The sequence below is a fragment of the Ambystoma mexicanum genome, chromosome 10, assembly GCF_040938575.1.
Source record: "Ambystoma mexicanum isolate Mex_15411 chromosome 10, UKY_AmexF1_1, whole genome shotgun sequence".
In the NCBI taxonomy this organism is placed as follows: domain Eukaryota; kingdom Metazoa; phylum Chordata; class Amphibia; order Caudata; family Ambystomatidae; genus Ambystoma; species Ambystoma mexicanum.
Window position 1 is genome coordinate 353,309,648 of NC_090932.1, and position 72,089 is coordinate 353,381,736.

Consider the following 72,089-nt stretch of genomic DNA (forward strand, 5'->3'; position numbering starts at 1 on the left):
TGCGTCTCCGGCTGGCGGTCGGATCCCCGCCGCTGTGCTCCACAGCACCTTCTCCGCCCTCTTCATCAGTTGACGCTGCAGACAGGGAGAAACAAAACACAGGCATCAGGGCACTGTACAATGGACACATACACGCACGACAGTTGCACATGAGTGGCATTGGCAAACCTCAGACATGTCATCACAATCCCCAACACACATGTCATTGCAACTGGCACACATGAGCCATACCACAGCCATATCGCAACTGCCACCACCATCCCTACACATACAACAGCATCAGCAGCCAAAGAGGAGCCATACATCACATGCAACACAGGAAGTGCACCACACATGTACACACACCACCACACTTGCATGCATGTCTACACCTCTGCCAAGTGTCGCACTGTTCAGACGGGCATCCATGTCACATCTGCCAATCAGGCTTCCACATACCGCTGTCACATGCATCCATGTAGCATCACTGTTGCACCTTTGACAAATACACACACATGCACATGTACACAGTGCTCATACATGCAGCCGAAAACAACATACATGCCTGACATCACGGACATGTCTACTTACATACACATTCATCCAAACATGTGTGCACGCACAACTGCATTTGCCATGCAAGCCCACACACACAAGCACCATCCATGTCTCACACATTACAGCCCTCGCATGTGTCAGCCCCACGGCCCTGTACACCCCCACCCATACTCCACCCCATACAAACAGATGTGCAACCGGCACAATGGGGAATGATCACCACACGCCCTGCTCACAACCAGGATGCATGTACACTCACCGCTCGACTCCAGACGGCTCTGCTTCTCTAGGACCTGGACGTGGAGCGCTGGGGATATGCGTTCCAGGACCCCCATCTGTTCTTCCGACAAGTGGCCCCGGCGCCCCTTGGCATCCGCTGCCTTCAAGAGGCGCCGGGCCTTGTTCAGGGTCCTGGACCTGAAGTCCTCCCAGCGCTTCCTGACATGTTGTAAGTCCCGGACTGCCACCCCCTCCGCGTTGATGGCAGTCACGATGTCAGTCCAGATCCGAGTCCGTCCTTCCTTGTCGGCGCGGGAACTTCCAAAGAGGGCATCATACTGCCCCAGGACTTGCTCCACCAGGACACCAACTTCGGTGGCACTGAAGCTGGTGCCCCTCTGCCTCTCTGGCCGGGGGTTGTCAGTGGTCGCAGATGGTGTTAGCCCCGACATGACAACCCCAGAGGCAGGAGTGGGTGGGCAACTGGGTCCTGGGGCTGGGCTGTGGAGCGATGGAATTCCAGTCGGGAGTCTTCTGTTCCAGCAGGGGTGGTCACAGCAACAGCACCCCTGGCTGATGTGCAGGCAGCAAATGGCAGTGCACGTGGGCAGCAGGCAGTCAGGCAGCAGCAGATAGCAGGTGGGAGCGTGCTCGGGGCTCTGGGGGGCAGTAATTCGGCCTTCTGGGCAGGAGCGTGGTCTCCCGTGTGCTCACGCGTGGCCAGCTTGGTACGGAGTGAATTGGCACGTGAAAATCCTGCACGTCAGCGTGAAAACCGAGGAAAGGCCCTTAGCGCGTAAGCGCGTCAGCACGCATACGCGATTCCATTGGACCAAAGGCCCTCAGCGCGTAGGCGCGTCTGTGACGTGACCCGCACGGGTGTTTCCCACACAGCACGTGATGACAGAGCACACGTGGAAAGACTGCACGTCAGAGTCTCATCGCGTGTAATTGGACAAAAGTGCGTGTACACGCGATTGGCCTATGTACGTGTATATGAGGTGTGCGCGGACACTTACACACGCAAGTACGTCAGCGCACCTGTATCCCGGTGTACGGCCATTTCCACCAATCACACGCAATGAGACTCTGACGTGCAGTCTTTCCACGTGTGCTGTCATCACGTGCTGTGTGGGAAACACCCGTGCGGGTCACGTCACAGACGCGCCTACGCGCTGAGGGCCTCTGGTCCAATGGAATCGCGTATGCGTGCTGACGCGCTTACGCGCTAAGGGCCTTTCCTCGGTTTTCACGCTGACGTGCAGGATTTTCACGTGCCAATTCACTCCGTACCAAGCTGGCCACGCATGAGCACACGGGAGACCACGCTCCTGCCCAGAAGGCCGAATTACTGCCCCCCAGAGCCCCGAGCACGCTCCCACCTGCTATCTGCTGCTGCCTGACTGCCTGCTGCCCACGTGCACTGCCATTTGCTGCCTGCACATCAGCCAGGGGTGCTGTTGCTGTGACCACCCCTGCTGGAACAGAAGACTCCCGACTGGAATTCCATCGCTCCACAGCCCAGCCCCAGGACCCAGTTGCCCACCCACTCCTGCCTCTGGGGTTGTCATGTCGGGGCTAACACCATCTGCGACCACTGACAACCCCCGGCCAGAGAGGCAGAGGGGCACCAGCTTCAGTGCCACCGAAGTTGGTGTCCTGGTGGAGCAAGTCCTGGGGCAGTATGATGCCCTCTTTGGAAGTTCCCGCGCCGACAAGGAAGGACGGACTCGGATCTGGACTGACATCGTGACTGCCATCAACGCGGAGGGGGTGGCAGTCCGGGACTTACAACATGTCAGGAAGCGCTGGGAGGACTTCAGGTCCAGGACCCTGAACAAGGCCCGGCGCCTCTTGAAGGCAGCGGATGCCAAGGGGCGCCGGGGCCACTTGTCGGAAGAACAGATGGGGGTCCTGGAACGCATATCCCCAGCGCTCCACGTCCAGGTCCTAGAGAAGCAGAGCCGTCTGGAGTCGAGCGGTGAGTGTACATGCATCCTGGTTGTGAGCAGGGCGTGTGGTGATCATTCCCCATTGTGCCGGTTGCACATCTGTTTGTATGGGGTGGAGTATGGGTGGGGGTGTACAGGGCCGTGGGGCTGACACATGCGAGGGCTGTAATGTGTGAGACATGGATGGTGCTTGTGTGTGTGGGCTTGCATGGCAAATGCAGTTGTGCGTGCACACATGTTTGGATGAATGTGTATGTAAGTAGACATGTCCGTGATGTCAGGCATGTATGTTGTTTTCGGCTGCATGTATGAGCACTGTGTACATGTGCATGTGTGTGTATTTGTCAAAGGTGCAACAGTGATGCTACATGGATGCATGTGACAGCGGTATGTGGAAGCCTGATTGGCAGATGTGACATGGATGCCCGTCTGAACAGTGCGACACTTGGCAGAGGTGTAGACATGCATGCAAGTGTGGTGGTGTGTGTACATGTGTGGTGCACTTCCTGTGTTGCATGTGATGTATGGCTCCCCTTTGGCTGCTGATGCTGTTGTATGTGTAGGGATGGTGGTGGCAGTTGCGATATGGCTGTGGTATGGCTCATGTGTGCCAGTTGCAATGACATGTGTGTTGGGGATTGTGATGACATGTCTGAGGTTTGCCAATGCCACTCATGTGCAACTGTCATGCGTGTATGTGTCCATTGTACAGTGCCCTGATGCCTGTGTTTTGTTTCTCCCTGTCTGCAGCGTCAACTGATGAAGAGGGCGGAGAAGGTGCTGTGGAGCACAGCGGCGGGGATCCGACCGCCAGCCGGAGACGCAAGGCCCGGCTCCCCTCCCGTGTTGTCATCTCGTCTGGGAGTGAGGAGTCCGGTGCCGCGTCCCAGGCCGCAGCTGCCGGGGGGAGGTCCAAGAGGCGGAGGTTGCAGTTGGACTCCTCGGCAGCAGAAGGGGCAGCTGGGACCCCACAGGGCCCAACAGGGGAAGATGGCACGGAGTCATCCAGGTTGGTGGGGGGTCTGGTGGAGGAGGAGGCCGTGCAAGCACCAGAGACGGGTTCTGGAGGTGGGGATCCCACTGGTGCTAGTGGTGCAGTCCAGGACCAGGGACAGGAGGCAGCACAGGCGGCCGCGGAGGTGCCTGTGTGCAATCCTGTCCCCGATCCTGTCCCTGCATCATCTTGCACCAGCAGGGATGCCTACGTCCAGACCCGTTTTCAGGCAGGGGATGAGCTGACGTCAACTGGCCTTCCTCTGCCTGCGGACGTGGCTATCCAGGTCTGGGTTGAGCCTGTCCTGGCTGGTGTGGCGTTGCGTCAACGGGCCATGCGAGGTGACCTGCAGTCTTTTCATGGAGAGACTGCACGTCATCTCGAATGGCTCGTTGACCACGTCAGCCTGCTGGGACAGGTCACCCAGACCGGATTCCTCCGTCTGATGGGGCTTGTTCCGACCCCCTCCTCAACTGGACCCCCTACGCGCCAGTCGTCCTCTGTGCCATCTTCCCACCCATCAGTCACCTGGGTGCCCTGTGGAGCTGCCTCTGACAGTGCGGCCAGGCTGGTGGAGGAGGCATCCCTGCCACAGTCGGGAGTCGGACGTCCAGCAGGGGTGGCCACATCAACAGGTGCACCCCAGCCGGCGGAGGATGTGCAGGCAGCAGGAGGCAGTGCACGGGCAGAGGCAGAGCAGCAGCAGCAGCAAGATGGTGGGAGCCATGAAGGCTCGGGGCCTTCGACATCGGAGGGGCAGGCATCGGCCGGAGGGCAGGAGGACCCAGGACAGAGAGTGTCTTCCGTGTGGCAGCGGTTGGGCCACGCCATAGGTGCGGAGCGGCGGCGGGCGGAAGAGGCGCGGCTCACAATGGTCAGGGCGGAGAACTCCATGCGGAGGGCCCTGAGGCGGGCCGAGTGCCTCGAGGCTATCCGCAGGGGGTTGGAGGAGGACACGGCGTCGTCCCTGCGGACCCTCGGGGCCATGGAACTGGACCGCCTCCGGGACATCGAACAGGAGTTCGATGATGCCCTGGCCCGGAACACCACAGAGTGAGCCGCTGGACTTGCCCGCCGCCTTTGTATATAGTTCTTTAGTTTTAGGTTTCCTTTGTTTTTTCTTATGATTTGGAGTCGACGGACACTGCTCCACTTTTTGTATATAGTTGATATTTAGGTAGGTTTTTTAGGAGGTTTCCTTAGTTCTGTTGTGATGATGGACCCTTGTTATTTTTGTACATAGTTCTTTGTTGCAAGGAGAGTTTTGACATTTGACTTTGGACAAAATTTTTTGGATTAGATTTTCTAGTTTTGTGTTTTTATGCGGACATGCAGCTTCTTTTTTCACATTTACATTGTAGTTAGTTTTCTTTCTTTAGCATTCGTATTTTTTTCTAATACATTTTTTTTTACATTGTTCACTGTGTGGTTTCATCTCATTGGTTTCATGCATGTCATGTTGTGTGTTTTCCCATTCAATTGGAAAATATGTGTGTGACGGACATGGGTTCATTTGCTTCATGAACATTGGGGGTGTAACATGTGATTTCCATTTCCATGTGGGTGAATGGGTTACTTGGTAGGGCTTTTTGGCTGTGGAGGCTGACCATTACGCACATTGTGAGGACCTGGTGGGGGCTGCACATGGTGGCAGGGGGGTGGGGGTGGTGGGAGACATGAGTGGGGGCCTGGTGGAGGGTGCCCCTGGTGGCTGGGGGGTGGGGGTGGTGGGTGACATGAGTGGGGGCCTGGTGGAGGGTGACCCTGGTGGCTGGGGGGTGGGGGTGGTGGGTGACATGAGTGGGGGCCTGGTGGAGGCTGCCCCTGCACTGCTGGGGGGTGGGGGTGGTGGGAGACATGAGTGGGGGCCTGGTGGAGGGTGACCCTGGTGGCTGGGGGGTGGGGGTGGTGGGAGACATGAGTGGGGGCCTGGTGGAGGGTGCCCCTGGTGGCGGGGGGGTGGGGGTGGTGGTAGACATGAGTGGGGGCCTGGTGGAGGGTGCCCCTGCACTGCTGGGGGGTGGGGGTGGTGGGAGACATGGGTGGGGGCCTGGTGGAGGGTGACCCTGGTGGCTGGGGGGTGGGGGTGGTGGGTGACATGAGTGGGGGCCTGGTGGAGGGTGACCCTGGTGGCTGGGGGGTGGGGGTGGTGGGTGACATGAGTGGGGGCCTGGTGGAGGCTGCCCCTGCACTGCTGGGGGGTGGGGGTGGTGGGAGACATGAGTGGGGGCCTGGTGGAGGGTGACCCTGGTGGCTGGGGGGTGGGGGTGGTGGGAGACATGAGTGGGGGCCTGGTGGAGGGTGCCCCTGGTGGCGGGGGGGTGGGGGTGGTGGTAGACATGAGTGGGGGCCTGGTGGAGGGTGCCCCTGCACTGCTGGGGGGTGGGGGTGGTGGGAGACATGAGTGGGGGCCTGGTGGAGGGTGACCCTGGTGGCTGGGGGGTGGGTGTGGTGGGTGACATGAGTGGGGGCCTGGTGGAGGGTGACCCTGGTGGCTGGGGGGTGGGGGTGGTGGGAGACATGAGTGGGAGCCTGGTGGAGGCTGCCCCTGCACTGCTGGGGGGTGGGGGTGGTGGGAGACATGAGTGGGGGCCTGGTGGAGGGTGACCCTGGTGGCTGGGGGGTGGGGGTGGTGGGTGACATGAGTGGGGGCCTGGTGGAGGGTGACCCTGGTGGCTGGGGGGTGGGGGTGGTGGGAGACATGAGTGGGGGCCTGGTGAAGGCTGCCCCTGCACTGCTGGGGGGTGGGGGTGGTGGGAGACATGAGTGGGGGCCTGGTGGAGGCTGCCCCTGCACTGCTGGGGGGTGGGGGTGGTGGGAGACATGAGTGGGGGCCTGGTGGAGGGTGACCCTGGTGGCTGGGGGGTGGGGGTGGTGGGAGACATGAGTGGGGGCCTGGTGGAGGGTGACCCTGGTGGCTGGGGGGTGGGGGTGGTGGGTGACATGAGTGGGGGCCTGGTGGAGGGTGACCCTGGTGGCTGGGGGGTGGGGGTGGTGGGTGACATGAGTGGGGGCCTGGTGGAGGCTGCCCCTGCACTGCTGGGGGGTGGGGGTGGTGGGAGACATGAGTGGGGGCCTGGTGGAGGGTGACCCTGGTGGCTGGGGGGTGGGGGTGGTGGGAGACATGAGTGGGGGCCTGGTGGAGGGTGCCCCTGGTGGCGGGGGGGTGGGGGTGGTGGTAGACATGAGTGGGGGCCTGGTGGAGGGTGCCCCTGCACTGCTGGGGGGTGGGGGTGGTGGGAGACATGAGTGGGGGCCTGGTGGAGGGTGACCCTGGTGGCTGGGGGGTGGGGGTGGTGGGTGACATGAGTGGGGGCCTGGTGGAGGGTGACCCTGGTGGCTGGGGGGTGGGGGTGGTGGGAGACATGAGTGGGGGCCTGGTGGAGGCTGCCCCTGCACTGCTGGGGGGTGGGGGTGGTGGGAGACATGAGTGGGGGCCTGGTGGAGGGTGACCCTGGTGGCTGGGGGGTGGGGGTGGTGGGTGACATGAGTGGGGGCCTGGTGGAGGGTGACCCTGGTGGCTGGGGGGTGGGGGTGGTGGGAGACATGAGTGGGGGCCTGGTGGAGGCTGCCCCTGCACTGCTGGGGGGTGGGGGTGGTGGGAGACATGAGTGGGGGCCTGGTGGAGGCTGCCCCTGCACTGCTGGGGGGTGGGGGTGGTGGGAGACATGAGTGGGGGCCTGGTGGAGGGTGACCCTGGTGGCTGGGGGGTGGGGGTGGTGGGAGACATGAGTGGGGGCCTGGTGGAGGGTGACCCTGGTGGCTGGGGGGTGGGGGTGGTGGGTGACATGAGTGGGGGCCTGGTGGAGGGTGACCCTGGTGGCTGGGGGGTGGGGGTGGTGGGTGACATGAGTGGGGGCCTGGTGGAGGCTGCCCCTGCACTGCTGGGGGGTGGGGGTGGTGGGAGACATGAGTGGGGGCCTGGTGGAGGCTGCCCCTGCACTGCTGGGGGGTGGGGGTGGTGGGAGACATGAGTGGGGGCCTGGTGGAGGGTGACCCTGGTGGCTGGGGGGTGGGGGTGGTGGGAGACATGAGTGGGGGCCTGGTGGAGGGTGACCCTGGTGGCAGGGGGGTGGGGGTGGTGGGTGACATGAGTGGGGGCCTGGTGGAGGGTGACCCTGGTGGCTGGGGGGTGGGGGTGGTGGGTGACATGAGTGGGGGCCTGGTGGAGGCTGCCCCTGCACTGCTGGGGGGTGGGGGTGGTGGGAGACATGAGTGGGGGCCTGGTGGAGGCTGCCCCTGCACTGCTGGGGGGTGGGGGTGGTGGGAGACATGAGTGGGGGCCTGGTGGAGGGTGACCCTGGTGGCTGGGGGGTGGGGGTGGTGGGTGACATGAGTGGGGGCCTGGTGGAGGCTGCCCCTGCACTGCTGGGGGGTGGGGGTGGTGGGAGACATGAGTGGGGGCCTGGTGGAGGGTGACCCTGGTGGCTGGGGGGTGGGGTGGTGGGTGACATGAGTGGGGGCCTGGTGGAGGGTGACCCTGGTGGCTGGGGGGTGGGGGTGGTGGGTGACATGAGTGGGGGCCTGGTGGAGGGTGACCCTGCACTGCTGGGGGGTGGGGGTGGTGGGAGACATGAGTGGGGGCCTGGTGGAGGGTGACCCTGGTGGCTGGGGGGTGGGGGTGGTGGGTGACATGAGTTGGGGCCTGGTGGAGGGTGACCCTGGTGGCTGGGGGGTGGGGGTGGTGGGTGACATGAGTGGGGGCCTGGTGGAGGCTGCCCCTGCACTGCTGGGGGGTGGGGGTGGTGGGAGACATGAGTGGGGGCCTGGTGGAGGGTGACCCTGGTGGCTGGGGGGTGGGGGTGGTGGGTGACATGAGTGGGGGCCTGGTGGAGGGTGACCCTGGTGGCTGGGGGGTGGGGGTGGTGGGAGACATGAGTGGGGGCCTGGTGGAGGCTGCCCCTGCACTGCTGGGGGGTGGGGGTGGTGGGAGACATGAGTGGGGGCCTGGTGGAGGGTGACCCTGGTGGCTGGGGGGTGGGGGTGGTGGGTGACATGAGTGGGGGCCTGGTGGAGGCTGCCCCTGCACTGCTGGGGGGTGGGGGTGGTGGGAGACATGAGTGGGGGCCTGGTGGAGGGTGACCCTGCACTGCTGGGGTGTGGGGGTGGTGGGAGACATGAGTGGGGGCCTGGTGGAGGGTGACCCTGGTGGCTGGGGGGTGGGGGTGGTGGGAGACATGAGTGGGGGCCTGGTGGAGGGTGCCCCTGGTGGCGGGGGGGTGGGGGTGGTGGTAGACATGAGTGGGGGCCTGGTGGAGGGTGCCCCTGCACTGCTGGGGGGTGGGGGTGGTGGGAGACATGAGTGGGGGCCTGGTGGAGGCTGCCCCTGGTGGCTGGGGGGTGGGGGTGGTGGGTGACATGAGTGGGGGCCTGGTGGAGGGTGACCCTGGTGGCTGGGGGGTGGGGGTGGTGGGTGACATGAGTGGGGGCCTGGTGGAGGCTGCCCCTGCACTGCTGGGGGGTGGGGGTGGTGGGAGACATGAGTGGGGGCCTGGTGGAGGGTGACCCTGGTGGCTGGGGGGTGGGGGTGGTGGGTGACATGAGTGGGGGCCTGGTGGAGGGTGACCCTGGTGGCTGGGGGGTGGGGGTGCAGGGGGACATGAGCAGGTGTGCAGGGTAGTCCCCTGTTTTGTGGGCTGCCTGCAGGGGCTGTGGAGGGTGTACAGGGAACACCTGTGAGGACCCACCCAGTCTAATTGCGTGTGATAATTCCCGCACACCCCTGTAATACACGTACCTGGCCAAATCGCATGTGAGAATTCCCCCGCACCCCTGTAATACACGTACCCAGCAGAATCGCGTGTAGAACTTCCCGTGTACCCCTGTAATACACGTACCCAGCCAAATCGCGTGTGATCATTCCCACATACCCCTGTAATACACGTACCCTGGCCAATCGCGTGTAGAACTTCCCACGCACCCCTGTAATACACGTACCAAGCCAAATCGCGTGTGATAATTCCCACGCACCCCTGTAATACACGTACCTGGCCAAATCGCATGTGAGAATTCCCGCGCACCCCTGTAATACACGTACCCAGCCGAATCGCGTGTAGAACTTCCCGTGTACCCCTGTAATACACGTACCCAGCCAAATCGCGTGTGATAATTCCCACATACCCCTGTAATACACGTACCCTGGCCAATCGTGTGTACAACTTCCCACGCACCCCTGTAATACACGTACCAAGCCAAATCGCGTGTGATAATTCCCACGCACCCCTGTAATACACGTACCTGGCCAAATCGCATGTGAGAATTCCCGCGCACCCCTGTAATACACGTACCCAGCCGAATCGCGTGTAGAACTTCCCGTGTACCCCTGTAATACACCTACCCAGCCAAATCGCGTGTGATAATTCCCGCGCACCCCTGGAATACACGTACCCAGCCAAATCGCGTGTGATAATTCCCGCGCACCCCTGGAATACACGTACCCAGCCAAATCGCGTGTGATAATTCCCGCGCACCCCTGTAATATACGTACCCAGCCAAATCGCGTGTGATAATTCCTTCGTACCCCTGTGATACACGTGCCCTGGCTAATCGCGTGTAAAACTTCACGCGTACCCCTGATATGCACGTTACCCGCTTTGCGTTCCTTGTTTGGCAGCCCTGTGGACTGGTCCAGGGTTAGCGCTGCCCTTTGCGATGATTTAGCGATTTTGATGGCTTTTCCTTGCGCGAGGGCGTTCTTGGGGGCGTTACTGGCGCTGCTGCAGGGTCGCTGCGATACTCTGCGCCACGGCTGGTTTGGGAGCCTGAAATCCATGAATACGCTGTGCGCGGAAATCGGTTTTAGCGCACGTGCCTGGCGCAGTCAATCGCACGCGGACACTCTGCGCCAGCCGCTTGCGACACTTTTCTGCGAAATTCTATGAATTACCCTGATAGTATGCTAAGTCTTGGTCCTGCTAAATCTAGAAAAAGCGTTCTCAAATCATATGACCACATAGAAAAATAGCCAAAATGGATCCCAACAGCCAAGACATTTTAATAAACAATTTACTAGACTCATCTACCCGAAAAGGAGTACCACTTTGGAAAACATATGCCTATACCACATAGCCCAAAACCTTGAATACAAAAATATTATAAAACCCGATGAAAACAAAGGTAGATATGGAGTGACAGATTGTGAAGGCAGTTTAGCGAAAGTTACCAAACGAAGCTTAATTAATCATATCAAATTGTCATTAAAAACTCCTCAACAGAAAGAACTATATTACATGTTCCTGGTACAACTTTTTAAACCATGGAGAAAAGAAGAAGAGATACTAGATAACTACGACTGCTATGAAAACGCTTTCAAAGCAAATGAAAGCACTATCACAGATGTGAACTTTATGCAGTACAAAACAATGTTGCAAAATGAACAACAACACGAAGAAGAACTCCAGGCCCAACTAGATAAGGACACTTCCGACAGTAGTCAACCTTCTGTAACAGGAAGCCAAGGACCACTGGGACAGCCACTAATAGCAAATGAGGCAGAATTAGCTATGACAGAAGTAGAAAACACCATGTGTCACTATGAAGAAGATACAGAAGACTTAACTGTACTACAATCAAAACTTAACAAAGACCAGCGCACCATTTCTGAAGAAGTAACAAAAGAAATTGCACATGCTGTACAACACGAAAATAAAGAATGTACCAGCCAAAATTACAAACGTATACTGCTATACGTCAGTGGTGAATCTGGCTCAGGCAAAACATTCTTAATCAAAATCATAAGCAAGTTCCTTCAACAATTGACAAACAACAAACTGTCAGCTGTTGTAACTGCCCCCACAGGTTTAGCTGCCTACAACATAGGCGGTGTCACTTTACACTGATTACTAATCCTTCCAGTCGAACACCAAAAAAAATTAGACTATTACGAACTTTCTACAGAAGCTGCAATGGAACTATGCAGAGTATTAAAAAAATGAAAATGCTACAAATAGATGAAGTGAGCATGGTCTCCAACCTAATGTTGGCTTTGATTCACCTCAGATTGCAAGAAGTACTTAAAACAAACTACAAAGAACTCTTTGGAGGAAAACACATTATTGTTTTCGGAGATCTTCTTCAATTGACATCAGTGAAAGGTGAACCTATTTTTAAAACCTTAGGACACAAACTCTGCCGTAAAACTGTTGGCAGCATAAGATATGTCAACCTTTGGCAACATTTCCAATACAAAGAATTAACAGGAAACATGCATCAATCTGCAGACCTCACCTACGCCAACATTTTAAAAAGTATTAGAGTTGGTGTACTTTCTCAAGAAGCACAAACAATATTAAAAACCCAGCACATCCATGCACTTTATGGCGATAACTCATGTGCTACTGATGTTATGGAACAATTAGCCCACAAAAATGTCAATTGTATGGCCTTAATGCCAACTCTTGCAAGCTGTTCGAGATTCAATGAAACAATGTTAAAAAAAGAAATGCAACCAATAATTGAAATTTGCTCCACAGACAAACTGGATGTACATGGTATGACACTACCAATGTGTCAACAAGCCACAACAAGACTAAATACCTTTGAAAATTCTATCACCAACACAGCTGGGTTGGAGAAAATATTAAAATTATCCTTAAACTGTAGAGTAATGCTTAAACGTAACCTTGATGTGGAGAAAGGACTAGTTAATGGAGCACTGGGTACAGTTGTTGGCTTTCAAACATACCCACGTGAAAACAACTTTCAGTTTGTCAACATTCTCTTCGACAAACTTTCAGAAGTAAAAAGGATAGGGCACTAAACAGCTCGATTCCTTCTGTTCAAAGACATGTATGTACACAGAGAACAATTTTCTATAACTCTTGCATATTCAGTCACCATTCATAAATCCCAAGGTCTTACCCTAGACAAAGCATTGATAGATATTGGTAATACAGTCTTTAAAGAAGGCATGACCTACGTAGCACTATCACGCTTCCATACACTTGACGGTCTATATCTAATCAACTTTGATGCAAGTAAAGTCAACGCTGATATTCCTTGCATTCTAGAATATAATAGACTATGTTCACTATACACCCCCCACCTTAAAGCACATACTGTTCCACAAAAAGGAAAACATTGTAAAAGAAAACTAATTCAAACTGAAATGCAACAGAATCTGACTGCAAATACTCGAAAGAGAGTAAAAGAAGCTCATACTTCAACAATTACCATAACCAAAGAAGAACCTATTAGTCAAAGTAACTCAGGTACTTCAAAGAAGCAACACACACTCCTAAAAAAATGACTTGGACACAGAACTATCTGGTCCATTCACATTTTCAAATGTAACTGGTGTAAGTTGTTACGCAAATGTAGCAATGAATATTCTATTTCAATTGCCACCAATTGTTGACAACATTTACTTACACAGTACAGACCAATTGTGTTTGAAAATGTTAGTCCTTCATAGAAACGCAACAAACAATCCTGAGACACGTATAGTGTTCACAGAATAAGACAAGAATTGGACTACTGTGCTGGAATGGTGAAATTCACTATAAACTCACAAGAAGATCCACAAGAATTTCTAATGTACTTATTACAAGTACTGGAAAACAAAAACATACCTATAAATGAAATCGTCCAGATTTCATACATGTGGAAACATACATGCACTCTCTGCAACAATGTGACACCAGAACAAATCCCTAATGAGCGCTTTGTGTATGTATCCATACCTAATTGTGAATCCATTCCATTTCAGCAACTTGTACAAAATGCAAACCATGGCAGATTATGTACTACCTGCAATTCAGATAATCGCTCCACCTTACTAATACAAACATATTAACTACGTAATACTAATGCTTCTACGTTATAATGCACATGGTAATAAAAACAACTGCAAGCTGACTGGATTCACACATGGTCAAGTATCACTTGGTAAGAAAACCTTCACAACAATAGGTATGATCTCACACACGGGAGCCACAACTAATGCAGGTCACTACACTGCATATATTAAAAAGAAATGTGGATGGTTCGAATGTAATGATAGTACCATTACTCTACAACAGAAATTAGCCCGCAAATCTTACAAATGCTTATTTAATCTTCTTAAAACCAAAATGTTTTAACAAATCTGTACTTCAACATTAACAAAAATTCAAATAAAAAACTATTAACAGTTAGAATACGCCAACAGGTATCTTACGGGCCCAAGATTCTATAACAACCAAACAGATAAATGAATATCACTAAATTGTAACAAAAAATAGACAGTTAGAATACACCAACAGGTGTCTAACTGCTTCAGAAATTGGCAACAATCCAACAGATAGAACATTAACCAGAAACAACAGGTGAACACTGAAAGGAAACAAACAAATGGTCTGTAGCATAACAAAAAAAGTTTTTTTTTTAATCCGACAAGGATTTTTTTCCCCCAGACCCAATGATTTGAAAAACAAACACAGAAACTGAGCAAAATGCACAGTACACTGGTTTGTAAACCAAATATGAGGGTCCACAAAAAAGCTGAAATGTATTTTATGCAATGCAATAAGTCTTTATAGAATACATACACTAGCACGCTCTTTTCTTTATCCCAGAAATTGAAAAATAATAGTTCCTCCAGGTACCAAACTCATGTAAAAAATATATTGAATCTCAACAAATGAAACAGTAAGTATAATTTCAAACATTTGATAGATATTCGAATCTATAGGTGTGATCTATGGCTGTGATATGGTGCAGTGGTTGTAGTCAGGGCCTAGAGTCTTGGGTACATAGCCTACAGTCTATGGCCTGCTGCGACTCTAGGCCCTGGCAATAACCACCGCAGCATATCACACCCATGGTGGCTTATAACTCATTATCACACCCATAGATTGAAAAACTTTAACTGCGGCATATACTCAATTTTAAAGTCTGCTGACAGCACAGCCGGGAATACTATCCTTAGAACACCCCTCATTTTCAGTAATTACGAACATCCCGGACAGCGCGGGCATGGTTAATACATCAGTACACCTGCCACCTAAACAAATACAGTATTTCACCCATCTCTTCCTCCCTAAACCTCCCTAAGCACTCTTGCACACCAAAACACACCCCAAAACTGCATTTTGCCTCTGTTCGCCGCCGTGCTGTCGGCGGATCCAAGATGGCGGGCGCATTGGAACAATCTGACACACATCATGCCTCACTCCAGCCAATCCAAGGACGCGTTGCGGTCCGTGGACATGACGCGAGCCCATTAGCCAATCGGTGTCGTGCCAGTGGAGCGAACAGGGAAGTGTCTCCGCGGAGCAGACATAGATATCACTAATTTTTTGAGACCTACTTTTTGATCGTTTTAAAGAAAACTACTGGACGGATTTTCACCAAATTTACAAAAGTACGCGTTCGGGACCAAACCGCTGCTCCTGCCAAAAATTTGGTGAAAATCCGTCCAGAGGTTTCCTCTGTAGCCGTGCGCACATTTTTTCCCCCATTCAGTCTATGGGAAGAAAATAAGTTTTGGGACCCCCACTATAACTTTGCCCCTCCCTGGACCAAACCTCAACAAAGTTTGTAAATAAATTCAGAGTGAGTCATATACTTTTTTTTGCAAAGTTTTGTGTGGATTCGTCCAGGGGGAGCGAAGTTATAAGCTGCTCAAAAAGTGCTCTTCCTATGGAAACAGCAACCATTTAACCATAACTACACAGCCACTACAGTGGCCGTGTAATATATGCATTATATATATATATATATATATATATATATATATATATATATATATATATATATATATATATATATATATGTGCACGCCTACAGCCCAAACCGCTGGACGGATTTACACCAAATATGCGGCAGGAGTGGGGGCTTGGTCCCGAAAGCATGCTTTTGCAAATTTGGTGTAAATCCGTCCAGTAGTTTTTTTTTAAAATGTTCAAAATCTATCACCAAGTCAGGGGCACTGCCATGGGCAGTACCTTTGCGCCATCATATGCTAACCTTACTATGGGGTGGTGGGAGGCTACTTTCTTGTCTGAGCTACTTTCAGCTAGTTTTTCTACACAAGTTATTTGTTGGTGGCGGTATATCGATGATATTTTTATCATCTGGAAGGGAAACGAGAACGAGTGGGCATGCTTTGTGAACAGCATTAACACTAATGTCGTGAACTTGAGATTCACTGAATGCCACAGTTTTACTCATATTGTGTATCTGGATGTCAATGTAAGATTGGACAATTTAGGCATCCATACCTCTTTACACAAGAAACCCACCAATACTGGCCTGCCACTCCATGCTACGAGTTGTCATCCTCCCTCTTGTAAAAACAGCATCCCTTATGGCGAATTCATTTGCTTTCGGCGCAATTGCACAGACATTAAGGAATTTGATCATTGTTGCAAGGTGGCTGCAGCTGATTTCCTACTTCAAGGATACCAAAAAAAGATTATTGAGATGGCCTTTTTGAAAGCACGGTCACTCTCTAGAGAAATGTTACTACACAATTCCTCTAGTAGGATAAAAAATCAGGATCAGGACGAACCACGCCTTATTATTACATTTAATAAGGCCTCATGTGACGTCCGTAAGATTGTTGCAAAACACTGGCATATTCTTAGGTTGGATAAAGACCTTGGTCCACTACTTCCTAAATGCCCCACATTAACTTATAAGCAGGCACCCTCATTGAAGAACAGACTGGTTTCCAGTTATCTGCCCCAGAAAAATTCCACCGAGAACAGTTGGCTACCTGCCCGACCCAAGGGTTTTAATAAGTGCCAAAAATGTAAAGTCTGCCCTCATGCAACCATTTATAAATCTTTTGAACATCCGGTCACGGGCATGGAATTTAAGCTGAAACATTTTATTAACTGTGAGACCCCGTTTGTGGTTTATGTTTTAGCCTGTCCTTGCCGGAAATGGTACGTGGGATCCACGACATGTATTCTTAAGCTCCGTATCTTACAACATCTTAGAGCTATTAAGAATTTTGATCCCACGTACCCTATGGCTAAACATTTTAGGCAGGAACACGACAGTGATGTCCGTTTACTCACATTTTTTGCTGTTGCTCATGTACCGGTTGACCCAAGGGGAGGTGACCGCACTTTAAAACTAAGACAGCTCGAAACCAGGTTTATTCTGGATTTTGACTCTAAGTATCCCAACGGGCATAATGTGGACGAGGAGCTATATACCTTTGTGGGAACTTAATTGTATTAATTATATCAGTTTCTTTATGTACCTACATACGCCTCTTTTTTCTTTTCTGTGCCATGTTATTTGATCCTGGTCTTCTATTAATGATATACTGCTTCCTGTTCCCCTTTTTTCACTCATTTTACTTATTTGTAAAAATGTTTACTGATCTGGCCTGGAAGTGCATATTTTTTTAATGTTCGTTCACTTATTTGGTGAACTTTGGCTGTTATGTCCCTATCTTTCTTTTGTCTTTAGGGGGTTCGAAGTTCGTGAGTCCATGATTGTATTTGTACCCGGATACTCTAGTGGTTGATATTGCTCCTCCATTGCCCAACTGTTTGTATTTTTTTCATAATAAGCTCCAATACCATGCTATGCACTTGTACTGTATTATTACCATATCTTTTTCAACTAGGCTATGCTGCTTAGAGTGACAAGTTTATGACCTCTTGCATTTGCATTTTACACAGCAGCCTGCAACTGGTTTTTATCTTAAAGACTGCATTCATTGATTGCTCAGCTATGAATAGTGCACTTGCACCTTATGTTCATCCAACCATTCTAAACAGGCTGTACTGCTAGTGTGACAGGTTTACGATCTACTGCACTTGCACTTTACATTGTAGTTCGCTACATGTTTTATTGATAAGGCTGTATGTACAGATTATGCTGCTTAGAGTGATAAGTTTATGACCTCTTGCATTTGCACTTTATACAGCAGCCTGCAACTGGTGTTTATCTTAAAGACTGCATTCATTGATTGCTTAACTGTGAATAGTGCACTTGCACTTTATGTTCACCCAATTATTCTAAACAGGCTGTACTGCTAGTGTGACAGGTTTACGATCTACTGTACTTGCACTTTACATTGTAGTTCGCTACATGTTTTATTGATAAGGCTGTATGTACAGATTATGCTGCTTAGAGTGATAAGTTTATGACCTCTTGCATTTGCACTTTATACAGCAGCCTGCAACTGGTGTTTATCTTAAAGACTGCATTCATTGATTGCTTAACTGTGAATAGTGCACTTGCACTTTATGTTCACCCAATTATTCTAAACAGGCTGTACTGCTAGTGTGACAGGTTTACGACCTACTGCACTTGCACTTTACATTGTAGTTCACCACATGTTTTATTAATAAGGCTGTATATACAGATTATTTTCAAATCCTTAATGTCATGCTTATGTTAACTCTGTTGATTAGGCTACCTGGCGAGAATCATGTGTTTAGGATTTAATGCACTTGCACTTTACATCTTTGTTTGCTACTTGTCTTTATTTTTAAGGTTGCATATAGGTCTGTTCGAGCTGTGTTCCTATCATGTATTATATATTATATACTGCCATTATTAGCGCAGATATGCACTTGCATTTCTTAAATGTATATCTTTGATATTTTTCATGTGGGTTTTTAATGCACTTCGCATTTTATTGCTCTGTCTAAGCCTGCACTCTCTATGGTTTATGCAGCATTTGACTACACTCTAAAATGGCCGCCATGGTGGCTTGCATGGTTGTGAGCCCAGTCTTGGTGGCAACATGGAAGAAGGACCAATCTGCAATATCTACCTTCATTGTTTACTCGTCCTCCTAACGTGATCAAGCGCTCAGGGAAGCGCGAAACGCGTCGTTAAGGACACTGCCTAGGCGTCCTGTATTGTCTGCTGTGTGTGCTTGCCTCATATTTATATTTTTGCACTTTCCATTAAACTCGATCTTTTTTCATCCAGTTGGATTCGAGTTTTTTTTATTTTTGTTGGGATTTACTGACTTCATGCATGGAGTGCAGGTTTCTCTATCCTCCATGTGGTAACAATATATATATATATATATATATATATATATATATATATATATATATATATATATATATATATATAAATATATATATATATATATTACATGGACGCGGTAGCATCCATGTAGTTGTGGTTAAATTGCTGTTTCCATAGAAAGAGCATTTTTTTGGGTGGCTTATAACTTCGCTCCCTCTGGACGAATCCTCACCGAACTTTGCAAAAAAAGTATATGGCCCACTTTGAATTTCTTTGCAAAGTTTGGAGAGGTTTGGTCCAGGGGGTGCAAAGTTATAGGGGGGGTCCCAAAACTTTTGTTTTTTCCCATAGACATAATGGGAAAAAAATGTGTGCACGCCTACAGCCCAAACCGCTGGACGGATTTACACCAAATATGCGGCAGGAGTGGGGGCTTGGTCCCGAAAGCATGCTTTTGCAAATTTGGTGTAAATCCGTCCAGTAGTTTTTTTAAAATGTTCAAAATGTAAGGCAAAAAAATTAGTGATATCTCGGTTCGCTTCGCGGACGGACTTCCCTGTTTGCTCCGCGGACAGTGCCCTGATTGGCTGAGCGGTTTGCGCGATGTCCGCGGACACCCGACGTGTTAGCTGATTGGACGGCGTGGTGCGTGAAGCACGTCAGATTTTCTGTGGTGCCTGCCATCTTGCATTCGCGGACGACCGCGGACAGCGCAGTGAAACGTGGATGAAAAATTGTATTTAGTGCCGTGTGTTGGTGTGTAAGAGTGTTTGGGGAGGGTGGGGGAGTATGAGATAGGTTCAATGTTTTGTTTTTTTATGTGCTAGACGTTTTTTTTGCGTTCGATTTGTCCACGGAGAACACGGCTGTTCTGACATTTTGTAAATAACTAAACGGTGGGGTGTTTAGAGGATGGAGTATGTGTCATTTTTGTTCGCAAGGAAGGTAAAAATGAGCTATGAACACTCGCAGTGTACTTAATTGTTCGTAAATACACAAACTGGGGGTGTCCTCAGGACGCTGTCCGTATTGTAATCTGTCTAGTTGAATGTGTTCTAAGAACACTCGCAGTGTTCCGAAATGGTTGCAAATACACAAAATGGGGGTGTTCTGAGAACGTTGTTTGTATTGTTCGTTGTCAGGGTGAAAGTGTTTTAAGAGCACTCCTTTTGTCCGCTAATAGTACAATTTCCTAGGGGGGTCAACCGACTTTTTGTCCACTAAAGAAACGATAAATCCGGCTGGTGTGCGCCGACATTATGTGATAATCCGATGACTGGCGCTATTGACCTGGCTGACTTGCTTTTGCAACACTAAATCATATCTCCCGCCCCTAAGCCTGATATTATCAAAGCATTCATATTCCCCGCCTCTCTCCATGATGTTACAGGGTGCGTAATCAAATGCGCCCAGTCGTCTCCAGTACTACGCGACTTTACACAGAACCCAGAAGACAACACACATTATGTCACAACACAGAGCGCCACAATTCGGAATATGAAACTGTGATTTAATAGCAAACAGCAAGATTGTAAATGTTGTAAAGTACATTTATTTGACATCAAATGTTTAGAGAATATTCAGCAATTTGCATTTGTCTTTGTTGTCGATCCGCAAAAGTTCATGTTGAGACACGCGATGTTCCTTTGCGGTACAGAGAGTGTTAGATCAGCTTACAACTCAGTGCGCCACAATTCGGAATATGAAACTGTGGTTTAAAAGTAAACAGCAGGATTGTACATTTGGTAAAGTACTTTTATTTCACATGAAATGTTTAGAGAATATTCAGCGATTTGCTATTGTCTCTGCTGTCGATCAGCAAAAGTTTATTTGGAGCCACGCGTTGTTCCTTTGCGGTAGATAGGCTGTTGGTTTATGATAAAAGCAGTAAATGGTCGCTCTGATAATCGGAAGGTTGCTCCAACAACGAGCCATTAGACCATCCTATTGGTTGGTATGTTGTTTGTAGCCGCAAGTACTGCGTAAGGGCATATTGGTCCTTGGCGATTGTCCCATAAAATGGTGAGGGTCATGAAGTTGCATATTTGGACCTGCACCTGGCAGTTGAAGACCCCATCCACTGAAGTCTGTAAATCGTGACATAGGCAAAATGGAGCCACATACCTGTTTTAAAAAACATAAATTAGTATCACCAGCCGATCTTCATTAAAAATCATCATTTTATTTATTAGGGCGTGAAAATATTTGCTATCGAAGATAGTGCAACAGAGTATGTTAATAATAAAATAATAATATTTTCCCATTCATATAGCGCTAAGAACCGTGAGGTATCTAAGCGGTGCTTATTATTAACCACGGTGTGTGCTGCTCATTTATCGACCACAGAAGGATGAAAGGCTGAGTTTGGCCTTGCCGGGATTCAAACTTGCGTTAGCAAGCTGTGCACGGATGTCAAAGCGAGCGCTGTACTCGCTGTGCCAATTGACAGGCTACAGTGAAGTGGCACAGCAAGTAGAGCACTTGACCGCCTATAGACCGGTTAAATTATTTCTAATAACCCACCCTGTGTCGTCTGCCTTTTTCAGAGCCCTCTAAACGACAGGGGATCAATTCGGCGGTGATAGTGCGCAGTAGAAAACATTATGCCACTTTCAACTAACAAGTTCAACTTGAGCGGTCTTTAATGCTACGCTATTGTAATTATATTTGGTATAAAATAATCTAAAGGGTTACTTACAGTACAATTGCATTTTCCATTGTCTACGGGTGGTGCAGTCCCAAAATACGACTCCGCGTGTGCCAACCATCTTTCGCATAGTGATATAATATATAAAAGTGGTTTCGTTTCAGAAATGTCATCTTTATCTTCTCCTACGTTTTAGCAACACTCCTTCAAAAGAAGTCTTTCATCACAATCTCTGTCTGTCAAGGTCAAAACACAATACAACCTTATAGTCCGCTTCGTGAGCCTCTCCGGGGCCCGAGAAAAAAATGGAAGCAGCTGACCTTCACTGTGAACGAGCATAAATTCTTACTTTGCAACATTCTGTGTAAAGCCATCTGTAGAAGTTGTGGAAGCAGCTGACCTTCACTGTGAACGAGCATAAATTCTTACTTTGGAACATTCTGTGTAAAGCCATCTGTAGAAGTTGGTTTTTGCACGCCATGATTGAATATTGTTTGCGTGATATTAAAAAAAGTTTGTTTAAAGGACGTTATGGTTCTAAGTACAGCCGAAAGACCCCTGAAAATCGCAAGTTATGGTAAGCTTTGAAAAATAACTGGCGCCACCAACGTGCACTGCTAAGACTAACACCCGGGACATTAAAGATGACATCGCAAATGTCATTGATGAAATCACTGATGACATCACGTGTGTATGTACTTTTCATGGAATTTGTGTACTAGGGATTTTTATTATAATGTTGCGAAAAAAGTGTCAAGGATATTGCAATAAATATCATACCATTATTAGTGCTTTGAACGATGCATTCATATAAATAGCATTGTATTATGGGATTCTATCTAGTATACTGAGCTACTAATGGAGAAACATAGCATTGTGTGCAGAGTACAAGATGAAAGTATAATATGTGTAATGTTAATATGTTGAATAATGTATAATAATAATTGTCCTGAAATGTTCGAAAATTCACAAAATGGGGTTGTTCGGAGGATGTTGTTCGTATTGTGTGATTGCTTAGCTGTATGCAATGAGGGAATGGCACAGAGAGTAAAGTGGACGCCGTCCACGGACACTGCGGCTGTTCGTGGACAGGACGTGCTACATCCGGGTTTTTCCAGGAAATCCAACATGGAAAGAAGACTGTACGGATCAGCCAATCAGATGTCGAGGTTGTGGATTTGTGTTGAAAGAGACTGTGTGTGGTGAAGATGGCAAAAGTGGAGAAAGTCAGGGTGTTGGTGCTCAGAGATATGTTTGTGCATGGTTTACAGCAGTACGCTGAATGCAGGCATGTTGCAAAGAACTTTGATGTGAAAGGAGTGGAGGTGGTGTGGAGCAGTGTGCCTAATTGCAATGTACAGGGAATTGTACAAGTTTGTGAGGATAGGGCCACAATGAACAGTCCGCATGTGGTAGTTTTGCACTATGGTGCTTTCCATTTGGGCAACGTCAGTGCCCCTACTTTGTTGGCTAATTTGGAACGCTTGGTTCAAGCAGTAATGAAGATCCTTCCAAATGCAAAAGTAATTTTTTCTGGATTACTACCTAGGGCAATATGGGAAAATAGTTCCGTTTTTTGTCCTCGGCAAAATATTGCTAGGTGTGTCATCAACCGAGGCATGTGTGCCTTCAAGTTTAGAGCTGGTATGTTCTTCTGTAACAATGAGAATATTGATGCCAGTAATACTGTTAATTTTAAAGAAGATGGCATTTCTTTATCTTTTACTGGAAATGCCTTTATATTTTGGAATGTAAGGGTTGCTTTGGAGAAGGTTATGTGAAGATTTTAGGAGTAAAGTAAGAAAAAAAACAAGAACAAAAATACAAAATAACAGGTGTCTGTCAAGCATCTGTAAAAAAAAAGGCTCTTTTCAGAGCCAACTTCAAAGGGGAAATGGGGCACACTATTTAAATTTACATTCACCACGCTCAGATTTTCGATGTGTCCGCGGACATGGCGGTAGTCCGCGGACATGAAAATCACTACGAGGGGTTAGTATGTTCTATGTTACATGTGTATGAAGTCAGGGATATTATGGTTAAGTTGTGCACTAAAAACCTATGAAATTCAGTGAAAAAACTTTGTTAAAGGGACGTTATGGTTAAGTTGCGCTACTAAAAACCTATGAAATTCAGTGAAAAAACGTTGTTAAAGGGACGTTATGGCTCAAAGTAAAACCGAAAAACCCCTGAAATTCGGCAGTTATGGTAACATAAGCAACCATAACTCGCGCCACCATGCACTGCTAACACTAACACCCAGGACATCAAAGATGACATCACAAATGTCATTGATGACATCACTGATGACATCACATGGCTGGCTCTCCCTTTTTATCCTTTACTGACATATCGAAGCCACATAGTTTTATTCAGTAACAGTCAGGAAGTAAAAATTGAAAAGGTACTATATTTGTAGACTTAGGGTCCAGTCACATCATATGAAACATATACATAGCGGAAGATACAGGCTTGAAAGAGAGCAATCCTTTCTGTGCATGAAGATAATCATTATGGTTATCAGCACTTTCTCATAGTTTTATTTTTATTACTCTACCTTCCCTCTATATGCTCATATTTGTATACATTATACTCACTCTCCATAGAGTGAATGGGAAAAAAAATTTGCTAGCGCCTACAGCCCAAACCGCTGGACGGATTTCCACCAAATTTGGACCAGGAGCAGCGGCTTGTTCCGGAAAGCGTGCTTTTGCAAATTTGGTGAAAATCCGTCCAGTATTTTTTTTTTAAATGACCAAAAAGTAGGTCAAAAAAAATTAGTGATATCTGTGTTGGGTTTGCGGACACACTTCCCTGTTCGCTTCGCGGAAAGTGTCCTGATTGGCCAATCGTCTTGCGTGATGTTCGCGGACATGCAAAGTGTTCGCTGATTGGACGGCGTAGAGCGTGAAGCGCGTCAGATTTTTCGGTAGCGCCCGCCATCTTGGATTCGCAGACGTCCCCGGACAGCGCGGTGAAACTTTGTTCAACATGTGTATTTTGTAGAGTGTGTTGGTGTGTAGGAGTGTTTGGGGAGGGTGGGAGTGTATGAGATAGGATGAAAGTTGTGTTTTTTATGTGTTAGACGTTCTTTTTGTGTTCCATTTGTTTGCGGCCATCACGGGTGTTCTGAAATGTTCTAAATAAACTGACTAGGGGGTGTTCTAAGGAGTCAATATGTGTCCGTTTTGTTCGCAAGCAAAGTGAAACTGTTCTAAGAACACTCGCGTTGTCCGGGGAGTGTTCATAGGGGGTGTCCTGAGGACGATGTCCGTATTGTTCTCTGTCAAGTTGAATGTGTTCTAAGAACACGCGCGGTGTCCTGAAATGTTCGCAAATAGACAAAATGGGGGTGTTCTGAAGACGCTTCTAAGAACACTCGCGGTGTCCGGTGAGTGTTCGTAGGGGGTGTCCTGAGGACGCTGTCCGTATTGTTCTCTGTCAAGTTGAATGTGTCCTAAGAACACTCGCGGTGTCCTGAAATGTTCGCAAATAAACAAAATGGGGGTGTTCTGAAGACGCTTCTAAGAACACTCTCGGTGTCCGGGGAGTGTTCGTAGGGGGTGTCCTGAGGACGCTGTCTGTATTGTTCTTTGTCAAGTTGAATGTGTCCTAAGAACACTCGTGGTGTCCTGAAATGTTCGCAAATAAACAAGATGGTGGTGTTCTGAAGACGCTTCTAAGAACACTCCCGGTGTCCGTGGAGTGTTCGTAGGGGGTGTCCTGAGGACGCTGTCCGTATTGTTCTTTGTCAAGTTGAATGTGTCCTAAGAACACTCGCGGTGTCCTGAAATGTTCGCAAATAAACAAGATGGTGGTGTTCTGAAGACGCTTCTAAGAACACGCGCTGTGTCCTGAAATGTTTGCAAATAAACAAAATGGGGGTGTTCTGAAGACGCTTCTAAGAACACTCACGGTGTCCGGGGAGTGTTCGTAGGGGGTGTCCTGAGGACGCTGTCTGTATTGTTCTTTGTCAAGTTGAATGTGTCCTAAGAACACTCGCAGTGTCCTGAAATGTTCGCAAATAAACAAAATGGGGGTGTTCTGAAGACGCTTCTAAGAACACTCACGGTGTCCGGGGAGTGTTCGTAGGGGGTGTCCTGAGGACGCTGTCCGTATTGTTCTCTGTCAAGTTGAATGTGTCCTAAGAACACTCGCGGTGTCCTGAAATGTTCGCAAATAAACAAAATGGGGGTGTTCTGAAGACGCTTCTAAGAACACTCGCGGTGTCCGGGGAGTGTTCGTAGGGGGTGTCCTGAGGACGCTGTCCGTATTGTTCTCTGTCCAGTTGAATGTGTCCTAAGAACACTCGCGGTGTCCTGAAATGTTTGCAAATAAACAAAATGGGGGTGTTCTGAAGACGCTTCTAAGAACACTCGCGGTGTCCGGGGAGTGTTCGTAGGGGGTGTCCTGAGGACGCTGTCCGTATTGTTCTTTGTCAAGTTGAATGTGTCCTAAGAACACTTGTGGTGTCCTGAAATGTTCGCAAATAAACAAGATGGTGGTGTTCTGAAGACGCTTCTAAGAACACTCCCGATGTCCGGGGAGTGTTCGTAGGGGGTGTCCTGAGGACGCTGTCCGTATTGTTCTCTGTCAAGTTGAATGTGTCCTAAGAACACTCACGGTGTCCTGAAATGTTTGCAAATAAACAAGATGGTGGTGTTCTAAAGACGCTTCTAAGAACACTCCCGGTGTCCTGGAATGTTCGTAGGGGGTGTCCTGAAAACGGTGTCCGTATTGTTCGCTGGCAAGTTCAAAGTGTTCTAAGAACACTCACATTGTTCGCGGACATTAAAAGTTTCCCATAGATCATAGTTGAAATGTTTGACTCTATGGATGTGATATGCTGCATATCACATTCATATTTGCTTATAACTTTGGGTGAAAAACAAATATATAAGGAAGAAAGGTATTAGATACTATGGATCTGATATGCTGCTATGGTTGTCCTTATTATTGTATACTTACTGTTTGGTCTAGTAATGGGAGTCCATGTTTTTCTTCTTCATTTCTGTGATAAAAGAAAATAGCATGTTAGTATTAGTATTTTGTAATGATTTATTACATTGTATAAGCAATATACTTTTATTTTTTTTCGACCCTCATATTTAGTAGAGTACAAATCAGAGTACTGTGCAATTTGCTCAGTTTCTGTATTTGTTGCTAAAATCATTGGGTCTGTGGGAGAAAAAAAAAATCCATGTTGGATTAAAAAAAAACCTTTTTCTGTTATGCTACAGTTTATTTGTTTGTTTGTTTTCAGTGTTCACTTTTTGTTTCTGGCTAATGCTTTATACTTTGCTTTGTTGTATTTTTTTTTGGGGCAGTAACAGATTCTTCATTTTGTTTTGATATTATAGAATTTTGGAGCAGTTAGATACCAATTGGCGTATTCTAACTGTGTATTTTTTGGCCTAATTTAGTGGTATTCATTTATCTGATTAGTTGTTGTAGAATCTTTGAGCTGTTAGATAGCTTTTGGAGTATTCTAACAGTTTATATTATTTTAACACAAATTTATAATTTTGGGACAGTTAGATACCAATTGGCGTATTCTAACTGTGTATTTTTTGGTCTAATTTAGTGGTATTCACTTATCTGATTAGTTGTTGTAGAATCTTTGAGCAGTTAGATAGCTTTTGGAGTATTCTAACAGTTTATATTTTTTTAACACAAATTTACTTAAAGGTTTAAATACAGTTTATTTATCAAATTTTGGTTTTAAGAACATCAAATAAGCGTTTGTAAGATTTGCTGGTAATATCTGCTTTAGAGTAATGGTACTATCATTACATTCAAACCATCCACATTTCTTTTTTATATATGCAGTGTAGTGCCCTGAATTGGTTGTGGCTCCTGCGTGGTAGATTATACCTATTGTTGTGAAGGTTTTCTTACCAAGTGATATTTGACCATGTGTGAATCCAGTCAGCTTGCAGTTGTTTTTTGGTAGCATCTGCATTGTAACGTAGAAGCATTAGTATTACGTATATACTATGTGGTTGTATTACTAACGTGGAGCGATTATCTGAATTGCAGGTAGAGCATAATCTACCATGGTTTGCATTTTGTACAAGTTGCTGAAATGGAATGGATTCACAATTTGGCATTGATATATATATGAAGCATTCATTGGGGATTTCTTCTTGTGTCACATTGTTGCAGAGAGTGCATGTATGTTTCCACATGTATGAAATCTGAAAGATTTCATTTATAGGTATGTTTTTGTTTTCCAGTACTTGTAGTAAGTACATTAGAAATTCTTGTGGATCTTCTTGTGAGTTTATAGTGAATTTCACCATTCCAGCACAGTAGTCCAATTGTCGTTTTATTCCAAAAACACTATATGTGTTGTCAGGATTGTTTGCTGCATTTCTGTGAAGTACTAAAATTAGCAAACACAAAGGGTCTGTACTGTGTAAGTAAATGTTGTCAACAATTGGTGGTAATTGAAATAGAATATTCATTGCTACATTTGCATAGCAACTTACACAAACTATATTTGAGAATTTAAATGTTCCAGGTAGTTCTGTATCTAACTGCTTTTTTTGGAGTTTGTCTTCCTTCTTTAAAGAAGTACCTGTTTTACTTTCTCTAATTGATTCTTTTTTGTTTGTGGTACATGATGAAGTATTAGTTTCTTTTACTCTCTTTGGAGGATTTGCAGTGACGTCCTGTTGCATGTCTGTTTGATTTAGTTTTCTTTTACAACGTTTTAGTTTTTGTGGAACAGAATATGTGTTTAGATGGGGAGTGGATAGTGAGCGAAGTCTATTAAATTCTAAAATGCAAGGAATATCAGCTTTTACTTTACTTGCATCAAAGTTGATTAGAAATAGACCGTCAAGTGTACGTAAGCGTGATAGTGCTACGTAGCTCATGCCTTCTTTAAAGACTGTGTTACCAATATCTATCATTGCTTTGTCTAGGGTAAGACCTTGTGATTTATGAATCGTGACTGCGTATGCAAGAGTTAGAGAAAATTGTTCTCTGCGTACATACATATCTTTGAAGGGAAGGAATCTAGCTGTTGAGCGTCCGATCCGTTTTACTTCTGAAAGTTTGTCAAAGAGTATATTGACAAACTGAATTTTGTTGTCACGTGGGTATGTTTGAAAGCCAACAACTGTACCCAGTGCTCCATTAACTAGTCCTTGGTCCACGTCAAGGTTACGTTTAAGCATTACTCTGCAATTTAAGGATAATTTTAACATCTTTTCTAAGCCTGCTGTTTTTGAGATTGATTTTTCTAAATTATTTAGGCTTGTTGTGGCTTGTCACACATGGGTAGTGTCATCCATGTACATCTAGTTTGTCTGTGGAGCTAATTTCCATTATTGGTTGCATTTCTTTACTTAGCATGATTTCATTGAATTTGAGACAGCTTGCAAGAGTTGGCATTAAGGCCATACAATTGACATTTTTGTGGGCTAATTGTTCCATAACATCTGTAGCACATGCATTATGGCCATAAAGTGCATTAATGTGCCGGGTTTTCAATGTTGCTTCTGCTTCTTTAGAAAGTATACCAACTCTCAAACTTTTTAAAATGTTGGCATAAGTTAGATCTGCAGATTGGCGCATGTTTTCTGTTAATTCTCTGTATTGGAAATGTTGCCAAAGGTTGACATTTCCAATGCTGCCAACAGTTTTACGGCAGAGTTTGTGCCCTAATGTTTTAAAAATAGGTCCACCTTTTACTGGTGTTAATTGAAGCAGATCTCCAAAAACAATAATGTGTTTTCCTGCAAAGAGCTCTTCATAGTCTGTTTTGAGTACTTCTTGTAATCTGAGGTGAATCAAAGCTAACATCAGGTTGGAGACCATGCTCTCTTCATCTATTAGTAGCATTTTCATTTGTTTCAATACTCTGCGTAATTCCATTGCAGCTTCTGCAGAAAGTTTGTACTAGTCTAATTTGTTCTGGTGTTCTACTGGTAATAGTAGTAATCGGTGTAATGTAACACCAACGATGTTGTAGGCAGCTAAACCTGTGGGGGCAGTGACAACAGCTGACAGTTTGTTGTTTGTCAATTGTTGAAGGAACTTACTAATGATTTTGATTAGGAATGTTTTGCCAGGACCAGCTTCACCACTGACTTACAGTAGTATAGGTTTATAATTATGGCAGGAACAATCTTTATTTTCATGTTTTACACCATGTGCAATTTGTTTTGTTACTTCTTGAAAAATGCTACTTTGCTCATTGTTTAGTTTTGATTGTGGTATAGTTAAGTCTTCCTTATCTTCATACTGACACATGGTGTTTTCTACTTCTATCATAGCTAATTCTGCCTCATTTGTTATTAGTGGTTCTCCCAGTGGTTCTTGACTTCCTGTTACAGAAGGTTGACTACTGTCAGGAGTATCCTTATCTAGTTGGGCTTGGAGTTTTTCTTCATGTTGCTGTTCATTGTGCAACATTGTTTTGTACTGTGTAAAGTTTACATCAGTTATAGTGCTTTCATTTGCTTTGAAAGCATCCTCATATGAGTCATAGTTATCTAGTAATTGTTCTTCTTTTCTCCATGGTTTGAAGAGTTGTAGCAGGGACATGTAATATACTTCTTTATGTTGAGGGGTCTTCAATGACAATTTGATATGATTAATTAAATTTGGTTTAGTGAGTTTAACTAAGCTGCCTTCACAGTCTGTCACTCTATATTTACCTTTTTTTTCATCAGGTTTCATATTATTTTTGTATGTGTAGTTTTGGGCAATTTGGTATAGACACATGTTTTCCAAAGTATTACTTCTGTTTGGGTAGTATGTGTCCAATAAATTGTTTTTTAAAATGTCTTGGCTGTTTGGATCATGTTTGGCTATTGTTTCTATAACTTCATATGATTTTAGAACTCTTTTTCTAGATTTAGCTGGACCAAGACTTAGCCATACTATATTTTCAGATTTACCATACAATGAAGTACCAGTTAAACGATCAGCTGCTTCATAAGATCCACATTCTCTATGGGTGAGCATTTTTATGCCCAAGCTGTATAATTTCTGAGATACTGTTTTATCTGATGACAGGTCATTCCAGAGGTCTTGGAGCTCTGTCTTTTCTGCTTTAGTTAAGTATGCTGTGACATATCGTGCAACTGCAGTAGAATTGTCTGCAATGTACTGCACATCTATGTTTGCATTCCATAAGTCGGCAATGATTGCATTATAATCATTGATATATTTTTCTTCTTCTTTTCATGTAATATGTATTTTTAGGTGACTTACCTTTAACACTATGTCTAACTGAAGACATGAGGTTGTTTACTTGACCTGTATTTGTAACTGGTCTAGGGAAACCAAATCGGCATTTGGTGTAGTATTTGCCTTTGTTTTTGTATTTGCGACGACAATATTTTCCACAGTTGTGTCTTTGAAATTGTAAAATTTGTGCATGAAGATCACTATTTGTGGCTTCTGATGGAATTTCACAAGTGACATATTTTTCAATAAACTGTAAAACAGTGGCATCACTGTCTTGACCAAATTTAGGAGCATTTTTAATCCATAAAAGCATGTGGATATGTGGTGCTCCTCTGGCTTGGTATTCTTTTCTCCAAAAGAAGTGTTGCACTTCTCCAAGGGGAGGAACAGTTTTATTACAAATAAAATGTAGCATAGCAATGAAGCGATGGTGAAAATATCTTGAAACATTAACAGGATCCAAAGAACAAAGTTCTCCAGGTGTTAGAATAACTATGTTTGTTTTATTTTTATTTGATATGCGTAGGAAATCATGTAAATCTTCCCATGCATATTCTGCACAACTTAATGTAACAAACCAAGTGGGTGGGCCAAGGTTTCTGATCATACAAAGTACATCTCCATGACGTCGAAACCAGTACTCTTTAGTACCACGCATATTTGCTAATAGATTTGTAATATTTGATTGTAAAACCTCATCTTTTTGTTGCACTTTCTCTAATAATTGTGTAGCTGTCATATTTTGAAAGTGTGATCCTGATTTTAATATGTGTGCAACTCCGTAACATAAAGTTGCTAGTTCACTTTCAAAGAGTAGGTGGAATATGTATTCCACATTTTGTCTAAATCTGGGATCTTCAGAATACATCCGTAATGAGGGGTATTCTGAAGCTGATATTTGAATAGGTCTATCATCATACCTTCCTCCTTTGCCAGAAGGAAAGAGTAGAGGAAAAGCACGTGCTTCTATACTTTTTTCCCATATACTGATTGGCGATCCTTTTGTTTGACGCATTTGGTAAGTTTACATAACATCTTGTACGGTGTCATTACAGTGCAAAGGATGAATTGTATAATGGTCTAAATTATTTGATATTGTAGCAGGATCTAGTAGCTCAAATTGACCAGCTTCTTGTGTTTCTTGAATTATTTCAGTTGTATCTTTCAAGTTTTCTTCAATATTAATTTCTTTGTAATATTCGTTATTCTCTTTAAGATATTGGAAGGCTTGTCTAACTTTATATAAATCTACCAGCTGTTGCCATATTTTTTTGTCTTTTGTAGGTACTCCATTTACTAATATAATTAAAGATTGCTGCATTGGACTTTGCACTCCTAGATTATGCACATTTTCTTTTAGATTTAATGGTAAATAAACTACTTTTCCACGAATGCCTTTTACCAATTCAGAGGGAGGTAATTTTGCTGTTTTTGGTTGAAGGCGTATTATTGCTTGAAATGGGTGTATTGTTTGAATTATGATGCTCTCATATAAATTAAGTTGTTGTAGAGGTTTTGGTACTGGGTATAATTCCAAATTATTTGTGATAGAACGTGAAGGAGTTTGGTTGTTGTCAAGTTTTGTAGTGCAATAACTGCAAAGTATTAAGGGCTCAGTTATTTCATATTTGTTTTCTGCTAGAAGGTAGAGAGCTAATTCAAACCATTTAGAATCTTCATTGTCTTCTATTTTGTATGATAGGTCCACAGTTTTTGTGTTACTTTTATAAAAAATTCTGTGGCAACATACACATACATGGTTTGGTACTTCAGCTGATGTACTTTTAAATTTTAGTATTTCTTTTTTGTATGTGTTTAGCAAAAGGTTGCCATGTGTAGAATTGTTGCTTAATTGGTTTAAAGCTATTTCATTCTGTAAATGGCTTTCACTTACAAAATATTTTTTCTGGATATAGTGAATTTCTTCAAGTAGGTCTTTTGCTGTACCATGTAGAAGGATGTTATTTAACTTTGCTAGTGCTAAAGCAGGACTTTTAGCATAGTACAGTTTATAGACTAGATTTCTTATAGTTGAATGATGTGTTGATATCCTTTTGATATCATGGAAAGTGGTTTTACAAGTAGGTCCTGTAATGCAGGCCAATGAATGTCCTTGTAGTCCTGTGTACTTGCGCACTGGACAGGTATCTATATTTTGCAGTAATTTAATTTTGATTTTGTCTTTGCTTTTTACATATTTATTGAGGAATTGGTGTAAAGATTTGAAACATTGTTTGGGAATGTTACACATTGACGTGCATTGCCATTTGTACACTAGACGTTCTGATTCAGTTGAATGGAGGGGTAATTCTAAGTTTTCAGGGCATATTTTTGTAAGGAGTACTTCTTGTTCCATTATGGTATTATTCACTTTTTCATAACCTCGACCACTGCTATTTATAGCAATTGTATTCGTTTGCTTTTGTTTGGACGCTTCTTCATTAAAATATGGTTCTGTGCTCGTAGTGTGATTCCATTCACCTCCGCAGATACTTAAGAAGTTCTTTCTGTTGACATTTCGCTTATTGAGAAGTCTTTTTTGTAATTTAGTTATTAGTTTTGTTAGTGGTTTCATTTTGTTTAACAGTAAAATAAATAAGTTTCTTTTGAGAAGAATTGCACTGTCCATCAATGCTTCTAAGATTAATTTCCTATGATAGGTTTTAAGCTTTGAACCTGATTTCTCTCCTGTTTTTATAAGATTTTGAAGGACTTTGTGACGGTATATTTTGGCTAAAATACTTTTCTTGGTATGCTTACTTTGCACTATAATAAAATTTGAAGAAGTAGTTTTATCTGTACTGATAGCTGAATTTCTGTTAATTGTTTTTTGGTTTGTTTTACTTTTTGATAGAGGAAACAAAGTTGTTGTACTTGAAACTTCTTGTGTTTCACTAAATGATTGTATTAGCTGTTTTGTTTCAACTTTTTTTACAAATTCTGCTAGAGATGGATGCTTATGTTGGACACCTTTATTTTCATTTGCTCTAATTTTGCGTTGCTGTCTACGGAGTTGTCTTTTGGTAGGCATTCTTTAGGGTCTGTTGAAAAAAATAAAGAAGATATGAGTTGGGGTGTTCTGGAATGTATGTGTGCTGTGTGCATGAGTGTTTGAGTAAGATGAAAAAGATGTATGTAATGGTGTGTGATTGTGCATTGGGAACTAAAACTAGTAGGGATAGGTATTCTTGAATTTATGTGTTACTAAACTGGGGTTCAGAAGACAAAAAAAAAGTAAGCTAGTGGTGTGGAAAAGTACAAATAGTAAATCTAATGTATACAATTAAAACAGTTGTTTGTTCTATAATATGAAAATTGTAGTGGTTCAGTTGGCTAATTTGTGTGTCCAAAAATAGAAATGTGTGGGCTGTTCTGGCTGTAAATCGCTGTTTAAGACATGGAAATTTTTGGACAAAATGGTACAAAATATCTATTTTAAGAAACCAAAATAGCTCGTATTAATGTTATAGTATATTTGATTACTATTATAAATATTATGGTGATATTTTACTTACTTTTTTTTAAAATTAACAGGTAACTTCTTAGTTCTTCTTTCTTCTTCGAATTTGGCTGCTTCTTTTCAGGAAACTGGTCTTCACTGCAATTGTAAAAGCTTCAAATTAGTAACTTTGTTTGTATATAGCACTGTTTTTAATTTAGATATTGATTTTTTTAATTGAAATCCTCAGTGCCTTCTGTAAAACCATTAAACTAATTTATTTACATAAGATACATTGCATCAGTTCAGTACATATGATATGTTCTTAATGAACAAATTGTATTGAATGACTAACTGTAGCAAAAAAAAAATATCTTTACTATGTCTTGTGAAATTTATAATATATCAGTGAATACCACTATTTCTGTCAGTAAACTGTCCTAGGTAATAGCGCCTCAATGTCATGTCTAATTTAAAGTAATTAAGTAAATAAATAAATAAAAACTAAAAATATGAAATTGTATAAGTATTTTTATAAAGGTTTAAACATAGATTGTGTTTGCATGCAATTTTGTTTGAATATATGTAGTCTATATATTTCATTTACAAAAATGTTAGTTTAACATGATTTGAGTGTGTGTGTATAAATAAAGTAAAAAGTATAAAGGTTTATAAGTGATCGTTGATTTTAGGAAATTGAAAAAAGTACAGTAAATTCATTTTACAGATTTTACAAGGTAAAAGTCTGTTTGAAAATGTGTTCATCTACCATAGCTCTCAACTCACATACTTTTGGCGGGTGTCACACGCCTTGTAAAGGGCAGACTCACCCGCCAAGCCTCCTGCACGCCCATTCATTCCAATGGGCGTCTCACCCGCCAAAAACAAAATCGGGTGATTTCACCCGCCTGTAAAACAAAAATGGTTGAGAGCTATGTCATCTACTATACAGAAAATATGCATACCTGAAGTACAGTACCGGACAGGTATGGTGTTCTTTCGGACACTTTAATTTTTGTTTGTTTACGAACAATTCAGGACACCGCGTGTGTTCTTAGTACAGTTTCATGTTGCTAGCGAACACTACGAACAGTTGTACTGTTGTTCAGGACATATCATTTTCGTTTATTTACGAACATTTCAGGACACTAATTGTGTTCTTAGGACAGTTTTAAGTTGATAGCGAACATTACGACAGATATAGTGTTCTTTAGAACACTTTAATTTTTGTTTCTTTACGAACATTTTAGGACACCAATTGTGTTCTTAGGACAGTTTCAACTTGCTAACGAACAGTACGAACAGGTGTGGTGTTCTTCAGGACACCTCCATTTTCGTTTATGTACAAACATTTCAGAACACTCGCACTGTCCGCGGACACTTTTATTGTTTTTTTTAAAAAAAACGGAAACTATTCACAATACAATATAAAAATTAAACTTTATTTAACATATGTTAATAATTTATGACAGAGAAGGTGAGGCAGAAACAGAAACAAAAACAGGAGAATTTGGGGTTTCAACATGATTGGTATTAGGTGAAGAAGGGATGGAAATCTCATCAAAACGTTTTGGATTATGGAGAGGGTTTGGGGATAATTGACTGGGATATGGTGAGGAGGGACAAGTACATGTGGGGCAATGGTATGACGTTTTTGTTTTAAAATGATCTTCAACAAAAGTTTTCAAATTATTAAAATTGGTCAACAGTAAATCAATTTTTTCTTTTATGTTGTCAAGCGTGTTTTCCATAACAGCTTCTTCAGAGGTAGTTTCTATTTTGTTATGCTCTGTACAAAGAAAATATATATATGTTAAATGTATACAAAATAATAATATTTAAATGGTTTATATTATAAAGTGTTTACCATTAGTTTCACTATCTTGTGACATTTCTTCATGTGGGAAATTGTCCTCTAGCCATTCCAGAGTACTAGACATTTCTGTGAGAAAAAAAAAAAGATAATATATTTTTTAATCTAATACAGAAAGTTTATAAATATATGAGTAAAATGAAGTACACCTACTATTTCTGGTAAGATAAGTCCTATGTATTCAGTGGGTCTGGTCTTGTTCTCAGTCCTGTTGTGTCTGTGAGGTAATTATGTTGGAAGCCAATTTATCTTCTTGTGGTATATTCCATTTCAGAACATATTGTATTTAAATGAATGGTTAGTGTGTTACATATATGGGTTACATTTCTTATGTATTACTATATATAATGTGTTTGTGTGCTGCTTTTTGAATTTGTTAAATGTTCCTATATTATGATATAACAATCAAACATACCCCACCACCCCCCCCCACAGTTTTTAGGTAGTGGTACTGTTCTCCGAACATGTCCGCGAACATTAAATAAGTTTGCGGACATCACGTTCATAAGAAGAGATCTAGTCAGTTACATATGACATGTATATAAAGTCAAAGTCATTATTGTTAAGTTTTGCTACTAAAAAACTATGAAATTCAGTGAAAAAACTTTGTTAAAGGGACGTTATGGTTAAGTTGCGCTACTAAAAACCTATGAAATTCAGTGAAAAAGCTTTGTTAAAGAGACGTTATGGTTAAGTTGCGCTACTAAAAACCTATGAAATTCAGTGAAAAAAACTTTGTTAAAGGGACGTTATGGTTAAGTTGCGCTACTAAAAACCTATGAAATTCAGTGAAAAAACTTTGTTAAAGGGACGTTATGGTTCCAAGTATAACCGAAAAACCCTTGAAATTCGCCAGTTATGGTAAGCTAAGCAATCATAACTCGCGCCACCACCGTGCACTGCTAAGACTAACACCCAGGACATCAAAGATGGCATCACAAATGTCATTGATGACATCACTGATGACATCACATGTGTATGTACTTCTCATGAAATATGGGTAGAAGGGATTCTTATTATGTTGCGAAAAAAGTGTCAAGAATCATTGCAAGAAATATACTCTAATAAGTGCATTGAACGATGCATTGATATAAATAGCATCCTATTATGGGGTTCTATCTAGTATACTAAGCTATTCATACAGAAACATAACATTGTGTGCAGCGTACAAGATGAAGGTATGATATTCGTAATGTTAATATGTTGAATAATGAAATGATAATTGTTTTCTTAATAGATTTTTGTGTACTGTGAAATATGTAATAAGTAGCTAATAAAACCCATGTATTACATAATTGCATTACTATAGACAAAACACAAAGACACAAGAACACATACCAATATGGGTGTATACAGGGAAAGTGAAGTTCGCAAAAAAGCACAAGTAGTAGCAGAAACAATTCATAACTTAACTGATTAGTTTCATGCAAATAAATGATTGCTCTGTTTCAAAGCTGCTATTTACCCTATGTATATGTATCACTTGATGTGTTTGGACCCTAAGGAAAGTAGTGTGAGTACAATGTATACAAATATGACCATATACAGGGAAAGTACAGCCATAAAAAAAAAAACAACAGAACTATCAGAAAGTGCTCATAAGTCTAGTGATTATCTTTATGCACAAAAAGGATTGCTGTCTTTCAAGCTTGTGTTTTCCCATATGTATATGTTTCATATGATGTGACTGTACTCTAAGGGAATTACTGTAAGAACCTACTAGAAGGATATGTCTACAAATGAAATAAAATTCTTAGTTTCTGACTGTTACTGAAGAAAACCATGTGGCCTAGATATGTCAGCAAAAGAAAAAATAGTGAACCAGACATGTGATGTCATCAGTGATGTCATCAATGACATTTGTGATGTCATCTTTGATGTCCTGGGTGTTAGTCTTAGCAGTGCGCGGTGGTGGCGCGAGTTATGGTTGCTTAGCTTACCATAACTGGCAAATTTCAAGGGTTTTTCGGTTTTACTAGGAACCACAACGTCCCTTTAACAATGTTTTTTCACTGAATTTCATAGGTTTTTAGTAGCGCAACTTAACCATAACGTCCCTTTAACAAAGTTTTTTTCACTGAATATATATATATATATATATATATATATGTATATTACATGGCCACGGTATTGGCCATGTAGTTATGGTTAAGTTGCTGTTTCCATAGGAAGAGCACTTTTTGGGTGGCTTATAACTTCGCTCTCCCTGGACGGATCCTCACCAAACTTTGCAAAAAAAGTATTTGGGTCACTCTGAATTTTTTTGCAAAGTTCGGTGAGGATTCGTCCAGGGGGGGGCAAAGTTATAGGGGGGGTCCCAAAACTTTTTTTTTTCCCATAGACTGAATGGGAAAAAAATGTTGCTCGCGCCTACAGCCCAAACCGCTGGACGGATTTCCACCAAACTTGGACCAGGAGCAGTGGCTTGGTCCCAAAAGCGTGCTTTTGCAAATTTGGTGAAAATCCGTCCAGTAGTTTTTTTTAAAATGACCAAAAAGTAGGTAAAAAAAAATTAGTGATATCTGTGTTCGGTTCGCGGACACACTTCCCTGTTCGCTCCGCGGACAGTGTCCTGATTGGCCAATCGTCTTGCGTGATGTTCGCGGACATGCAACATGTTCGCTGATTGGACGGCGTGGAGCTGGAAGCGCGTCAGATTTTTCAGTAGCACCCGCCATCTTGGATTCGCGGACAGCGCGGTGAAACTTTGTTCAAAATGTGTATTTTGTAGAGTGTGTTGGTGTGTAGGAGTGTTTGGGGAGGGTGGGAGTGTATGAGATAGGATGAAAGTTGTGTTTTTTATGTGTTAGGAGTTCTTTTTGTGTTCGATTTGTTTGCGGACATCACGGGTGTTCTGAAATGTTCTAAATAAACTGACTGGGGGGTGTTCTAAGGACTCAATATGTGTCCGTTTTGTTTGCAAGCAAAGTGAAACTGTTCTAAGAACACTCGCGGTGTCCGGGGAGTGTTCGTAGGGGGTGTCCTGAGGACGCTGTCCGTATTGTTCTCTGTCAAGTTGAATGTGTTCTAAGAACACCCGCGGTGTCCTGAAATGTTCGCAAATAAACAAAATGGGGGTGTTCTGAAGACGTTTTTGAGAACACTCCTGGTGTCCTGAAATGTTCGTAGGGGGTGTCCTGAGGACGCTGTCCGTATTGTTCTCTGACAAGTTGAATGTGTTCTAAGAACACCCGCGGTGTCCTGAAATGTTCGCAAATAAACAAAATGGGGGTGTTCTGAAGATGCTGCTAAGAACACTTGCGGTGTTCGGGGAGTGTTCGTAGGGGGTGTCCTGAGGACACTGTCCGTATTGTTCTCTGTCAAGTTGAATGTGTCCTAAGAACACTCGTGGTGTCCTGAAATGTTCGCAAATAAACAAGATGGTGGTGTTCTGAAGACGCTTCTAAGAACACTCCCGGTGTCCTGGAATGTTCGTAGGGGGTGTCCTGAGGACGCTGTCTGTATTGTTCTCTGTCAAGTTGAATGTGTTCTAAGAACACCCGCGGTGTCCTGAAATGTTTGCAAATAAACAAAATGGGGGTGTTCTGAAGACGCTTCTAAGAACACTCGCGGTGTCCGGGGAGTGTTCGTAGGGGGTGTCCTGAGGACGCTGTCCGTATTGTTCTCTGTCAAGTTGAATGATTCCTAAGAACACTCACGGTGTCCTGAAATGTTCGCAAATAAACAAGATGGTGGTGTTCTGAAGACGCTTCTAAGAACACTCGCGGTGTCCGGGGAGTGTTCGTAGGGGGTGTCCTGAGGACGCTGTCTGTATTGTTCTCTGTCAAGTTGAATGTGTTCTAAGAACACCCGCGGTGTCCTGAAATGTTTGCAAATAAACAAAAAGGGGGTGTTCTGAAGACGTTTTTGAGTATACTCCCGGTGTCCTGGAATGTTCGTAGGGGGTGTCCTGAGGACGCTGTCTGTATTGTTCTCTGTCAAGTTGAATGTGTTCTAAGAACACCCGCGGTGTCCTGAAATGTTTGCAAATAAACAAAATGGGGGTGTTCTGAAGACGCTTCTAAGAACACTCGCGGTGCCCGGGGAGTGTTCGTAGGGGGTGTCCTGAGGACGCTGTCCGTATTGTTCTCTGTCAAGTTGAATGATTCCTAAGAACACTCACGGTGTCCTGAAATGTTCGCAAATAAACAAGATGGTGGTGTTCTGAAGACGCTTCTAAGAACACTCGCGGTGTCCGGGGAGTGTTCGTAGGGGGTGTCCTGAGGACGCTGTCCGTATTGTTCTCTGTCAAGTTGAATGTTGTCTAAGAATACCCGCGGTGTCCTGAAATGTTCGCAAATAAACAAAAAGGGGGTGTTCTGAAGACGTTTTTGAGTATACTCCCGGTGTCCTGGAATGTTCGTAGGGGGTGTCCTTAGGAAGCTGTCCGTATTGTTCATTGTTAAGTTGAAAGTGTTCTAAGAACTATCACGTTGTTCTGAAATGTTCGTAGGGGGTGTCCTGAAAACGGTGTCCGTATTGTTCGCTGGCAAGTTCAAAGTGTTCTAAGAACACTCACATTGTTCGCAGACATTAAAAGTTTCCCATAGATCATAGTTGAAATGTTTGACTCTATGGATGTGATATGCTGCGGTGGTTGTTGCCAGGGCATAGAGTCTTGGGTGCATGGCCATTTGGCCATGCACCCAAGACTCTATGCCCTGGCAACAACCACCGCAGCATATCACATTCATATTTGCTTATAACTTTGGGTGAAAAACAAATGTATAAGGAACAAAGGTATTAGATACTATGGATGTGATATGATGCTATGGTTGTCCTTATTATTGTATACTTACTGTTTGGTCTAGTAATGGGAGTCCATGTTTTTCTTCTTCATTTCTGTGATAAAAGAAAATAGCATGTTAGTATTAGTATTTTGTAATGACTTATTATATTATATAAGCAATATACTTTTATTTTTTTTCGACCCTCATATTTAGTAGAGTACAAATCAGAGTACTGTGCAATTTACTCAGTTTCTGTATTTGTTGCTAAAATCATTGGGGCTGTGGGAGAAAAAAAAAAAAACATGTTGGATTAAAAAAAAACACCTTTTTCTGTTATGCTACAGTTTATTTGTTTGTTTGTTTTCAGTGTTCACTTTTTGTTTCTTGCTAATGATTTATACTTTGCTTTGTTGTATTTTTTTTGGAGCAGTAACAGATTCTTCATTTGTTTTGATATTATAAAATTTTGGAGCAGTTAGATACCAATTGGCGTATTCTAACTGTCTATTTTTTTAATATATTTTAGTGGTTTTGATTTATCTATTTGGATATTGTTAAATTTTGGGACAGTTAGATACCAATTGGCGTATTCTAACTGTGTATTTGTTGGCCTAATTTAGTGGTATTTATTTATCTGATTAGTTGTTGTAGAATCTTTGAGCTGTTAGATAGCTTTTGGAGTATTCTAACAGTTTATATTATTTTAACACAAATTTATAATTTTGGGACAGTTAGATACCAATTGGCGTATTCTAACTGTGTATTTTTTGGTCTAATTTAGTGGTATTCATTTATTTGATTAGTTGTTGTAGAATCTTTGAGCAGTTAGATAGCTGTTGGAGTATTCTAACAGTTTATATTTTTTTAACACAAATTTACTTAAAGGTTTAAATACAGTTTATTTATCAAATTTTGGTTTTAAGAACATCAAATAAGCGTTTGTAAGATTTGCTGGTAATCTCTGCTTTAGAGTAATGGTACTATCATTACATTCAAACCATCCACATTTCTTTTTTATATATGCCGTGTAGTGCCTTGAATTGGTTGTGGCTCCTGCGTGGTAGATTATACCTATTGTTGTGAAGGTTTTCTTACCAAGTGATATTTGACTATGTGTGAATCCAGTCAGCTTGCAGTTGTTTTTGGTACCATCTGCATTGTAACGTAGAAGCATTAGTATTACGTATTTACTATGTGTTTGTATTACTAACGTGGAGCGATTATCTGAATTGCAGGTAGAGCATAATCTACCATGGTTTGCATTTTCTACAAGTTGCTGAAATGGAATGGATTCACAATTTGGTATTGATATATATATGAAGCGTTCATTGGGAATTTCTTCTTGTGTCACATTGTTGCACAGAGTGCATGTATGTTTCCACATGTATGAAATCTGGAAGATTTCATTTATAGGTATGTTTTTGTTTTCCAGTACTAATAGTAAGTACATTAGAAATTCTTGTGGATCTTCCTGTGAGTTTATAGTGAATTTCACCATTCCAGCACAGTAGTCCAATTGTCGTCTTATTCCAAAACACTATATGTGTTGTCAGGATTGTTTGCTGCATTTCTGTGAAGTACTAACATTTGCAAACACAAAGGGTCTGTACTGTGTAAGTAAATGTTGTCAACAATTGGTGGTAATTGAAATAGAATATTCATTGCTACATTTGCATAGCAATTTATACCAACTATATTTGAGAATTTAAATGTTCCAGGTAGTTCTGTATCTAACTGCTTTTTTTGGAGTTTGTCTTCCTTCTTTAAAGAAGTACCTGGTTTACTTTCTCTAATTGATTCTTTTTTGTTTGTGGTACTTGATGAAGTATTAGTTTCTTTTACTCTCTTTGGAGGATTTGCAGTGATGTCCTGTTGCATTTCTGTTTGATTTAGTTTTCCTTTACAACGTTTTAGTTTTTGTGGAACAGAATATGTGTTTAGATGGGGAGTGTATAGTGAGCGAAGTCTATTATATTCTAAAATGCAAGGAATATCAGCGTTTACTTTACTTGCATCAAAGTTGATTAGAAATAGACCGTCAAGTGTACGTAAGCGTGATAGTGCTACGTAGCTCATGCCTTCTTTAAAGACTGTGTTACCAATATCTATCATTGCTTTGTCTAGGGTAAGACCTTGTGATTTATGAATCGTGACTGCGTATGCAAGAGTTAGAGAAAATTGTTCTCTGCGTACATACATATCTTTGAAGAGAAGGAATCTAGCTGTTGAGCGTCCTATCCGTTTTACTTCTGAAAGTTTGTCAAAGAGTATATTGACAAACTGAATTTTGTTGTCACGTGGGTATGTTTGAAAGCCAACAACTGTACCCAGTGCTCCATTAACTAGTCCTTGGTCCACGTCAAGGTTACGTTTAAGCATTACTCTGCAATTTAAGGATAATTTTAACATATTTTCTAAGCCTGCTGTGTTTGAGATTGATTTTTCTAAAATATTTAGTCTTGTTGTGGCTTGGTCACACATGGGTAGTGTCATACCATTTACATCTAGTTTGTCTGTGGCGCTAATTTCCATTATTGGTTGCATTTCTTTACTTAACATTATTTCATTGAATTTGAGACAGCTTGCAAGAATTGGCATTAAGGCCATACAATTGACATTTTTGTGGGCTAATTGTTCCATAACATCTGTAGCACATGCATTATGGCCATAAAGTGCATTAATGTGCCGGGTTTTCAATGTTGCTTCTGCTTCTTTAGAAAGTATACCAACTCTCAAACTTTTTAAAATGTTGGCATAAGTTAGATCTGCAGATTGGCGCATGTTTTCTGTTAATTCTCTGTATTGGAAATGTTGCCAAAGGTTGACATTTCCAATGCTGCCAACAGTTTTACGGCAGAGTTTGTGCCCTAATGATTTAAAAAATAGGTTCACCTTTTACTGGTGTCAATTGAAGCAGATCTCCAAAAACAATAATGTGTTTTCCTGCAAAGAGCTCTTCATAGTCTGTTTTGAGTACTTCTTGTAATCTGAGGTGAATGAAAGCTAACATCAGGTTGGAGACCATGCTCACTTCATCTATTAGTAGCATTTTCATTTGTTTCAATACTCTGCGTAATTCCATTGCAGCTTCTGCAGAAAGTTTGTAATTGTCTAATGTGTTCTGGTGTTCTACTGGTAATAGTAGTAATCGGTGTAATGTAACACCACCTATGTTGTAGGCAGCTAAACCTGTGGGGGCAGTGACAACAGCTGAGAGTTTGTTGTTTGTCAATTGTTGAAGGAACTTACTAATGATTTTGATTAGGAATGTTTTGCCAGAACCAGCTTCACCACTGACGTACAGTAGTATAGGTTTATAATTATGGCAGGAACATTCTTTATTTTCATGTTTTACACCATGTGCAATTTGTTTTGTTACTTCTTTAAAAATGCTACTTTGCTCATTGTTTAGTTTTGATTGTAGTATAGTTAAGTCTTCCTTATCTTCATACTGACACATGATGTTTTCTACTTCTATCATAGCTAATTCTGCCTCATTTGTTATTAGTGGTTCTCCCAGTGGTTCTTGGCTTCCTGTTACAGAAGGTTGACTACTGTCAGGAGTATCCTTATCTAGTTGGGCTTGGAGTTCTTCTTCATGTTGCTGTTCATTGTGCAACATTGTTTTGTACTGTGTAAAGTTTACATCAGTTATAGTGCTTTCATTTGCTTTGAAAGCATCCTCATATGAGTCATAGTTATCTAGTAATTGTTATTCTTTTCTCCATGGTTTGAAGAGTTGTAGCAGGGACATGTAATATACTTCTTTATGTTGAGGAGTCTTCAATGACAATTTGATATGATTAATTAAATTTGGTTTAGTGAGTTTAACTAAGCTGCCTTCACAGTCTGTCACTCTATATTTACCTTTTTTTCATCAGGTTTCATATTATTTTTGTATGTGTAGTTTTGGGCTATTTGGTATAGACACATGTTTTCCAAAGTATTATTTCTGTTTGGGTAGTATGTGTCCAATAAATTGTTTTTTAAAATGGCTTGGCTGTTGGGATCATGTTTGGCTATTGTTTCTATATCTTCATATGATTTCAGAACTCTTTTTCTAGATTTAGCTGGACCAAGACTTAGCCATACTATATTTTCAGATTTACCATACAATGAAGTACCAGTTAAACGATCAGCTGCTTCATAAGATCCACATTCTCTATGGGTGAGCATTGTTATGCCCAAGCTGTATAATTTCTGAGATACTGTTTTATCTGATGACAGGTCATTCCAGGGGTCTTGGAGCTCTGTCTTTTCTGCTTTAGTTAAGTATGCTGTGACATATCGTGCAACTGCAGTAGAATTGTCTGCAATGTACTGCACATCTATGTTTGCATTCCATAAGTGGGCAATGATTGCATTATGATCATTGATATATTTTTCTTCTTCTTTTCTTTTTATGTAATATGTATTTTTAGGTGACTTACCTTTAACACTATGTCTAACTGAAGACATGAGGTTGCTTACTTGACCTGTATTTGTAAATGGTCTAGGGAAACCAAATCAGCATTTGGTGTAGTATTTGCCTTTGTTTTTGTATTTGCGACGACAATATTTTCCACATTTGTGTCTTTGAAATTGTAAAATGTGTGCATGAAGATCACTATTTGTGGCTTCTGATGGAATTTCACAAGTGACATATTTTTCAATAAACTGTAAAACAGTGGCATCACTGTCTTGACCAAATTTAGGAGCATCTTTAATCCATAAAAGCATGTGGATATGTGGTGCTCCTCTGGCTTGGTATTCTTTTCTCCAAAAGAAGTGTTGCACTTCTCCAAGGGGAGGAACAGTTTTATTACAAATAAAATGTAGCATAGCAATGAAGCGATGGTGAAAATATCTTGAAACATTAACAGGATCCAAAGAACAAAGTTCTCCAGGTGTTAGAATATCTATGTTTGTTTTGTTTTTATTTGATATGCGTAGGAAGTCATGTAAACCTTCCCATGCATATTCTGCACAACTTAATGTAACAAACCAAGTGGGTGGGCCAAGGTTTCTGATCATACAACGTACATCTCCATGACGTCGAAACCAGTACTCTTTAGTACCACGCATATTTGCTAATAGATTTGTAATATTTGATTGTAAAACCTCATCCTTTTGTTGCACTTTCTCTTATAATTGTGTAGCTGTCATATTTTGAAAGTGTGATCCTGATTTTAATATGTGTGCAACTCCGTAACATAAAGTTGCTAGTTCACTTTCAAAGAGTAGGTGGAATATGTATTCCACATTTTGTCTAAATCTGGGATCTTCAGAATACATCCGTAATGAGCGGTATTCTGAAGCTGATATTTGAATAGGTCTATCATCATACCTTCCTCCTTTGCCAGTAGGAAAGAGTAGAGGAAAAGCACGTGCTTCTATACTTTTTTCCCATATACTGATTGGCGATCCTTTTGTTTGACGCATTTGGTAAATTTCCAGTACATCTTGTACGGTGTCATTACAGTGCAAAGGATGAATTGTATAATGGTCTAAAGTATTTGATATTGTAGCAGGATCTAGTAGCTCAAATTGACCAGCTTCTTGTGTTTCTTGAATTATTTCAGTTGTATCTTTCAAGTTTTCTTCAATATTAATTTCTTTGTAATATTCATTATTCTCTTTAAGATATTGGAAGGCTTGTCTAACTTTATATAAATCTACCAGCTGTTGCCATTTTTTTTGTCTTTTGTAGGTACTCCATTTACTAATATAATTAAAGATTGCTGTATTGGACGTTGCACTACTAGAGTATTCACATTTTCTTTTAGATTTAATGGTAAATAAACTACTTTTCCACGAATGCCTTTTACCAATTCAGAGGGAGGTCATTTTGCTGTTTTTGGTTGAAGGCGTATTATTGCTTGAAATGGGTGTACTGTTTGAATTATGATGCTGTCATATAAATTAAGTTGTTGTAGAGGTTTTGGTAATGGGTATAATTCCAAATTATTTGTGATAGAACGTGAAGGAGTTTGGTTGTTGTCAAGTTTTGTAGTGCAATAACTGCAAAGTATGAAGGGCTCAGTTTTTTCGTATTTGTTTTCTGCTACAAGGTAGAGAGCTAATTCAAACCATTTAGAATCTTCATTGTCTTCTATTTTGTATGATAGGTCCACAGTTTTTGTGTTACTTTTATAAAAAATTCTACGGCAACATACACATACATGGTTTGGTACTTCAGCTGATGTACTTTTACATTTTAGTATTTCTTTTTTGTATGTGTTTAGCAAAAGGTTGCCATGTGTAGAATTGTTGCTTAATTGGTTTAAAGCTATTTCATTCTGTAAATGGGTTTCACTTCCAAAATATTTTTTCTGGATATAGTGAATTTCTTCAAGTAGGTCTTTAGCTGTACCATGCAGAAGGATGTTATTTAACTTTGCAAGTGCTAAACCAGGACTTTTAGCATAGTACAGTTTATAGACTAGATTTCTTATAGTTGAATGATGTGTTGATATCCTTTTGATATCATGGAAAGTGGTCTTACAAGTAGGTCCTGTAATGCAGGCCAATGAATGTCCTTGTAGTCCTGTGTACTTGCGCACTGGACAGGTATCTATATTTTGCAGTGATTTAATTTTGATTTTGTCTTTGCTTTTTTACATATTTATTGAGGAATTGGCGTAAAGATTTGAAACATTGTTTGGGAATGTTACGCATTGACGTGCATGGCCATTTGTACACTAGACGTTCTGATTCAGTTGAATGGAGGGGTAATTCTAAGTTTTCAGGGCATATTTTTGTAAGGAGTACTTCTTGTTCCATTATGGTATTATTCACTTTTTCATAACCTCGACCACTGCTATTTATGGCAATTGTATTTGTTTGCTTTTGTTTGTACGCTTCTTCATTAAAATATGGTTCTGTGCTCGTAGTGTGATTCCATTCACCTCCGTAGATACTTAAGAAGTTCTTTCTGTTGACATTTCGCTTATTGAGAAGTCTTTTTTGTAATTTAGTTATTAGTTTTGTTAGTGGTTTCATTTTGTTTAACAGTAAAATAAATACATTTTATTTGAGAAGAATTGCACTATCCATCAATGCTTCTAAGATTAATTTCCTACGATAGGTTTTAAGCTTTGCACCTGATTTCTCTCCTGTTTTTATAAGGTTTTGAAGGACTTTGTGACGGTATATTTTGGCTAAAATACTTTTCTTGGTATGCTTACTTTGCACTATATTAAAATTTGAAGAAGTAGTTTTATCTGTACTGATAGCTGATTTTCTGTTAATTGTTTTTTGGTTTGTTTTACATTTTGATAGAGGAAGTGAAGTTGTTGTACTTGAAACTTCTTGTGTTTCACTAAATGATTGTATTAGCTGTTTTGTTTCAACTTTTTTTTACAAATTCTGCTAGAGATGGATGCTTATGTTGGACACCTTTATTTTCATTTGCTCTACTTTTGCGTTGCTTTCTACAGACTTGACTTTTGGTAGGCATTCTTTAGGGTCTGTTGAAAAAAATAAAGAAGATATGGGTTGGGGTGTTCTGGAATGTATGTGTGCTGTGTGCATGAGTGTTTGAGTAAGATGATAAAGATGTATGTAATGGTGTGTGATTGTGCATTGGGAACTAAAACTAGTAGGGATAGGTATTCTTGAATTTATGTGTTACTAAACTGGGGTTCAGATGACAAAAAAAAAGTAAGCTAGTGGTGTGGAAAAGTACAAATAGTAAATCTAATGTATACAATTAAAACAGTTTTTTGTTCTATAATATGAAAATTGTAGTGGTTCAGTTGGGTAATTTGTGTGTCCAAAAATAGGAATTTGTGGGCCATTCTGGCTGTAAATTGCTGTTTAAGACATGGTCATTTTTGGACAAAATGGTACAAAATCTCTATTTTTAGAAACCAAAATAGCTCGTATTAATGTTATAGTATATTTGATTAATAATACAAATATTATGGTGATATTTTACTTACTTTTTTTTAAAATTAACAGGTAACTTCTTAGTTTTTCTTTCTTCTTCGAATTCGGCTGCTTCTTTTCAGGAAACTGGTCTTCACTGCAATTGTAAAAGCTTCAAATTAGTAACTTTGTTTGTATATAGCACTGTTTTTAATTTAGATATTGATTTTTTTAATTGAAATCCTCAGTGCCTTCTGTAAAACCATTAAACTAATTTATTTACATAAGATACATTGCATCAGTTCAGTACATATATGTTCTTAATGAACAAATTGTATTGAATGACTAACTGTAGCAAAAAAAAAATATCATTGCTATGTCTTGTGAAATTTATAATATATTAGTGAATACCACTATTTCTGTAAGTAAACTGTTCTAGGTAATAGCACCTCAATGTCATGTCTAATTTAAAGTAATTAAGTAAATAAATAAATAAAAACAAAAAATATGAAATTGTATAAGTATTTTTATATAGGTTTAAACATAGATTGTGTTTGCATGCAATTTTGTTTGAATATATGTAGTCTATATATTTCATTTAAAAAATGTTAGTTTAACATGATTTGAGTGTGTGTGTATAAAGAAAGTAAATGGTATAAAGGTTTATAAGTGATAGTTGATTTTAGGAAATTGAAAAAAGTACAGTAAATTCATTTTACAGATTTTACAAGGTAAAAGTCTGTTTGAAAATGTGTTCATCTACTATACAGAAAATATGCATACCTGAAGTTTGTGTTCATGCATATGGATATGCATGGAGCTGCAAGTAGAAATCTTGAAGACTTGTACAGTATTTCTGGTAGATGGTGCTTGCCAATGATATGACACTTATACTCAGAGAGATTCAGAGTACATTTGCAGTGCTGATCTATGATGATGCAGTTAGATGTAGAGGTCTTGAATGTGATTGGTGCATGGTCATGTGATTTTTGAGGTACATCCAATGAGGGAATGGCAGAGAGAGTGTAGTGGAAATGGTAGAAGGGCTGTTCATGTTACGATATGTCCGCGGACATGGCGGTAGTTCGCAGACATCGGGAGTTACATCCGGGGATTTTTGGGTTCAGAAGTCATGCAAATGAGAATAAGCACTGAAAGGGATTGGTCAGGAAGGTTTGGTGGGTGTGTTGTGCCAGGAGAGATTTTATCAGATACTCTTTTTGCTGAGAGAACAAAAGATAGCTATGGCTGTGTGTTTCAGAAAACAGATTGTTTGGATTTTAGGAGATTTGTGGATACATTGGTTGAAGGTGCATGCAGAAAGCTCTGGAGTAGCTGTAGATCTTGGATTCCCACATGTGGAAGTACACTGGCATGGAGTACGTGGAATGAAGTGGTTGGACTTGCTACCTCTCTGTGCTACTTTGGAGACAGAGCAACATCCAGACATAATTGTAATTCATTGTGGAGGGAACAGTTTAGGACATGTGACTGGAATTTCTTTGCAATTTGCTATGAAAGAAGGACTTAGGAAGGTTATGTACATGTTTCCTAATTCTCAAGTGATATTTTCACGGATTGCGCAGAGACAAATGTGGCTTCGTTCTTCTTCATTTGGTCCACAAATGGAAAAAGCAAGGCGCAATGTTAATAAGGCTGTTTGTGCCTTTCTAAGAGATTTTGACATGTCTTCTTTTCACAATGAAAATATTATGTTTTGTAGTACATACATTTTTCGCAGAGATGGAGTCCATCTTACTTATGCTGGCAATCAGATTTTTCTGAGAAATGTACAAAATGCATTGAGACCTTTTTTGGAATTACAACAACGATTTTGAAGTAGATGTTAAGCATTTACAATTTTTGACTTACAAACACCACTCAAAGGCTCTTTTCAGAGCCACCACTTCTTTCCAGAGAAAATTACAATGTTTGTGATGGAGTAGCAACCCAATTTTTTTAATGTTCGGGAACTGTCCGCGGACTTCTAAAAAATACAAAGAGCCTGCTTCATTTATTTTCACTTCTATTTTTTAACTGGGAAAGGCGGCTCTGAAAAGAGCCTTATTTTTTTTGATTTTTGTAATTTTGTATTTTTTTTGGTTTTTCAGACACGACACACTAGGAGAGGAGGGTAAAGGAGGGTAAAGGGGGACACCAACCACAGGGATAAGAAAGGGCGAGCTGAGAGAGGAAGATGTAGAGTGGGTTTTATTTGGGTAGTGAGCAGGTCTTCTCGTGCTCTGAGACGATAGTCTCAAAAGCACTCCGAAGTCGCTCCCCCCTGCAGAGTACTGTGTCACAGTACATACATACAACTGTGAGCCTCGAAAGGTAAGGGTCATCAGCATTCTGTATGGCCTGTGAGGCAGCTTGAGGAAGACGCTGTCCCACAGAGGTGGTCCTTGTGGTGACAGGATCAGAAACAGAGGATGAAGTAGAGGAAATCAACCTGCTACGTTCTTCGCAAGGTACAACCCTGCAAATAGCCCCAGAGTGAAATGACCTCAGGTGTCGCTTCATAGTAGTGGTCCCAAAGCTGTACTTACCGTGCTTCCCGCGACTGAGTATCATTTTGCACTCATTGCAGCTAACACGGTTCGAAAGAGCCTTAGGAACATTACCATGAATGGTAAATAACCGCCACACCCAAGACTCACGCCTAGTGCGGGTAGTAGGGTTTTCCTCTACCTCATTCTCATCATCCTCTTCTTCCTCCTCCGCATCCTCACTCCTGTTCCCCTCTTCAGGCCCTTGGGGAGGTGGTGGTGGTGGAGGGGGTAGGGGTGGTGCTGAAGCAGGTGCAGCACCAAGTGGCAGTTCAGCAGCCAAGGATGCCATCTCGATGATGGTGTAGTCTGCAGGTGGCAGCAAAAATCACTGTGTTCTGAAGAATAGCCAGAAACACAATGGGAATAAGCTCTTGGGCGTGGTCTTTTATAGGGGTGCTTGTGCGCGGTTCGCGGACATGCGCACTGTCCGCGGACAGATCGAACACAAAAAAAGGATCGGAAAGTTTCAAAAGGTACATAGAAACTCAAGATTGCTATGTGGGACTTGTGCCATGGTGAGATTTTATTGAAAAATATTATGGATTAACTGAAAATGTACTTTTAAATTGTTCGGGGACACGAACAGTGTCCGCATTTCAGGACACACGATGAGCGTGGGCGCGGTCATATGATCCGTTCGCGAACTAGTCCGCGAAGGAAGCGCCTGTCCGCAGGACACCAAGTGCACGGAGATTGGTTAGCGCATGCGCATTGATGTCCTACGGACACTGTTCGGGTTTTGAAGTAATTAAAAGTGCGTCACGCGTGAAACGAACATTTCAGGACACCGCGTGTGTTCTTAGAACAGTTTAAACTTGGTAGCGAACAGTAAGGACAGATATAGTGTTCTTCAGGACACGTGTAATTTAGTTTATGTACGAACATTTCAGGACACCAATTGTGTTCTTAGAACAGTTTCAATTGGGTAGCGAACACTACGAACAGGTATAGTGTTCTTCAGGACACCTCCATTTTCGTTTACATACGAACATTTCAGGACACCAATAGCGTTCTTAGAACAGTTTGAACTTGCTAGCGAACAGTACCAGACAGGTATAGTGTTTTTTAGGACACTTTAATTTTTGTTTGTTTACGAACAATTCAGGACACCTAGTGTGTTCTTAGTACAGTTTCATGTTGCTAGCGAACACTACGAACAGTTGTACTGTTGTTCAGGACACATCATTCTCGTTTATTTATGAACATTTCAGGACACCAATTGTGTTCTTAGGACAGTTTTAAGTTGATAGCGAACATTACGGACAGATATAGTGTTCTTTAGAACACTTTAATTTTTGTTTCTTTACGAACATTTCAGGACACCACGTGTGTTCTTAGAACAGTTTCAACTTGCTAGCGAACAGTACGAACAGGTGTGGTGTTCTTCAGGACACCTCCATTTTCGTTTATGTACGAACATTTCAGAACACTCGCACTGTCCGCGGACACTTTTATTGTTTTTATTAAAAAAAAAACGGAAACTATTCACAATACAATATAAAAATGTAACTTTATTTAACATATATTAATAATTTATGACAGAGAAGGTGAGGCAGAAAACGAAACAAAAACAGGAGAATTTGGGGTTTCAACATGATTGGTATTAGGTGAAGAAGGGATGGAAATCTCATCAAAACGTTTTGGATTAAGGAGAGGGTTTGGGGATAATTGACTGGGATATGGTGAGGAGGGACAAGTACATGTGGGGCAATGGTACGAGGTTTTTGGTTTGAAATGATTTTTTACAAAAGTTTTTAAATTATTAAAATTAGCCAACAATACATCCATTTTTTCTTGTATATTGTGAAGACTGTTATCCATAACAGGGTTTTCTGAAGTTTTTTCTATGTTGGTATGCTCTGTACAAAAAAATAATATATATGTTAAATGTATATAAAAAAAATAATAAATAAATGGTTTATATTATAAAGTGTTTACCATTAGTTTCACTATCTTGTGACATTTCTTCATGTGGGAAATTGTCCTTTAGCCATTCCAGAGTACTAGACATTTCTGTGAGAAAAAAAAAAGATAATATATTTTTTAATCTAATACAGAAAGTTTATAAATATATGAGTAAAATGAAGTACACTTACCATTTCTGGTAAGATAAGTCCTATGTATTCAGTGGGTCTGGTCTTGTTCTCAGTTCTATTGTGTCTGTGAGGTAATTATGTTGGAAGCCAATTTATCTTCTTGTGGTATATTCCTTTTCAGAACATATTGTATTTAAATGAATGGTTAGTGTGTTACATATATGGGTTACATTTCTTATGTATTACTATATATAATGTGTTTGTGTGCTGCTTTTTGAATTTGTTAAATGTTCCTATATTATGATATAACAATCAAACATACCCCACCACCCCCCCGCCCCCACAGTTTTTAGGTAGTGGTACTGTTCTCCGAACATGTCCGCGAACATTAAATACATTTGCGGACATCAAGTACATAAGAAGAGATCTAGTCAGTTCCATATGACATGTATATAAAGTCAAAGTCATTATTGTTAAATTTTGCTACTAAAAAACTATGAAATTCAGTGAAAAAACTTTGTTAAAGGGACGTTATGGTTAGGTTGCGCTACTAAAAACCTATGAAATTCAGTGAAAAAAACTTTGTTAAAGGGACGTTATGGTTAAGTTGCGCTACTAAAAAACCTATGAAATTCAGTGAAAAAACTTTGCTAAAGGGACGTTATGGTTCCAGGTAAAACCGAAAAACCCTTGAAATTCGCCAGTTATGGTAAGCTAAGCAACCATAACTCGCGCCACCACCGTGCACTGCTAAAACTAACACACAGGACATCAAAGATGACATCACAAATGTCATTGATGACATCACTGATGACATTGCATGTCTGGCTCACTATTTTTTCTTTTGCTGACATATCTAGGCCACATGGTTTTCTTCAGTAACAGTCAGAAACTAAGAATTTTATTTTATTTGTAGACATATCCTTCTAGTAGGTTCTTACAGTAATTCCCTTAGAGTACAGTCACATCATATGAAACATATACATATGGGAAAACACAAGCTTGAAAGACAGCAATCCTTTGTGTGCATAAAGATAATCACTAGACTTATGAGCACTTTCTGATAGTTCTGTTGTTTTTTTTATGGCTGTACTTTCCCTGTATATGGTCATATTTGTGTACATTGTACTCACACTACTTTCCTTAGGGTCCAATCACATCAAGTGATACATATACATAGGGTACATAGCAGCTTTGAAACAGAGCAATCATTTATTTGCATGAAACTAATCAGTTAAGTTATGAATTGTTTCTGCTACTACTTGTGCTTTTTTGCTAACTTCACTTTCCCTGTATATACCCATATTGGTATGTGTTCTTGTGTCTTTGTGTTTTGTCTATAGTAATGCAATTATGTAATACATGGGTTTTATTAGCTACTTATTACATATTTCACAGTACACAAAAATCTATTAAGAAAACAATTATCATTTCATTATTCAACATATTAACATTACGAATATCATACCTTCATCTTGTACGCTGCACACAATGTTATGTTTCGTTCAATGCATCGTTCAATGCACTTATTAGGGTATATTTCTTGCAATGATTCTTGACACTTTTTTCGCAACATAATAAGAATCCCTTCTACACATATTTCTTGAGAAGTACATACACATGTGATGTCATCAGTGATGTCATCAATGACATTTGTGATGTCATCTTTGATGTCCCGGGTGTTAGTCTTAGCAGTGCACGGTGGTGGCGCGAGTTATGGTTGCTTAGCTTACCATAACTGGCGAATTTCAAGGGTTTTTCGGTTTTACTTGGAACCATAACGTCCCTTTAAGAAAGTTTTTTCACTGAATTTCATAGGTTTTTAGTAGTAGCGCAACTTAACCATAACGTCCCTTTAACAAAGTTTTTTTCACTGAATATATATATATATATATATATATATATATATATATATATATATATATATATATATATTACACGGCCCTGTAGTTATAGTTAAGTTGCTGTTTCCATAGGAAGAGCTTTTTTTGGGCGGCTTATAACTTCGCTCCCCCTGGACGAATCCTCACCAAACTTTGCAAAAAGAGTATATGGCCCGATTTTCTTTGCAAAGTTTGGTGAGGTTTGGTCCAGGGGGGGAAAGGTTATAGGGGGGGCCCCAAAGCATCTTTTTTTCCCATAGACATAATGGGAACAAACTTTGCTCATGCCTACAGCCCAAACCGCTGGACGGATTTACACCAAATTCGCGGCACGAGCAGCAGCTTGGTCCCGAAAGCGTGCTTTTGTTAATTTGGTGTAAATCCATCCAGCAGTTTTCTTTAAAATGACCAAAACGTAAGGCGCAAAAATTAGTGATTTCTATGTCTGCTCTGCGGACACACTTCCCTGTTCGTTCCGCGAACAGGACACGGATTGGCCAAGCGGCTTGCGTGATGTCCGCGGACATATGATGTGCTCTTCGATTGGTTGGGGTGAAGCGTGAAGTGCGTCAGATTTTTGGAGACGGCCGCCATCTTGGATTCTTGTCCGGTGTCCACGGACATCGCGACAAAACATATTAAAAAAAACAACATTGCATTCATCAAACTGATCAAATAATGTTTGGGAAGGTGAGGGGTGATGAGGATGGGATGGAATATGGCTGCAGGAAGCACAAAAACATGTTAACTAAACAACATCCGAAGCGAAGAAAGCACGTAGCGGTGTAGACCATGCTCACTCAGTAAAGCGCATGCGCAGAACTACTTCACCCGCACTTGACAAATAACGCACCAGTCAAAATGCGCACACACTTTCTTTTTCAAACTCGCACCTGCGCCTCATCTGAACACGGACATGCGTTGAAGAAAACGCACAGAAATAATGACCGCGCCCGGGAGTTAACGGAAAACGCGTAGCAGTCAAAACCATGCACACGTGCTGTAGAAAACACGTTTCTGCAAAGACTGCACATACGCGATGTACATAACACATATCTGTGAATACCACGCACACGCGCTGTAGATAACACGTAGCTGCGAAGACCACGCACATGTGCTGGCGCTGTACATAACACGTAGCTGCGAAGAGCACGCACACGCGTTGTAGAAAGCGCATAGGTACAAAGACCACGCACATGTGTTTCTGAGCTCACACACGCCTTATCCGAATACGCACATGCGCTGTAGAAAACACATAGCTGCAAAGACCACACACACGCGCTGGCGCTGTAGATAACATGTAGCTGCGAAGACCATGCACACGTGCTGTACATACCACGTAGCTGCAAAGACCACGTACACTCGCTGTACATAACACATAGCTGAGAAGACCACGCACACGCAACATAGATAACACGTAGCTGCGAAGACCACGCACACGCGCTGGCGCTGTACATAACATGTAGCTGCAAAGAGCACGCACACGCGTTGTAGAAAACACATAGCTACAAAGACCACGCACTCGCGTTTCCGAGCTCACCAATGCCTTACCCGAAAACGCACACGCACTGTAGATAACATGTAGCTAAGAAGACCACGCACACAGTAGTTAACGGAAAACACGTACCAGTGAAGACCACGCTGTATAAAACACGCAGCTGCAAAGACCATGCACACGCGCTGGCGCTGCAGATAACACGTAGCTGCAAAGAGCACACACACGTGTTGTAGAAAACACATAGCTACAAAGACCACGCGTTTCCGAGCTCACAGGCGCCTTATCCGAACATGCACACACGTTGAACAAAACCGCGCACAGGATTTAACAGAAAACACATACTAGTGAAGACTGCGCACACGTGCTGTAGAAAACACATAGCTGCAAAGACCACCCACATGCCTGGCACTGTAGATAACACGTAGTTGCAACGACTACGCACACACGCTGTACATAACACGTAGCTCCTAAGACCATGCACAGACGCTGTATATAACACGTAGCTGAGAAGACCACGCACACGCATTGAAGAAAAACACGCAGAAATGACATGAATCCAATCTCACACGAGCCTCATCTGAACATGCACATGTTCTGTAGAAAACACGTAGCTGCGAAGACCGCACACACGTGTTGTGAAGTGAAGAGGGGTCCTGTATGAAATCCTGCCTTCCCTTTCCATGGTGGCCATCTTGTTAAAGGATTTTCCTTCCTACACCGGGACGCCGCAGGCATACCTGTTTGGGAAGAAAAATCTTTTTTTTACCACCCCGGGTTCCCACTTTTGGGAACCTAGGGTGGTAATGGTCTTCATCCATTTAAAAGGACCTTATGGTTACATTGCACTAATAAAAACCTATGAAATTCAGTAAAAACAAAACTTTGTTAAAGGGACGTTATGGTTAAGTTGCACTAGTAAAAACCTATGCAAATCAGTAAAAAAGACTTTGTTAAGGGGACATTATGGTTACAAGTAAAATCGAAAAATCCCTGAAATTCGTCAGTTATGGTAAGCTAAGCAACCATAACTCGCGCCACCACCGTGCACTACTAAGACTAACACCCAGGACATCAAAGATGACATCACAAATATCATTGATGACATCACTGATGACATCACATGTGCATTTACATTCCATACAAGGGGTTGTAAATGTAATGTTCTCAAAAAAGTATCAGGGCTTATCGGGAGATGTGTAATACACTACATAGTTCATTACGCAATGTAGTGTTGTAAAGAACATTCCATTGCAGTGTGCTTTCTAGTAAAGGAACCTATCCATACAGAAATGTTGGTATTGGCTGCAGCATACACCACAGAGCGGCTCTATTTGTAATTTTCCAAAGTTATATAAAAAAACGGTGAATGCTTCTGTATTAGACTTTTCCGTACTGTGAAACATGTAGTAATTAGCTAATAATGCATCACTTACTACATATTTCTACTAATACACACAAAACATAGAGTATAATGCATACAAATAAGGGGCACATATATGGAGAGTACAATAAGCAAACAAGAGGCAGTATCATTAGCAACTGTGTATTATGTACATGATTGTATTCACGCACAAACATGATTGCTGTGTTTCAGTCCTGCTTCTTCCCCTATGTATATGCATCATATGATGCGACTGAACTCTAAGGAAAGTAGTGTAAGAACATATGAGAAGGGTAATGTCTACAAATGTAGTACCTTTTTGAATTTTCCATTCGTGACTCAGTGAAGAAAACCACCTGGCCAAGATATGTCAGCAAACAAAAAAGAAGGAGCCAGGCATGTGATGTCATCAGTGATGTCATCAATGATATTTGTGATGTCATCTTTGATGTCCTGGGTCTTAGTCTTAGCAGTGCACGGTGGTGGCACAAGTTATGGTTGCTTAGCTTACCATAACTGGCGAATTTCAGGGTTTTTTCGATTTTACTTATAACCATAACGCATTGCTTAATGCACTACGTACCTCATGATATTTATTCCAATGATCCTTGACACTTTTTATCAACATTACAATAAGATTCCCTTGTACAGACTTCTCATGAAAAGTAAATGCACATGTGATGCCATCAGTGATGTCATCAATGATATTAGTGATGTCATCTTTGATGTCTTGGGTGTTAGTCTTAGCAGTGCACGGTGGTGGCGCGAGTTATGGTTGCTTAGTTTACCATAACTGCCGTATTTCAGGTTTTTTTTGGTTTTACTTGGAACCATAATGCCCCTTTAACAAAGTTTTTTTTTACTGAATTGCATAGGTTTTTAGTAGTGCAACTTAACCATAACGTCCCTTTAACAAAGTTTTTTTTTACTGATATATATATATATATGTATATATATATATATTTTCAATGAAAAAACGTTGTTAAAGGGACATTATGGTTCAGTTGCCCTAATAAAAACTTAGAAAATTCAGTGCAAAAACTTTGTTAAAGGGACGTTATAGTTACTTTGCACTAATAACAACCTATCCATATTATGGTTACAAGTAAAACTGAAAAACCGCTAGAAATTCGCCAGCTATTGTAAGGTAAGCAACCATAACTCGCACCACCACTGTGCACTGCTAAGACTAACACCCATGACATCAAAGATGACATCACAAATATCATTGATGACATCACTGATGACATCACATGTGCATTTCGTTTTCACAAAAAACCTCCACAAGGGATTGTCATTATAATGTTGGCAGAAAACTCTCCGAGTTCATTGGGGGAACTATAATGAGATCTATTGTTCAATAAGCAATGCATTGCTATAAACACCATTGCATTACAGAGTTCTTTCCAGTACATGAACGTACCCAGGTAGAAATGTAGGCATTGTCTGCAGCATGCACCATGATAACAATCCATTAGACCCAATATGTTTAACCATAACTTACAAAGGACATTTTCAGTGTGGTTCACTCATGATCATGTTCACTCTTTGTACATTTTTAGATTTAAATATTGAAATTATATTCGGTCTAGTCTTCCTTAATAATTTTTTGGTTTACACCTTGTAAATATATGTCAATCGACAGTCAAAGTTTGTTCTTTCACCGTAATACTGTATGGTTAAAAACTCTCATCTGGTTGCTACCAGTACATCTCTGTACAGATGAATGGTTTTCGGTTCAGAGTCTACTTATCAACATAAGGTATGTCCACTCTATTCTAACATTAGTCGTTCAACATCACATGTATTAGTAAATGCAACATTCAGCTTTTTGATACACGTCTCATTTTCCAATTTGACCTCTCTAACAAAGAATAGCATATTAGATCATCACAGTACCGTAAGCAGGGCTTCACAGCCATTATTATAACACCACAATAAAAAATAAAATACCATTAAATGAATATCTGGCAACCACACGTGGGCAACTCTTTCTGCTGAACTCATTCTCTTTCATGGGTCACGCCTTTCACACTCTGGGATCCAATCAGGTGCATTGTCAGATGCATAAACAGACGGCTCTCACAGCAGCATTTCTTTACCCTCTGAGAATATGGGATTCAACATAGTGCATGGTGTCAATATGATAACACATACTTAGTTTTATTATTGTTTGACTTTTCATACCAAGTTTATGTTTTTGTATTTCTAATGGATGCTTTCTGCATACATATGTATACATCCAACTATACCCTCCATCCATGACCTGATCTTTGACATTTTCTGGTATGTTTTATATTTTCAATGTTGTCATTTATGCATTTGAAACAATGTCTCTTTATATGTACTCATGTGAACTTTTTGTAACAGCCTTGAAAACGATCAGATGGTCGAAACACTTGTCGGCTGTCCACCATAATTAATTAAAACTAGGTTTTCTAATGTCGTATTTGTCAACAGTGCTTAAAATAGATATTTCTGCTTATAATTCAGTGGGCAGAGCACGAGTTGCCCTCCAAAACCCCAAATATGCTCCCATCATGCTACTTCGCAATCTCGACCCACCTATGCTGTCTAGTGGCACAAAGCTATGCATTAAAAAATTGCTGCCCAATGCAATTGAAGTGACAGTGTTCACCGGAAAGAGAAACAAAACATGCTGTTCATTAATAAGCCTTACAATTAACATGTATTTTAACAATATTGAACCTTAGGTCCATAATTGTTGGCACAGTCAGCATCATGTCACCCATCATGCTGCTCAGGAATCTCAGAATCTTCATGTTGTTCCATGTTGTTCTCATGTACTGTTATACATTTCAGAATTCTTATGAAGAACAATACATTGTGTAGTGTAGTCTTTATAAGAAAACATTTTTAAAAAGAGAAATAATAAAAAATGAATTGAATTTTTCTTTTCACATCTTCTATTGAGCCCTTGCAAAATTTGTAAAGCTACCTTTCTAACAAATAGTATTGATACGAAAAGAAAATACCAGGCAACTACAGAGATATCTGCTAGTGCCATCATAGAAGCATTTACGTTCCAGATTGCAAAAATAAGAAACTGAATCTGGACGAGTTGGCCTGCTCACAGTCAACTTGAGTTATTTGTGGATTTTGATGTTCATGTGGCAGATAACAAGTAAAATGATGGTGTCTGTTTTAATGTGTTGTTAACACAAACAGTGCTGAAAGTCAGTGACACTTCTTGTAGGGTGTGTTTCTTTGCACTGTACTAGTTGCAGTTGTGCTACAGTAAGCAGAAAATGGCTGCCATTGTCAGAATACAGGAAAAGGAGGCACGACTTAATTTGCTATTTGCATGTGCCAGGTTGATATGCTATCTGTTAATATTTCAGGGTTGTATTGTGAAGAAATACACATCTGCTTGCTTCTATGCCATATTTCAACATTTTAAATCCCAAATACAAAAAAGAAGGATTTGTTTTGGCCGTTTTTGTATTGACTTTAAAATGCAGAACTATAACAAAATGCGCCCCTCCTTCCCCACCTTCTCCTGCTCATTCTTTCGTTCATCGGGAGGTTCAAACCCCCAAACTCCCCATTTCCCCACCCATCACCCCACACCCGATCCAAAACACAGAAAGTCCCCACACATAAGCACACAGAGACATACATGCACACACACACACAAACATACATCCACAACTCACCTCTTCCTCCAGCAACGACTCACGGAGCCTGTCAGCCCCTGCACGCACCCTTGTGCAGCAGGGGCCTGACAGTTCAATTTAGAAAGACTGCTCTGATACCATCTGCTTTTATCACTTTTAAAAAAGTCATGCAGATTCTTGTTATACGTAACATGAATAAAATGTGCCGTTTTGCTAATGAAAGTAAACATGCATGTTTTGCTTGTCAAACATGACCACAACTTTGCATAGTTTAGCATGTTTCTGTTATCTCTTCTTTCATAAAATAACCATGGGAATTTGGCTTCGAAATTCAGATGGCAGATCACAGTGTAACGACCTGAGACCCAGCACCTTTCATGAAGATTGGGAACTTTTCACATGAAAGGGTCACTGATGATGAACAAGAAGCCAATGGATCCCTTTCTCATTCGTTGGTACCTCTGGGGAACAGTGACTGACAAACCACCTGTAAATGTCACCACGGGTCAACATAGACAGAAAGAAAATGTGATAGAGAGCACAAGAAGACGTTTTGTGGGGAAAGTGTCAGTCATGTGAGCTCTTTAGGGACCAAGGGAAATCATCTGATCCCAGAGGAGTGCTGCTTTTACGCAACACCGACGTAAGTATCCATCGACCCCCCACACCTCCTCAAAGCTATTTCCCAGACCAACCTTCACCTGAAAAAATAACCTCACTAGATAGACATACATTGCATTTTTCATTCAAAAATCGACAGTCTGACTCTGGCTGTCAAATCAGTTCAACTCCTTTGACTACAGCATCCCACTTAGGGACTGCCCCAGACCATCAACTCATTTTCCAGGGGCAAGGAGCAGCTGTCAGACCATTATCACATTTGATTACCAGTGACCTACAAAGCAGGGCCGTGGGCCTTCTTTCCTGCCTATGATCCGTCAGACACAAGGGAAATCTGTTCACTGAATGGACTCATCCAGCTTCTGAGCAGACTTTGTAATACAGCAATCACACAATGACTCATGCTGGCTTTTCAAAGCTCAAGAATCCAATCAGGCTACAGTGGTATTGAGACTAATTCAAACGCTTTTTTTCGATGGGAAATCCCCATTGCAAAACGCGTTGTGAATCAGGATCTTTGAGTTCACATACTTTTGGCAGGACAAAGACACTCTGGCACTAAAATACGCAGTTTGAGGCATTCATGCTTAGTTAAAATTGACATACGTAGGCAGTAAACTCATAGACATCAGCTGCCGATGTCCTTATCAACCTCTCCTTATTGAAACCAAACTCCCCTAGAAGGAATTGGTCATTTATGTAGACGATGTTCATTTTCATCCTGGGAACACTCCTGCTATGGGCATAAATCCAAATCAAAATGATGTGTCATTCAGTCAAATAACTTGAATGACAGATGCGTAAAATACTTAATTGCCCGCTTTTTAATGTCCTTTTATAAGTGTTGCTGCATATTTAAAAAGTCACATTGTTTTAGAGCGAAAAGTTACCAAAAGAAGGCTGCTCTGGTCTTCTGTAAATTGCAGTTCTCCCCTCATCTTGCAGAGAAAATATATGTGGCATTTCTCAGGCTTTTTAATTGCTTCACCTCTGCCAAGGTCTCTGTGCTTCTCTGATTCGTTCAACACAAGTATTTAGATCTGCATCAGTTTCAGGACCTGAATACCCTCGAGGTTAAGCAGGCATCTGCTGTGGTAGAAGTGTTTAAAACAAGTTGTGGAACTCTGACTCTGGCGGGGGACAGTGTAGGTACAGTGCAACTGTAGGATGCTAGAAGCACAATGTATGAGCATAGAGAATAGAATCATAATTGAGGGAGAGAATGTGGAGTGAGAATGTGAAGAGAAATTGAGTCGGTTGATAAAGAGGAACAGAGAGGGTGCTGTATCGTGTTCTGCCGGTGGGTCTTTTATAGTATTATGCTTCAATATGACATAAATAACTCTTCTAATGCTACATCATTGTGTGTTGTGGCCCATTCTAGCTGGGATGCACGTTATGCATCTGGGTGGCCGGGCCTAAGGCCATGTACAACACAGAGCCATGTACGGTTGCAACCTTCCTTTAGACATACCGCATACTCCTGGACCCTCCCTTCCTCTTACTCCCTTCTCCCTGTGCTGCCTCCTTCTGTCGGCTCCTTAAGGTCACCCCTCCTTTAAGGTAGTCCCCCTTCTCTGGCCATTCCACTACAGCATCTCCACCCGCTTGACATCCTTAGAGGGGTTGATATTTCGTTTGATACCCTCTGGGGGTCTCTAGGGTATTCTTCTTGGTCTTCCCCATGTTAGTTATTCTTCTCCTCTCTTCCCGTGAGACTGCTGTGTCAATTCATGATCACTTTCTGAGGTGTGGCACCCATTCAGGTGCCCTTATGCCCACTTTCCCACTTTCTGGGGCCAGTTGCTATGTCCTGAGTTGGGAAAGGTCATTGTGCAGACCGCTGGAGTCTTCCCTTTATTTTTCGTTTCATTCTCGATGATGGGTTCGTGTTTCTTGTGCATCCTTGGGCGTTGACCTCCTTCTCCTTTGACTATACTATTGTTACCATGGTCTTCCCACTTCTCATTGGTTCTTTCTTATTTCCTGTTCCTTGTTTCTTTTGTCCATTCCCAACTCCTGATTCTTCCCACTGTGCAACGGATTTCTTCTGTTCTGCCCTGTTCTATTGTGTGTATTTTAGCCGACTGTAGTTTTCCTGTTACTGCTACTCTTCCTCGCTTGCCACATGACACCCCTCTGCGTGTCAAGTCGTTCAGCATTCTTGGCTGTGGGGTATCATTCTTTTTGGTTTGCTCCTCATGCATTCTCTCTTCACCACATTTTTTCTTCACCTTTATGTTTCCACCTGTTTCTTGGGGTTCCATCACCTTTCCTTGCATCACGTTTTGTTGGGGCACATACTCGTCCATGATGTTCATGATACAGATACGTTTCGTTTGTGACGTCACTTCCGATACTTTCACTTTGTTGTCCTTGACATTGTCCCTCCTTTCCGTTTGTTCTAATGTCTCCTGCTCCAGCTGTTGTTCGGCTACTACTCTGGTAATCCCCTTTTTATTTTCTTTCTGCTCCTTCCTCCTTTACACATCCAGGTATACTTTGTGAATGTGGGAGCTTCATGTTGGAAGTGTTCTGTTCTTCCCCTCTGCTATTGGTCCCCTCTTGTGGTTTATAGTTGCTCTTCTAGGCATGCAGACAGTCTTTGTCACTGCAACCCCTGTGTGCTATGGTTCCTACTTACCCTGTCTTGATGGGATGCATGTCATTGTGAGGCACTTTGTCTCCATCAGTATTGTTGACATGGATAGGGGCCTTTGAGATCACGTCTGTGCGCTCTTGCACCAATGGAAGTGTCACTTCACCAGGGAGCTCGGATGTGCCATGGTCCTCTGGGTTATAGACCCCACAGCCCTCCTCAGGACACCAGCCTTTCTGTGGAAACCGGTCCTGCAGGGTGTGCTGCGGTATCTCTCCTGCCACTTGCAGCATAGCCTGCTTCTAGCGTTTAATGCGGTCAAACTCTCCTGCTGTGCTCTTGTAGAATGCATTTGTCCCCTGCAGCCTCTCCTTACTTCACTTTGCACTGGTGGCCCAATCCTATAGGATGCACTTCGAGGGTCGTTTTAGGCCAGGATTGCTCCTTTTCCATGTTTAGTGCTGGTCCGGTAATCTTGGTTGTGGGGCCAACTCGTGACGATGACCTCTTGAGTCCCTTCCTTGTATGCTGTTGGTGAATGTCTTTTGTTGTACACCGCTTAGAACAAGGGTTGACTTGTCTTCCGTTATTGGTTTGGAGTGTTGGTGGTTTCCTTGTGCTATGCACTGGCGGTTTCCTTGTGTTGTGCCCTACTTGGAGTGACAGTGGATCTACCTTCCAGTTCTGTTTTGGAACCAGGGCTCCATTGGACCCCATTGTGTTGTACTCTTGATCGCTGTTGGGAGTAGAGCATCTGCAGATTGCTGAGTCGCTGTAAGGATTTAGCTGACTTTGTGGCCATCGATAGATAGATTCTCTTTCTCGTCCAGGTGGTCGACGGAGCTGCGAGTGCAAGCTCTTGTGTAGTTAACCTGGTCATTCGCTTGATGGATCTGGCCGGGGAAGGTTGGTGACCTTGTAGGACGCAGTCTTCTTTGACAGCCTCTTGACGATGTTGGTCCTTGTTTCGATGTGCATGCTTTGACCCCTGGCCTGAACCCTTGCACTCTAAGTGGGAGCCTGGCATGCGTATTTGGCAATTTGTTTTGGGTTAGACCTTTTGACACTTTTTACACTTCCCTGGAACTTTGGGACACTTGCTTGCTACGATTGTCCTCCACGATCATTGTGTTCTCTTTTGCAGTCATTCTTATCAGTGTTTTTATTGCATTGATTGGAGGATTGAGCACACCCTCAGATGCTTCTGTTTTCTGTGCCTCGGGGCTCCCTTTCTTGGTTGTCCACAATATTTAGCACAGACTCACCAAGCCCGACAGTGTACAGACTGGGGTAGTGGCTTGACTGTCAACAGAGCTGTAGAGAGTAGCTTCCACCGTGTCCATTCCTTTGCCGGGAGTCGTTTGGTCATCTTTCCTTTGTGCTCTACAGTACATTTCTTATTGTACCGAGTTACCGATGGATACTCCTGCTTCATGAGTGTTTTGTTTTTAATCCTGCTGAAAATATGTTCATGAACTTTCCCCGGTGTCGTAGACCTACATTTCAAATGTCTCTCATCCAAGAGGTATTCATGCCTGGTCTCAGCGCCACCCTTGGCCATTTGTCACTCTGAACATCCACAACTGCGCTGCCTTTCCTACCCACAGTCTTTTTAATTTTTGAAAGTCTAGCTTGTGATCTATTTCCAAGATGACCAAAGTACCTCTTAATATGTGGCTCAGACGGTCCTCTGGGTGTACGTCCCATGTGAATACCACCAACTCACTGGCGTAACAGGGGCCCCCGCAGCCCCCGCGGTGCGGGGGGGCCCGCGGTGTGGGGGGCCCCACCAGCACATGGCTGGGACGGGGGCCCCAGTAAAAAAAAAAAAAAAAAAAATATTTTTTTCTAAAAAAAAAAAGTTTCTTTTCTGTAACAGAAATAATTTCTTTATGAAGGCAGAGTGACTACAAAAAGAAACTTTCTTTTTGAAGTCTGAGGGCCCCCGTACCCCAGGACATGGAAGACCCTAGGCTGGAGGCCTCCATGTCATGGGGTGGGGGGGGGAACCCTATGCCTTCAAAAAGAAATTGTTTGTTTTTGAAGCCACTCAGCCATCATAAAGAAATTATTTTGATTATGGTTCGGTCCTTAACTGAAATAATTTCTTAATGAAGTTATAGTGACTTAAAAAAGAAACAATTGGGCTCATTCTGACCATGCCGGTCCGGAAACAACGGTGCTGGTAAGCTTACAGGCACTGTTGTTTCCGGACCGGCATATTACAGGTCTGCCTGGTGGGGCTGCCGTGCCCGACAGGTCTGACCCTGCCAGGCACAGCAGCCACGGTAGGCAGACCTGTCACGGAAGCACCGGCACCGTTAACAATGGTGCAGGTGCTTCTGTGTCCCCATTCCCGTGGAGTCTGGGGTTTAACGAAATTACCGGCACCTGATTTCCTAGCCGCCGGACTTGAAATAGCATGGTGGCACCGGGAAGTCAGGCCATAGTAATTTTTTATGGGTCTGGTGGCAACCCGCCGGTAGCACCGGCACGGTTACCGCTGGACCCGTAGTGAGCCCCAATTTCTTTTTTAAGTAATAGGGCCCCCCTTCAACTCCATGAGGTGTGCGTGTATGAGTCTATGGTGAAAGGGTGCACACTCAAATGTATAGCCGGCTGCCTGTGTGTGTATGGTGAAAGGGTGCACACATAAATGTATAGGTGGCTACCTGTGTGAGTGTATGGTGAAAGGGTGCACACTTAAATGTGTGGATGACTGGGTGTGTATAAGGTGAATGGTGTGTGTGCTTGTGTACAGGGGCACAAGAAAACCTTCATTTCGGGGGGGCTAACCCTTCAAATGTTGGGAGAGGCGCTAACTTCACATGCGGTGGGGAGGGGGAAACTTATTTGTGTGGGCGCATCCAAATTATTTACGCATTTTAATGAGACTATTCTAGTGCAGATTCAATGTTACAAGCAGTTAACTCTCTCCTATAAGTCTCCTGTTCCCTCTCTACCCTTCCAATCACTCCCCTGGCATGCAAGTACTAAACCCACATCACGATTTCAATCGCCTAAACAATGTGGAATTTGAATGCAGGTACTAACAGTGAAATGCTTTACGTTGGTAATTGCTGGGTTCTTGTTAACAGCAAAAACCAGGTGCCGTTTAAAATCTGTGTCTTGTTCGGTCTGGCAACTGCTCTAAAGGTTAGCCAAGTTGAGTCAATATAGCCCAAAATGTCAGGGGGGGTAGTGCTGAAGCCCAGTCAACTCAATGGTGTTGCGCTACTACTTGTGTTTAATGCCTTGCTTACTCCTAGCCCTATTCTTCCTCGTCCCAGTACTTATATACGAGGCAGTACGTGTGTTTGAGGAACTCTGCCTCATACAAAAGTACTGGGAAGAGGTAGAGGTACATGGAGGTAATGCCTGATTTAGCTACCTGTAATCTTCATCACTCCTAGTCCCACTGTTCCTCATCCCAGTACTTACCTATGAGGCAAGGAGCCTCATACGAAAGCTCTGGGACAAGGAAGAGGGACACAGAGGTAATTCTGGGCCAAGGAGCTGATTGTGGAGGTTGGGGTGGTGGGTTTAGGGAGAGTGGATGTGTGGGGGGGCAGGATTGTGTGATAAATCATAATGGTTTTCCATGTCCAGGCTAAGCAGGCATGATATGTGGTATTAGTGGCTAGAGAGGCATTTTGATTTAGCCAGTCTAGTCATTCCTCAGTTTGGTATGACTTTCTTTTAACTGGACATTTCTGATAAAGTGGTCCTGCTAACTTAAATTACCTGGCTAGATTGGCATTTGGGTGCTGCCAGTCTAGCCATTTCTTACTGCGGCATTGTATATTTTTCTGGGCATCTGTGATAAAATGATATGATGTGATTCAAGTCATTTATAATGCGCCTATACACAAGTGTACACAAGAGAGGGATGATAGAGGGAGGACAAGACAAACGATCTCACTAGGCCTTGTGTCATTGTGAGAACGAGAAGTGCAAGGGAAAAGGGAGCAGGGAAGTGCAAGTTAGAGGGGAGGGGAAAACAGGGCAGCAATGCTCTCAGTAAGTGCAGCCAGGGCAGAGCAGCTATTGGTTGTGCAAGGAGAACAATGGACTGCAGGGTTACAGTTACAGCCCCTAAGTGCATGGTAGGCCCGGAGGCAGTGCAAGGGTGACCAATCAAGAAAGAGCCTGGACTCAGAGAGACTCTGAGGGTAGCCAAGCAGCCAGTCAGTACAGCAGACATGTAGGTCAGGTAGGTCAGCAGGGGGGGAGAGAGAGCGAAAGCAGCAGAGAAGAGGAAAGCTTTTAGCTGCTCCCGAAACTTCAGGTTGTCCGCCTCAAGTTTGAGAGGGGCAGGGAGGCCATTCTAGTTGGAGGCACCAGCAAAGGAGAGAGGTCTATCCCCACTCTCTGCCTGGAGAAATGTCTAAGCCTTAGAGAGTTGGAGGTAGCTGAGTGAAGGGTTAGAGAAAGAAGGTATTTTGGAAGAGAGCATTGGATTTAGTGTTGGCACTGGCCCCAGAAAGCCTTGTGGGCAAAGCAAAGGTTCTTGAACTTGATCCTTGCAGCCAGTGGAGAGATTTCAGGGCTGGAGAAATACAATCCCAGGGCTTGAGGCCAAGGCTTAGTCTTGCAGTCCTGTTCTGGATTATTTGCAGATGAAGGAGACTAGAGGAAGACAGATTGAGAAAGTGGCTGTTGCAGTAGTCCAGCTTAGAGACAGTGAGCTTCTGGTAGAGAGTGAGAAAGGGAAGAGTCCCTTTGAGGAGGAGCAGCTGGTAGTGGGACTTCTTGGTGATGTCCGAGATGTTAGGAGAGAAAGAGAGTGTGGCCTTGAAGATGACACCAAGGTTTTTTGCCTCGCAGGAAGGCAAAGGAAGAGGGCCCAAGGTGGTCTGCTATAGTGAGAGAGGAAACACAGTGGCAAGGGTCCCAATGAGAAGGATCTCTGTCTTACTGGCATTAAGGCAGAGATTGTTGGAGGCGCACCAATCCTGAATCGTGGATAGAAAGTCAGGAATGAGCAAAAGAGGAGAGGAGGATGAGGGGAGCCTGAAGGAAAGCTGAGTCATCCGCACAACACTGAAAGTTAGAGGATAAGGTAGAGATCAGGGAGGCCAAAGTGGCCAAGTAGAGGTTGAAAAACCAGCGTGAGAGGATAGAGCCCTGGGGAATGCCACAGGTAGAGAGAGGTGGCGGAGAGAATGGGAACCCGATCGACCTGGGAGCGGAGTGGCGGTCCAAGTGGAAGTAGGTCAGTCACTCTAGGGTCTGATCTGTGATGCCCAGGTTCTCACAGAGTCGATTGATCAGGATGGCGATGTTGACCCTGTTGAAAGCAGAGGAAAGATGAAGGATGAGAATAGAAGGAATGCTGGAATCAAGGTTAGAGAGCAGCACAGGTGTTAAGGAGAGCAGTTTTCATGCCTCTGGAAGCTCTGAAGCCAGACTGATGGTCATGGAGACAACCAACAGATTCAGTGTGGAGAGTAAGCTGGGAGATGGCAAGCTTTTCCAAGAGTTTGCTCAGGAAAGGTGGAGATTGAGCGATAGTTTTCCAGCAGGTAGGATCAGCAGACTGCTTCTTGAGGAGTGGGTGCACAAGGGAGTGCTCAAAGGGAGAGGGGAACATTGCAGTGGCGAAAGAGTGATTACAGAAATCGGCCAAGGCTGGAGCGAGGGTGTCAATATGGGCTTTGATGGTTCTGGAGGAGCAGCGGAGCACCTGTTTGGACGACACTTTCATATATCGGACTTGTCTAGAAACCTTGTCAGGTGTTGTCAGAGAGAAAGAGGAAAAAGGAGGAGGAGAGAAGAGATGGCCAAAATGGGCCGAGAGAGGAAGAGGACATAGAGGACAGGATGTCCTGAGATTTAGCAGAGAAATGAGAGGCCAGAGCTGTACAGAGGGCATGGGAGGGAACAGAAGAGGTATAGACCACAACAGGATTGACCAGTTCCTTGCAGATTTTAAAGAGTTTGGCCGTGTTGTTCGAGGCCATGGCGACACATGCTTTATTGTGTGCTCTCTTCTTGATGAGTGTTATTGCTTTGACTGGCATTTTGCTGAAAACAGTCTAGGTATGTCTAAATGTGGCCTGGCATTCTGTACTATAATGTTATTACGTGTTTACACTGGTCTACATTGTACAGCCAGTTGGAAGCATTAATGTTCCTGTGCACTGTTGGTGACTTGCATGTATTGGATTGTGTTACCCTACAAAACAATTGCAAACACTCTGGCTTTATAGCCAATTTATCTGAGAAAGTGTGCTGTATATTGCATTTAAACACATATTTATATCTTTTTCCTAGTGCAGTGTGCGGCATACCCCTTCAGCAGCACGTTCATGCGTATTGTGCAAGCGTGACAGTCTAGGCCGGCCCAGAGTGTGGCGCAACCCGTGATTTGTTGCTGAGTTGGGGGGCCCCCTCAGCATGGCTCGCAGGGGGGCCCCCACATTTTGTGTTACGCCACTGCACCAACTGTGAGCTTCTCTGGCTCATTTCTCTGCTGTGGGCCTCACACACACAGTCAGGACTCTTTCTGGTGTTCTTGATCCAGTAATAAAAGAGGAGCTTAAGGACTGTTTGTCTCTACTTCCTCTATCATTTTTACAACCTGCGGCAGTGTAGTTGACATTTGCAGGGTGGCCCCAGTCAAAAAGGAAGATCATCCTGGAATCATTCTGGAGTCATCCGATGACTCCATTCTAGAGTCATCCATGGATAGTTCAGGAAGATCATCCAAAGTATTCACACAGGCCAAAATATTTAATGAGATGATGACTCTAGAGTTATCACAGAAACTACTCCAGGATGAGTTTGGATTACTTCCAGTGATGATCTTGGATTACTCCAGGATGACTCCATGACAACTTCAGGATGAGTGGGGATTACTCTAGGATGACTCCATGACAACTTCAGGATGAGTTGGATTACTCCAGGATGGCTTCGGATTACTCTAGGATGACTCCATGACAACTTCAGGATGACTCCACGACAACTTCAGGATGACTCCACGACAACTTCAGGATGAGTTTGGATTACTCTAGGATGACTCCACGACAACTCCAAGACAACTTCAGGATGAGTTTGGATTACTCTAGGATGACTCTACGACAACTCCAGGATGACTCCACGACAACTTCAGGATGAGTTTGGATTACTCTAGGATGACCCCATGACAACTCCAGGATGACTTCATAACAACATTAGGATGGGTTTTAAATTGTAAATGATTATTGCAGACCACTCCAGGATGAGTTTAAATGATTTCAAGATGGTTCCAAAAGATTTAGGAAAAGGGGTTGGATTACCACAGGATGTATCCCTTTTGAGTAACATTGGTGGCATTACTTTACAATGACTCTAGTTAGACTTCTGGATAGTGTACTGGAAAAAGAAAATCTTGCAGCTGTCACTTTTCATCTTTGCTAGAGCACCCGTTAACCAAGTTCGCCGATTTAGTGCACACAACTACAACCCCCATATCACAAACCAACTCCCCCATTTCAATTCTCACCTCTAGACAACATGGCCTCACACC